At 39.8% G+C, this 72089-nt stretch overlaps 1 long non-coding RNA gene and 2 pseudogenes across 1 annotated transcript; all 3 read left to right on the top strand.

Annotated features, from left to right (window-relative positions):
• Positions 1-42395: 42395 nt before the first annotated feature.
• LOC149199982 (fibrillin protein 5 homolog) lies at positions 42396-44280 on the top strand (annotated as a pseudogene).
• A 1589-nt stretch (positions 44281-45869) lies between these two features.
• On the top strand, positions 45870-46518 carry LOC149199981 (uncharacterized). The gene is made up of 2 exons (XR_016253327.1): positions 45870-46063; positions 46222-46518. It is a non-coding gene; the product is annotated as an uncharacterized LOC149199981 (long non-coding RNA).
• A 353-nt stretch (positions 46519-46871) lies between these two features.
• LOC149199980 (fibrillin protein 5 homolog) lies at positions 46872-48672 on the top strand (annotated as a pseudogene).
• The last annotated feature ends 23417 nt before the right edge of the window (positions 48673-72089 follow it).

Below are 72089 nucleotides of genomic sequence, written 5' to 3'. Positions count from 1 at the left end.
CTTCATCAGAAATTGTTGTTGGTTTAGTACCCAGATCTATCGCAATCCACTAATCTTTATCCACCAGCAGATCCTCCATTTTGAGTTTCCATAACTCAAAACTATGATCATTAAATTTCTCGATCTCTATCTTTCCATTGCTCGCCATCTTCTTTTACCATAAGAATCTATCTAGTAGATCTCCCACTTAGCAAGCCACTCTACCATAGGCTCGATCAAAACCCCTCAACAGCAAAGGAGTCCCCTTGAAGACAAAACAACTATGAGACCAAATGTAGGTTTTAACCCTATACATAAACTACCTACATACAAATTTGAAAAATAGAAAATAAACAATGGTGAGAGCATAAAACATAAAATAGATATACACAGAGATTTTCCCCTGGATCCCAACACCAGGACTACTAGATTGATTTTTCATTATATTCCTTTCAATTTTACAATATGTATATATACATGCTAAAGCATTCATAAACCTCAATCCATTAACCATAGAGTAGAACATAACTGCAGTTCCCTTGACCAGATCTGCAAAATACCATTGGCAGAAAACCTTCATGTCCAAAACCATGTGCAAAACCCATTCACAAAACCATACGTAGGTCCACCCACCTAATATAGGGTCCAAAAAACTTTTCCTAGGGCACTGCCCCAGACCCTGTGCAGGGGGGCTATTGCCCTCCTACAAACCCACTGACAGGGGGTTTCTACCACCCCTGTGACCGCCACCGCCCCCCTGGCCCCCCCGCCGCTATGCCCAACGGAACGAATGAGGTGATTTTTGGCCCCCCTCTAACCCCCCGCCTTGATGCGTGGGGCTATTCGTTGAAAGAATATAACACACAACCAACAATAATTCATCTTTTGATCAATAGTTACTATGTTTATTTACATTGAAAGTGATAACAATTGATTACGTTTACGAAGAATGTTACCAATATGTGAAGAAAATTTAAAGTAAAACATTTTTATATTTTTATATGCTTTTATAATTGACATTACAGTGTAACCTATAAAAGTTTCCTTCATAGTGATATGGAAAGCTCATTTTCATATGTATTATAATTACTATTTTTTTTTGTAAGATTGGTAGATCCTTCCATTTCATTAATGTAAAAGCAAGTTACATCCACATATGAATAGTTAGGTGGCCTCAATTTTCCCTAAGGGAAACCAAGTCTATTGGACACCTAACAACGTGATATGCCATCTAGTAGGAAAAAATAATTAGGCTTTCTAACGAAGCTATATAAGTCTGTATGCCCTTGCCTTTCCTAAATACTACTTGCCTATAAACATAAGAAACATACATAATAAAACAAAAGACTAAGAAACCAACTAGTTTACTACTCTTCTTCCTCAGCAGACATAGACTCCACTGGAGCTAGGTCCTTGGCATTGGAACCTGGAAGCTTTGTCTATGAGATAATGCAAGGGAGGTGATCTTCAATTTGATGAAGACAACCATCTTGTTTTTGCATCTGAAATTGGAGCTTTCTGGAAGTCTTGTTTATAGTTAGGGAAGTCCTGCACCGTTGTTACCATGCTCACAGAGACATGTTCCAAGGTACTTCCTAAGATACTCTTCATGGAATAGTACAGGTATAAGGTCTGCTTAAATTAAGTAACACGACGACGGTTGTGCCCTCGGTTCGGCACCATAGCCCGCGAATCCTCCACCTCAATTTCCATCAAACCATATTCCCAATTCAAGTCAGCTTCCCATTCCTTAATTAACTGCTGGATTTACTTTCTCATTCCTTCAGGTATGTTGTGGTTGTATCATTTATGATGATGGTGACTGATTTGCGACCCCTCATTTTCCCCCAGAGGAGATAGGTTGCTCTACCTTCGCTGTCATGCTGGTTTTCCTACCACAACCTCTAGCAGTAGTTGTCTGAGCCATTACCATGAACTTGCAATGTGCAAGAGAATTTCTTGGATAGGTTGTAGCCCAAGCCCAAAATATTTTCGCTTCTAAGTGACCCCACCGCCCCTCACACCAACTAAGGGATAAGCATGAAATAGTGATTCCAATACAGAATCCGAGGAACTTCCTACCTTCTCTTCCAATGCATGCTATCCTTACCATCCGACCTAAATAGGGAAACAAACTCCACAACCTAAAGCCCATTAACATAACATTTAGAAGAAGGATTTAAGAAAACAGTGGGGCTAATACCATAAGTACTAAGCCTATACCCAGACCATCGTAGAACCACAATTATACACCTGGAAATACTTCTATGGAGGCATAGGTCATGGGAATTGGCTCTAACATAAACAATACAACTCCAGGACACACAAAGAAAAAAACCTCGACCCTTTCTTGGAAAATACAGTAATACAAAACCCAGTGGTGGCATTGTTGACAACCCATCCTTGAACCCCAATATTGTTGGGCCGAACCAAAAGAAAAAAGTCCCAAGGGCCAACCATATAGCTACAAACCCCGTATAACCCTGTCCTAGAAAGGATAATTCCAGATCAAACAGACAAAGAGATCATGCCAGACAAAAGGACCTGTTGCAGCAGGGAGACATACTCATGCAACCTCATGGACCCTCACTTTCTCACAAACCCCGTCAAATCGACACCATGCAGTCCCAAATCCCTTAAATAGATAATTTGTTGCATGGAGGAGAGAATGGAATGACAGGCCAAATACCAGTTTACCCTCTCTCAAAGAAGATTAGCCAACCATCTTTCCTAGATCTATGCAGTTCCATTGATCTCGGCGTTACCCTTCCTCACTCCTTTACCATGGACATAACACTTACCAACTACTCTATTAGAGAAATTAACACAATGCCAAACCCAAGACTCAATGTTGTTGCCACCTCCTGGGGGATTATTTACCACCTGCATGCATGGAGCCACCGCACCAATGGCCTCAAGCATGTGGAGGGTGGTGGGTTTGTACCCCAACGCCATTTTCATTTCACTACCATGATGGGAGTGTTTCCCAGTGCACACCCCTATTAGGGGTGTAATACAATTACTATGAAATAAAAGTTAAAATTATATTCCTCACATGGGCCCATATATATGATTCAAATCCATTGTGTAATTAGGAAGTATCATACTTAGTAGAAGCAACCTGGAAATAATTTCAAGACTGAATTAACCAACATCATTCACAACTTTGGGGTAAATACCATCCTCATTTTCAATGACTATGTTAGTTAACATAAATTTTATTGAAATTTTAATTAAAAATTTTCAAAATTTTAGTATAGAGTTGAAAATTGGAATATCTATATCTACACACACACGCACGTGTATATATACCACATTATTTTATTTTTACTACATTACTCTACCATATTAAGTTTACAATTTTTTATATATTAATTTATATAAAGATATATTATGTAAATTTATAATATATTTTATTAAAATAAAATATATGAAAAGAATAAAATATTAATATATGTTATGATTATATTTTAAATTGATAAAATAAAATTAATAAATGATAAATTGAAAAGAAAAATCACACCAACTTAGTATTAGAGGACTTTTTCTTTAATTTTATAATCATGAGAAAGAAAAATAATAATATAAAAATATATAAAAGTAATTATATAAAGATATCATCAACGAATTTAAATTCATTTTAATTTCAAATATATCTAGAATTAAAGGGATCAAATCTCTTGAAATACAAACTTTTCTTTAAATTTTATATTAAAAAATTTACACCTTAAAAAATTCCAAATTAAAATAAATATAAACTGATTTATTAACAAATATATTAAAAAGTGTAACATTGGACATCATTTTTTTATTAGAGTTGAAGCATTAATATTATATTCTTTTGTGTAAACAAAGCCGCCTCTGTTGAGGAAAGATAACTAACCAGGTGTATTATAAAAGATTGAATTTTTGTATGATTATCTCTTTATGGTACCTGAAAGAGCAACTCTTTAGATTCAATATAATTGATTATTTGCATATTAATAATTACAAATAAAAAATAAGGTCGTGGAGGCGGCGTAGTTGTAAAATTTACCTGGTCATGATGGACCAATCTTGTGTTCGATCCCAAGCAAGGTCGTAGCTCGTCGTGCGAGTAGTTAGTCTAAACCAGGCAAAGCCCACTACCTTTTAAACCGATGGGAGCTCTGATGGCGCACGTTCATGGAAACTAGGGTTCAGGTCTCTCCTGTCACGACAAGCCTGTAGATTTTACAGTAAAATCTGCCAGCACTTTCAGCTACAAGAAAATCTACAAAGGACAAAGAAGGTAAGCGAATCATGAGAAAGCCGTAGGGAGAGGCACAGAGCCTCCCCCAAATGATACAGAATAGGTTCCAATGCAGGAGGATGCCCCCAAACAGACAGTCCACGAGGATACAGAAGAAGGACTGGACTCTCAAGGAGACAAAGAAATAGTCAAGGAGGCTCCCAAAGTGACTTCTACCACATGAAAGCCAGTGGTAGCCACGAGACCAAATATCGAGCTACCTAGTTGTAGGATCAATGCACAAGTCCAATATATGAAGGATCACGCTCTGATAGGGAAGCTTATTGGTTTTTGGCCCACCAAAAAGGCACTGCAAGGATGGATTGCAACCAAATGGAATCCGAAAGGCCATATAACCCTACAACTAGGTCCCAAGGGATTCTTCACAGTGATTTTCAACTGTCTGGAGGATAGAAATAGAAGCATTGATGGAGGGCCATATTTCTTCAATGTTGTTCATCTGTATCTCAGAGAATGGGTTAAGAGATTTAACCCAGATAAAGAAAATCTCAGTTGGGCACCAATCTGGATTTGCCTCTACTCCCTCCCTGTGGAGTACTGGGATCAGACTTCATTACAAGATATAGGAAATGTTCTTGGTGAGTTCGTCAAAGTAGCAGAGGAGACCAAGCTCAGAAGATACACCTCATATGCGCATATATGTGTTTATATTCACCTTAACAACGCCCTGCCGGATGTGGTAAGTCTCTTTCATGACGATTTTGAGTGGATCCAATCTATCGATTATGAACATGTTCCTTTCCACTGTATGAAGTATCACGCTCTTGGTCACCTATTTCGAGATTTCCCATCTAACCTGACAACCTCAGCCCCTCCTCCTTCTAGAAAAGCAGATGCTGATGGATTTACCAAAGTCTGTCATTACAGAAAGAATCTCAAAAAGTCTGGATCTAATCCTAAAACCTTTGCTGATAACCCTCCCAGACCGAGTACTAGGAACAGCTTCGAGACTCTAGCTTAGCCAGATCTAGACAATATTGAAACCCCTACTCTCTCCAAGGAGCAGCCCAAGTCAAAAGCTCTCTCAACCTCCACCAGCACAGAGATTCCCCCAAAATCAAAGCTATCCATCGACCTCAACTCTCCCTCTCCCAGCGACATTCTCGCCTGGATCTCTCAAAGTATGGAGGTGGATAATGAAGAGAATGCGTTGAAGGATGAAAAAGGAAATATCGAAGAAAGAAATGAAACAAAGAATATGGAAGAGGAACCAGAAAGCATAGATATAGGAGACCTGGATATTCTAGGCCTAGAGCAAGCCTGTAAAACAAAAAGTTATGACAAAATTCCAGAAAGATAGTTGGACAATCTAGAAATAATTTTTTCAAGAGCACAGAGACAACGATCCTTTGGAATACATCCTAGAAGCTAATGGGATGGAAAGATCCTCATTAAAGATAATAAGAAGCGAGGAAGGAAGACCGATCTCCAACGAACCATTCGCATTGGGGAAATGCTAGTGGAATCAGGAAGATACTCCAAGCTCACGAAGTACTATACCACCCTCTCTAATGTCTCATCATGAAGCTCATCTCATGGAACATTAGAGGGCTTAACAGCCTCGGGAAGTACAGATTCATAAAAAGCATGATTCAACAAGAAAAACCAAGCATCTTCTTCATTCAAGAAACCAAGTGTAACTCAGCAACTCTGGAAAAAATCATGGCCAAAGCTTGGCCAGGTTGTAATGCAATTGCAGTGGATGCATTAGGTGCATCAGGAGGTCTTGCAATCATTTGGAATGCATAGACAATCACCCTCTCCAACATGCATGCGAAACAAGCACTTCATTCAGGCTTCGTTCCACCTAACAGGGACCAATATCCATGGACACTTAACAAATGTTTACTTTCCTCAGGAAGCTATTTGGAAGATGGAAACATTGAATACTCTTTCATTTCTCAGCTCTAAAAGAACCCACCCTCTTTGGATCACGGGTGGATACTTCAACATGATCACCAAATTCGAGGAAAAGAGGGGAGGCAGGAGCAAACTAGACACAAAAAGTTGTCATCTAAAGGACTTCATTCAGAACAACTGGCTCATTGATCTACCCTTCAATAATGGGGTTTTTACCTGGAATAATAAAAGAGCAGACCCTCATCAAATCGCCTCACGATTAGATCGATTCCTTCTCTCTAATAATGCAATACATTTAGGTGGAGACCTCTCAGCTTCATTTTTCCCCTTACATGTTTTGATCATTTGCCAATCGCACTCCAATGGAATTGACCATCAAACACTGCACGTCGGCCCTTTCACTTTGAAACCTTCTGGCTGTCACATCCGGACTTCAACAACTTCGTCAACACGATCTAGAAAAGCTTAAACCATTGGAGGGATCACAAATGTTCCAATTCTAGCAGAAGCTAAAAAATCTCAAATTCCATATCAAAAAATGGAACCAGTTTACTTTTGGGAATATTCTCCAGGCAAAAACTGCTCTAAATAACGCGATGATAGAACTGCAATAGAAAATAATCTTAGAAGGGCAAACAGAGCAGCTCTCGGAGCAAGAAACACACCTGCAATCTCAAATCTTGGAAAGAGACAAGCAAGAAGAAGTTCTTTGGAGGCAAAAATCACGGGTCAGGTGGCTGAAGGAGGGGGAAAAGAATACCAAGTTTTTCCACCACTCTACGATTCAAAGGAGAATGATCAACACCATAACCCATATACAGAATAGCCAAGGAGAAAAAGTAGAGGACCATGCAGCTATAGAACAAGAACTTTTGTCATACTTCAAGCAGGTTCATCAAGAGACTCAAACAGATTGGAAGATGGCCATTGACAAAATAATCCAATCCATTCCAAAGATCATCACTGAGGAACATAATCAAATTCTCCTCAAACCAATTTCCTTACAGGAGATGGAAAAGGCGGTTCGTCAGTTAGAAGAAGGAAAGGTACCAGGTCTAGACGGGTTTACTTCTAACTTCTTTCACAATTTCTAGGATATGATCAAATTGGAGGTCTGGCAGGTCGTGGAAGAATCTTGAACCAATAGATGGATGCTTCCTTCCATGAATGCCACGTTCATTACCCTAATTCTTAAAGAAGCGCAGTCTAGAACCCCTGATAAATTCAGGCCTATAGTGTTGTGTAGCATCATTTACAAAATAGTCTCCAAAATCATTGCTTCAAGGCTCAAACTGTTACTCCCTTTACTTATCTCCCCGAAGCAATCAAGGTATGTGGAGGGCAGGAAAATTACGAATGGCATTATCCTAACACATGAGATCATCCACTCTTTGAAGAAACATAAAAAGGCAGGTATGCTACTTAAGATATACCTATCTAAAGCCTTTGATAGTCTAAGCTAGAGTTGTATTAAAAACATGTTAACTGCCTTTGGCTTTTCCCCACCATGGGTTAGATGGGTTATGAGTCTCATTTCTTCCACCTTCTTTTCCATCCTTATCAATGGAATTCCTTCCTCCCCCTTTCATCCTTCTAGAGGTATTCGTCAAGGAGATCCCTTATCTCCCTTTTTGTTTGTCATCATGGTGGAAGGTCTAGGTAGATGTATCAAGGATGCTCTTCACTCACAGCAACTCTGAGGCCTTTCCTTTCCCAACTCCCCTCCCTTCACCCATCAACAATTTGTGGATGATAACATGCTTTATGGGCATCCTTCAGTCCAAGAAGCTCGGAAGTTAAAATCTCTGTTAAATACTTTTTCAGCCGCCTCTGGAGCTTCCATAAACCAAGCCAAATCCCAAATTTTCTTCTTTCACACCCCTGCAGTTACCCAAGCCTCCATTGCTCGTATCCTGGGTTTCCAGAAAGCTGTTCTTCCATCCAACTACCTAGGAGCTCCCCTGACTGATGTTTCCCTGAAGCACTCTTCTTGGAATCTGCTCCTTGAAAAATTAGAAGCACGTCTCTCTTCTTGGACCCATAGATCCCTCAACATGCCTAGTCGCCTAGTCTTAATCAAATCAGTCCTTCAGTCTATGCCGTTGTATCTCTTTTCAATCCTGGCAGCGCCAAAATGGGTTCTCAAAGCAATAAAAAAGCTCAAACGAACCTTCCTTTTGTTGGCATTATGGTGCATGTGTTGTACTTGATGGCAACCCACTCATAGAAGAACATCTCACTTATATACATCTACAGAAGAGATAAATAGAGAAAACAGGGCATATCGGACAAGAAGAGCCAAGAGGAGACACGAGGAGACATTTACATATGTTTATATCAAAAAGTACCAATTATTGGGAGCCATTGAGCCATTGGGAGCTTATCAGAGCAGTAGAGGCTTTTTCTCATATATATGCATGCTAAATCATTATCGAGAGTAATCAGGCCATATATGCATGTATTGACGTTATCGGGAGGTGTTTGGGTGCTTAAAACCCATACATGTATTCATTATCACTATCGGGAGCTATTGGGCTTACTAAAACCCATATATATGCATTATATCCCCTTTCGACGGTTACATGAATAATATAATTGCGGCATCGAAGTTTCGGCATATCGCATATCAATTATATATATATATATATATATATATATATATATATATATATATATATATATATATATATATATATATATATATATATATATATATATATATATATATATAGATAGATATATATATATATATATATATATATCTATATATATATATATATATATATATATATATGTTTCGGCATATCGGCGCAATGGTGTTTCGGCTGTGTGACCCGGAAGCATATCGCAATGGACCCGATGGTGGCATTAACTTTGGTTTATATTAATATCGCATCCATGCGCGTCGGGGGTCCGGCTAAGTGACTTGTTGAAACCTCCGATTGGGAGCGGACCCGATGAAGGCATCAAAACATGGTTTATAAAAATATCGCGTCCGCAGTATATCGGAATACATAAAGGGTCACCCACCCCAATCCTCCGATTGCGAGCGGACCCGATGGTGGCATCAAACATGGCTTATAATAATATCGCATCCGGCTATGTGACTTTGGTGAAATCCTCCGATTGCGAGCGGACCCGATGGTGGCATCAAACATGGCTTATAATAATATCGCATCCGGCTATGTGACTTTGGTGAAATCCTCCGATTGCGATAAGAGGGGTCGGACCCGATGAAGGAATTAAAAGCATTTCATATTAAATCGCATCCGCGGTGTTCGCCCATAAGCCTCCCACTTCAAATCGCCGATAGCGATGAAAGGAGCGGACCCGATATATTAATAAAGGTTGGTTAATGGGGCATGTTGCATCCGATCCATCGGATCAGACGTCAGAATAGGCCATGATATGGGCATGTATTGTTAGTGATGAGGAGCGGACCTGATATATAAATAAAGGCTGGTTAATGGGGCATATCGCATCCGATCCATCGGATCGGACGTCGGGCATGTATTGTTAGCGATGAGGAGCAGACCCGATATATAAATAAAGGCTGGTTAATGGGGCATGTCGCATCCGATCCATCGGATCGGACGTCAGGAATAAACCATGAGATGGGCAGGCGCCGATAGCAATAGGGATTAGACCCGATATATTATTAGTTTGGATGCATTAAGTTAAAAGTTCGCCTTTTGTGGTTTGGACCATTTTCATCATTTTCCCACTTAAGCCTATTCTTAAGAAGATCGGTCAAAAACAATTGCGCCTCAGGTTTTCGAATCCTATGGTTTCGATTCATGGTTTTATCAAATGCGTAATTATATAAAGAGAAAGGGGATCCGGTGGCAAAGGATCGATTGTGAATTGAAGATCTTAAGGAAACTGTGCAGCCACAGACACGCAAAAGACAGAAGTCTCTACGGGTGTGGAGAATCGCTATTCAGGAGGTGATGTGGGAGCGGTCACCCACAGGTTCTTTTTAACAAAGCTGCAATCATTTCTTATATATTCTCTAGCCGCTTCTGCTGTTTACTAAAGGGTTCTAAGTGCGCAATATTAAGTTTTTTCTTGTTTAGCCTCCGGGTGTGTAGCAGTATGTAAATCCTCTGTTTGGGTCTTAATATTAGCCTCTGTTGACTAAATCGGGTGATAATTGTCATGTATGTGGATCTGATGCTTGGGTAACTAGATCTGATTGCGATCATACATACTATACTTGTAAAGTGTATTGATTTGGTGATTGGGTGATTCAAAAGAATTATGTGCTTCAATGATATTAAAGGGTCCAGTATGAAAATTGGATGAAACGTGGCCTTTCAGATTATGTATTGTGCTTCAGGTGTATCCAGTCTGAAAATGGATGAAACATGGTACCCGAAAGAGAGAAGATTGTAGGCTGGCGCCTACGTACTAGTATCTTAGCTAGTACAAGAGCTAAGGGGGTGGTAGCTCCCTTCTCGTAGCAGTTGAGAACTTTGGAGCATTGTAGTAGGTAGCAGCCTGCGTACTAGTACATCAGCTAGTACAAGAGCAAAGGGGGTCGTAGCTCCCTTCTAGGAGAGTCTGGAGAACGAGAGGAGGGTTGTAGCTCTCTGCAGGTAGAAGCCTGCATACTGGTATAAGACTGCACCAGTACATAAATATTGTAAAAGGATTTTCTTATTAAGAAGAAGATTGAGATGACTTGCAGCAGGTGGTTTTCTCCCACATTGGGTTTCCACCTTATATCATGGTGTTCATGTGTGTGACTTATGTGTGATGATCTGTTCTATTTTACTGCACCAGTTTACTGTTAATATGGTTGATAATGTTCTAATGCACTCATTAAGGATCAACTAACTGAATCATAAGAAGTTGTGGAAGTAGCACATATGAATCTGAATATGAAAAAGTTTTATTAATGTGATAATACTGATTCACCCCCCCTCTCAGTATTATTTCCAACACCTTTGGGGTAACTCAGGACAGAAATGTAAATGGGCTCTAGTTAAATGGGAAAAAGTATGTTTACCCAAGCACTTGGGCGGGACTGGGCTTCGAGATCCTCACCACAACAATGTTGTGATGGGAGCATGCATCTAGTGGAACTGGCTCACTGCACCATACACCCCTTGGGCCACTCTATGGATAGCCAAATGTGCCAATAATAGACCTGTTGAGGATCTTATCACACTCACTGATATAGGCCCAGGTTCATTAGTCTGGAATGCAGCAAAGCAACATAAAAATCTAATTCGGCAACATAGCTTCTGGGAGGTCAGGAATGGTACTATTGCAAGATTATGGGAAGATTCCTGGCAGCAACAACATAGACTAAAAGATTTGATTAATCCTCACCAAATTCCCAATTGGGAAGCTCACAGGCTCGATAAGATCAATCAATATTGGAAGCCTACCTTATCGCATGGCTTCAGGCAATGGGTTAATCTTGATCACATTATTAGGAATGGCCTAGAGGTCGACCAGCAGATCCTAGGAACGGAACTCTCCAATCGCAACATAAGGTATTCAGAAAAGAAGGATGTACTCAGATGGGGATATGAGGACAGGGGAATGTTCACAACGCATGAAGCCTACAACATAATTATAAAAGAATTTGCAGTCAAAGATCCACTTTGGAATGCTATCTGGGCTCCCAACTTATGGCTAAAGGTTTCCACCTTTCTTTGGCTGCTTTGTCAGAACAAAATCCTCACCTGGGATAATCTGCGGAAGAGAAACTTTCATGGACCTTCCATCTGCCCCAATTGCAATCAGGAAGAAGAAACTATCTTGCATCTCATGGACACTTGCCCTCTGGCTCATAAGCTCTGGGAAAAAGTCAGTTTTCGATGCCAAAGGGAAAGCCGAATCAAGGAAAACATCCCCACCACTATTCGCAACTGGGTAAGTAATCCTTATAAGAGCAAGGTTCTTAACTCCTTATGGAAGCTTATCCCCAGCCTTCTCATGTGGACTATATGGAAGGAGAGGAACAAACGCATCTTCAAGAATCAGTCAATGCCTATGGAAATCATCTGGAACAATGTCTGTCAAAACCTCAAGGAAACTCTTCTACTCCAAACTTGGCATGACGACGACCTTCCCTCACTGCCACAGGAAAAGACTATTTGGGACAACTGGAATCTACAATGGAATCAAGAATTGAAAATCTCTGCTAAATCGGCAGCAAAAAGCACAATATCAGATAAGTGGGTTCCTCCTCCTCAGAATGTGTACCAACTGAACTTCGACGGAGCCTCAAAAGGCAATCCTGGTAAAGCCGGGTTTGGAGGAATTTTCAGAGATCATAAAGGAGTCACCCTTCTAACCTTTCTAGGATCGAAAGGATGGGACTCTAATAACTCAGCAGAGCTTGAAGGGCTATGGCAAGGGCTCCTTCTAGCTCACTCACATGGTTTTTTCCCTCTCATCATCGAAGGTGACTCTCAAATATTAATTAATATGGTGAACAAAATTATTCAGGGAACTCCCTCAAACAAAATTGGCAACAGTTGGAGACTAGCAAAAAGACTGGAACTTGTTGAAGATTGGCTCAATGCCCACAGAGCAGTGAATTTCAAACATATTCGTAGGGAAGGCAATAAGGTAGCTGACCTTCTTGCCAACATAGGGGTGGAGAGCAACACTACTCTGAACGCTAATGCGTTATCTGCTATCGCCACTGATGCACAAATGAAGGAATTCAACGAAATTGAGAAAGAGAAGACTCAGGAAGTAGGAGGCCACCCGAATGCAGGTGACATGTTCAGCCATTAATGTTATTACTGAAGAATGGCGGTGAGGGGATGGGCCACTTGTCCGATGGCACTCCTCCCCATATCACCCTGAAACACCTTCATTAGTATATGCAAGAAGCATTCAATACAGGTCTGGATCGGCAAAAAGCTCTTCACTGTCGAGTTATGGAGATACCTCGTTTCAATCCTTCATCGTCTCCCCTGCTCTGCAGCATCTGTCCGCCTCAGGCCTTTGAGCCCAGCCTTCGCACTGTAACTAGCCATCGTTGCTGGATTGTTTGTTGTGTGGATTTTGATAATGGCTTTCATCATTCGCATTCGACTCTCTGTTTCCTAATCTCTGCCCAGATTGGTCTTGTTTCACCTCTTATTCCCACTGCTAGTGCTCCCTCTGCCTTCGTCCCTCTAGTCTCTGCTCCCTTTGAGCGCCCAGTCAACGAATTCAATATGGTAAGGCACCGTATGCGAAGTCGTAAGGGAGGAACTAGGGGAGGAAGCTCTCGTCCTCCAGTGGAGTGCTCCACCTCCTCTCCTTCCTCTGAATTGCATCATCCTCAATCTTTTGGGGAGGGTAGACACCATAATACCAGGCGTGGGAGAGGTCGGGCTCGTTCTTCCAGTGTTCCTCTTGATGAATTTGTTGTCCATTCTGATAATTCTCCTCTGCCCCTTCAACCCGCTCCTCACTCTGCCCATTTCAGGTTCTGTAGCTCCCTGAAGAGGCCCATCATTACTGCTTCTATCTCCATCTCTTTCTCAGAAAAAATCGCTCATTCAGCCTCTCAGGTTGATATCTCCAACTTGCCGCAGGAAGGTACACTCAGACGCAACAACTGCAGGGATTCTGGTAAAAATGTGATGGTTCACTGTCTCTTCACCTCCCTTGGACCGAACTTCGGTGGAATTCTGCATGGTGAAGGGGGCAGCTTTGATGCCACGCGCCCCTCTGGTGGTTCGTGTCATGATGGTTCAGCTATGCAGGATGCTTTTGGCGATGGGGGAGAGCCTCACGGTGATGGTGGAGAGCCACACGACAAAGCCTCCATGGACGTGGCATCGAGGAACCCATCCCGGATGACCACAACTAAGATGATGTGGCCTCTAGGTAGCAGAAGGTGGCAGACAGAGAGTCGGCTGCTTGAGGTTAGAACTTGGCCGGCTATGGCTACCTTGGTGTCTTCTATCTGGTTTTTTTTTTTTGTTTTTGATAATCTTTATGTGGACGCTAGTATCCTTTCTGGACCAAATGTCATGGAGTCTGGTCTCAAAATTGCTACCATTTTTGAAGGTTATGCTCTCGCTGGACTAGTTTCCCCAATGTTAGGGCAGTCCAGATTTTGTTGATACTACTATAAACTTGAGCGAGACTTTGTCCTCTTTGTATCTTTTCTATACATATTAATAGACTACTTTTACTTAGAAAAAAAAATTACATTTTTATTTATGTCACGTGCACTACATTTTTTTTTTACCTTTACACAACAAATTAAGAGCCTCGCCACCCAAGGTTCTCACCATAGAATTACGTAATCATCAAAGTGGATAAAAACTATATCAAATTTAATGAATGTTATGACGAGGTACATAGTACAATATTCGTTATGGATAGTTCAAATGTTCTAGCTGGCCTCAATTCATCGGCCAGTCTCCGAAATCCTCCCAACCCTAGGTGCTACGGTTGTCGCCTCCTCCTCCATGGATCTTATGAGTTGTTGATCGGACAGTCCTGTGCAAGTCCAGATGGTTTTGTTAACCACCGCCTTTTCCCCGTGGATCTGTTGTCATTTTCTTTCCTGGCACTCACAGAATGCAGGCTCTTCTGAAACCCTCGTTGATTCAACAACCTTACCAGGTAAACGCTTAACCTCTCCACTCAGTTTCCATGTAATGTATCTGTTTGAGTAACGAGAGTGAGATTTCCTCCATTGTTTTCCCTTGTTGAAGCTAACCTAAGACCTTGCCCAGGGTTATTAATTTCGACATTTGTTCGGCATGGAGGCCTGGGGTTCTGAACAAACATTCCACTCTTCATGCAAGGAACAAGTATATGTTATATATAAATTTCCGTTTAGGTTTTTCAAGAAGTTTTCCTCTCAGCTTCGTGAAGCCACAATGCTTACAATAGAAACTGCCTCTGGGCCTTTCTTGGCAAGTCAAGCTTGTTCTTCTTCCCCACACTGCTACACGTTATCGAAATTACATTTACCACCTATAATGTTTTTACATACTGTGGATTAGAATGGAGCTATTTGCCTTTCCTTTTGCTTAAGCTTGCACTTACAACAATCTTCAGAATTTCCTGCAGGTTCACGAGAGCATGGAGTACTCTTTGTTCCCAGCTAGGATAGAAGGCTTCAGGCATGACAACTAGATAGGTTCGTCCAGGTCCAAGGGGGTTCCAATTGTCTGTCATCATCCACAGATATTAGACAATCCACCTTGACTACTAATACTCTGGAAACTGTTTCAGTGTCAAATTGTTTTAACAACATATAAGGTTTATTATTCGTTCATTTCCTTACAACTTTTGCATGCCCTCCTGCAGGTATAGAACTTCTCTGACATTTTCCCCTTGGAGATACAGGCTCAAAAGTATTTATTCATAAATTATCGGGGGTTAAATTCTTCAGTTTTTCTAGGTGATTTCTACATTACACAAACGGGGTTTGGATGACCCAACCTACAAGTACGAGTAGTCGATTTCCCAATCGTGTGCTACTCTATTTAAATTTATTCTACCAAATGATCCATCCTTGAACTTCAAGCGTGTGTGCCTGTAGGTGTGGCGTTTTTCCATTCTTTGTGGAACACCATGGCTTCTTTTCTTTGTTGGTAACCAGGTACTTGTTTTTCTCCAACTTTTCCACATGTCCACTCGGTTTTCGACTACAATAGTAGCTCTTCAAGTACTTAGGGTTATTTATAATAGTTTAAATTCTCATTTAATCAAGTCCGTCGAACTTCCTAGGACCCATGGTTATATTTTGCTAAAAGAAATTTTAGTCGACTAAACGACACACAGACGTGTTTTATAACCGTATGTAATATGATTATAACACGTTTTTCTTACATATAAAAAGTTGGTGGAAGCTTCTGTATTATTTTGGTTTATACTTCTTTTTAATATGTTTGTAGTTCATTTACTTACATCAATGCTATAATTTTGAGATTGCATTTTGGTTTTAGCAGTCGTTCTTCTTATTTTTGTTGTATGAACAATCATTGACTTTCCTCACGTTATAATTTTAGTAATTATTTTTATGTCATTGCATTGCCTGCATGTGTTCCTAAATTTCATGACCATACAAGTGAGGTCCTGTGGTTCTGCCTGAAGTGCGACCAGACGGAGGCGCATGGTTGGAAAGTTAAACGAACAGCAGGGCAAGCTTGACTTGGTTATGTGATGGAGATATGTTATGTGCATAAAGGTTGGGCGAACTACTTATATGCATGGGAGCATGGTTTAGAAGTTATGGAGGCCGACCAACAAACATAGTGAAGCCGACGGAGGATGAACGTGTTTGGAAGGAGGCCGACGTGATGTTTAGAGTGTTTGCAATGATGTTTGAGGGCGTGGGTAGGTCGGCTGGGTAGCTACGACCTCGCCCTACCACTCGTATATACTTGGTGCGAGTTGGAGTCATTTGCAACCATTCGCTCATCACTCTTCGCTCATGTGAGTAAGGCACAGGTCTAAGTGCGCAAAGCTAAGGAGAAGAGGCACAGATTGGAAATGCGCCCGTTCTTGGGCAAGGCCGCACGAAGGAGACTCGCTTGACTCGGTTGTGGGTGAAGGGCGCGGGCAGGAGCGCCCACCGGTTGGAGTGAGGCGTGCACAGGTGTGTGGCATCTGGTTTGTGCGATGACTTGGCACAGGTTCTTTGGTGACTCAGGTGAGCGCCCGCCCATTGTGCAAGTGTGCATGGTGACTTGGTGAAGTGTTGAGATTGTGAATGGAGGTGTGTCTCGGGTGGAGGCAAGCCCAAGTTGCGCAAACAACCAGATCATGCGACGAGGTGAACGAAGGGTTGGTGAGTCGTGTGGCGACCGTGTGGAGGTGCCGATGAGCTGGGTAACCGAGTTTTCCGAAGTTGTGAAAATTGGCTAAGTGTAAATTTGGGGTTTTCCAAGATTTAACTTGTACTTTGTAAAAGTGAATATTGTATAATATATTGATTCGGGCAGACTCATATTGCAGGGAGTTTCCCCTCCCTTTATACTGTTGTGAATTTCTATTGTATAATGTTGTTTATGTGAATGTTATGGGCTTTCACTTCTATAAAGGAACACATTAATAATACTTGGTTGCGAAACACAAACTAAGTAGGAAAAGTGGAATGTTAGGCATAGTCTACAATCGTAAGTATTGGTAAAAAGAAAACGATTGGTAGTGCCGCACCTCGCTATAAGCGGTTGAAAGACTACCACAGGTGTAGGGGCGTGACAGGTGGTATCAGAGCTGGTGAACTGAATCAAGGAGCTGATTCTATGAAGACCGAAGACTTGCCAGAACGCTCAAGTTTTGAAGGTGACAGGGGGAACATTAGGGTGATTCAGGTGAATGGTGAAACAGGTTTAGCAGATGTGAAGCTTAGTGCTTAGACCAAGTTGAACGACAAGGCATGGTAGGTTTTGAAGAATGCGAAGGGAAGCTCTTGCTTACCTTATACAGGTTGAACTAGATGAAAGAGGAGAACCCACGGATTCGAAAGGAACTTGAAGTCTTGGAAAAGAATGTTGAAGACAAACTTCTTCAACTTGGTTGGACAATGGAGCGGGATGAAGTTGTAGATTGTGCTAACAAGGAAGAGGAAGCCGTGATGATTGAGGATGTTGCAAATGTGACAACGATGGAGGATGAACTTGAGATTGATCAAGTTGGACCAGGATCGTTCAGTTTTCAAACATGGATGGATGAGGATACTCACATGGAGGAGCCTCATGATGATGATGAAGTAAGTATTGATACTTGTGTTTCATTCGAGCATTTGGTAGATGGATTGCATGTAGGGAAGGGAAAAATCAGTTTGTCGATGCAGGGGAACATCTTACCATGGATGACTATGATGAGACCTTGTATGGAGGAGCAAGGATTGTTGATTGTTGTAGGACTTGTTGGGGTTGTTTTTGACCTTATGGTAGAAGGTGCAAAGGCACATGACAAGGGAGGAACATGATGATCATTGCGGGGGATTGGGCCATGCTCTAGCCACATGGAGAATTGGCTAAGTGCCTAGCATGACTCATGGACAGGTTGAAGGGCACACACTTGGGTATGATGATGCTTGGGTGGACTTCTCATGGTCGAGACCAAGAGATAGTCTTGGTGGTACCTTTAGTGGGAGCTATGATGGAAGAGACTCATGATATGATGATGATATGGTTAGGTGACCGAGTTCACTAGACCAAATATTGCAGACTTGGATGAGGATGGTCGATTGTTGTGATGGGTCTACTTGGACTACATGGGAAACTTAGTCATGGACATCAGGTTAGAGACATGGAGCATGGCAGTCTTATGCTAGGACATTATGCAGGAGCACTTGTAGAGGTGTCACTTATGGGAATCCAATGAGGAGTGCCAAGGCACGAGTGTTGTGCAGGTGGATTGTTGGTGTGACATGGAGACTTATTAATTATGAGCTGATGGAGAGGTTATGCACTCTTGTACAATAAGGCCATGGACTTGGATGGAGTTGTGAGCAGACTATGGAGCATTCCTACTACATGGAGAGCTGAGGCATCTTGCAGAGACCTTTGGGCTGAGACTTGTATGCTTGCTGAGATGTTGGTTGGAGATGACTCATGGAGCTCATGATGACATGAGGTTGTGACTTTTGTGGACTTCATATATGGTGGACTTGAAGGATCTGATGCAATGAAGAGCTGAGGTCAGAAACTTTGAGGCAGGATGGGGTGCATACTTTCAAGTACATGTATGGGAATGGCTTGAAAGAGTGACTTGATATGGAGGATTGATATGAGACACTTTGAAGTGATGGAGTTACAATGATGATGATGCCTTGGTGACAACACTTGGGCATGGGTTGAGCCGAGACTTAACCACCTTTCACACATGGGAGTTGATTTATCTATGATCATGGATAGCACATGGATAGATGAGACTGGTGTATACTTGTTTCTATGGCACACTTGAGGGATAGCACATTGTAGATATGATGTAGGTTGCTTCATGGACCTGGATGTGGCACATAGAGATTCGAGTTTGATGAGATGGTCTCTTCATATTGAGGAGGCACACATATGGATGATGATGTTGGGGTAGATGTGGCTTATTTCATGCAGCACATTAGTACCTGACATCATGGAAAACATGTTGCAGATGATATGAGGACTACTTCATGGGCCTGAGCATGGCTTATTTATATGGATATGGATTCTTGATCGAGTTAATGATGTGACGGGATGTTCTGAGAAACGACTGATGGTGGCATGAGGATGTTCACTCTCATGGTTTAAGCGGGATAGTTGGACTAATCACTCGACTAGTTCAAACATGGGGATGCGTAGTGTACTGAGATGTGTTAGCATTATGTTGGAGTACCATGGAAGCAGTTCACATGAGGACGATACATGATGAGGTCAACACAAGATGTTGCAGGAAGCATGTAGCTTGAGATGGAGGGACCAGCCTTCCACGATGGGGAGCAGCATGTGGAGATTGTGACAGGATGGTCGATGGTCATGGATTGAGATGATTTCTGATGTATGGCATACCGATGGGGTGTATATCTTGGTATGGTGATCTTGGTGACAGATGGTTGCCGGGACGAGACATGGTGGAGACAGTGGTTCTATATATGATGCATAGATGTTTGCAGTATGTGGAGGAGTTGACATCATGGATGAGACAAATATTGATGTTGATCTTGGTGGATGGCTACTAGGATGGTATGTTGTCGAGGACGACAACGACTTCAGGTGGAGGACGATGTGAGGTCTTGTGGTTCCACCCGAAGTGCGACCGCGACTGGATGGAGGTGCACGGTTGGAAAGTTAAACGAATAGCAGGGCAAGCTCGACTTGGTTATGTGATGAAGATATGTTATGCACATAAAGTTTGGGCGAGCTACTTATATGCGTGGGAGCATGGTTTAGAATTTATGGAGGCCAACAAACAAACATAGTGAAGCTGACGGAGGATGAACGCATTTGGAAGGAGGACAACATGATGTTTAGAGTGTTTGCAATGATGTTTGAGGGTGTGGGCAGGTTGACTGGGTAGCTACGACCTCGCCCTGCCACTCGTATATACTTGGTGTGAGTTGGAGTCATTTGCAACCATTCGCTCATCACTCTTCACTCATGTGAGTAAGGCGCAGGTATAAGTGCGCAGACCTAAGGAGAAGAGGTGGAGATTGGAGATGCGCCTGTTCTTGGGCAAGGCCGTACAAAGGAGACTCGCTTGACTCGGTTGTGGGTGAAGGGTGTGGGCAAGAGCGCCCGCTGGTTGCAGTGAGGCGTGCACGGGTGTGTGGCACCCAGTTTGTGCGATGACTTGGCACAGGTTCTTGGGTGACTCGGGTGAGCGCCCGCCCGTCAAGCAAGTGTGCACGGTGACTTGGTGAAGTGTTGAGATTGTGAATGGAGGTGTGTCTCAGGTGGACGCGCCCGTGTGTGGCGACTTGGAGGTGCAGCCAAGTTGGGCAAACAACACAATCATGCGACAACGTGAACGAAGGGTTGGTGAGTCGTGCAATGACTGTGAGGAGGTGCTGATGAGCTGGGTAACCGAGTTTGCCGAAGTTGTGAAAATTGGCTAAGTGTAAATTTGGGGTTTCCCAAGATTTAACTTGTACTTTGTAAAAGTGAAGATTGTATAATAAATTGATTCGGGCAGACTCGTATTGCAAGGAGTTGCCCCTCCCTTTATACTTTTGTGCATTTCTATTGTATAATGTTGTTTATGTGAATGTTATGGGCTTTCACTTGTATAAAGGAACACATTAATAATACTTGGTTGCGAAACACAAACTAAGTAGGAAAAGTGGAATGTTAGGCGTAGTCTACAATCATAAGTATTGGTAAAAAGAAAACGATTAGTAGTGCCGCACCTCGCTATAAGCGGTTGAAAGACTACCCCAGGTGTAGGGGCATGACAGGTCCTCACCACTTTATTATCCACTATACTTTTCATAAAGAAGGCTTAATCTGGGTTCATATTATTGTTGGAAACAATGATAATACTGAGAGTGGTAGTGAATGAGTATTAAGGCTAATTTTTAATTATTTATGCCAATTTAATTTTCTTATTTAAACTTGGCATCCAAACATATAACTAGCAGCAATATATAATATGGAAACAACATAAAATCAACACACAAGCATACCAACCATAAGAATCATACACATTAGACACAAGGTTTTTCACGTGGAAACTCTTTCGAGAAAAAACCACAAAACTTGTTGTTGTTATTGATGTAAATAGAAGGACCTACTCTATTACATCAATATGTTTTATGAGCACCCACTCACAGGAAGCAACAACTCCCTTTGATTGTTTGCTAGTGCCAACTAGAAAGAAGCACCAACTCCCCTTGATTCTTTGCTAACATCGACTAGCAAGAAGCACAAAATCCCTCTATTTGTAGACACTTGTCCATGTTACCAGAAGCACCATGTGAGGCACTGACCTCATGGATTTGTTGTAAGCACCAGCTTGCATCTCCTTGGATTTAAGAAGGCACCAACATGCAGGAGGCACTGACCCCCAAGCCTTCTTAAGATCCACTAGAGATGGAAGCACCAAATTCCTATATTGTAGGCACCAACCTACACTCAAAAAAGAACTCGTTGTTCTCGGTAGTTTGGAAGAAACTCTACCTAATAACAACTTTTGTTCTCAGCTCACTTTACTACACTTTACTGCTCTCTACAACACTCTTTAGCATATCACTGATTTGCTCAAAAAAGGTTGCTCATCACCATATATGCAACTCTGTCTCTACCCCTTTAAAAACATGCACTCAACTCTCGGCTACTCTTCTCTCCATAACACACAGTCTGATCTCAACCCTGCTTCACACAGTACATGCTCATCTCTCATACTTCCGCTCTCTAAGGCACACACACAACCTTATTCACACAACTCAAGAAACTTCCACCTTTAACACAGAGCGCAGACACTTCATCCTTGTCTCACATCTCACAGGAAAATTTCGACCTAACACACACATCACATGCAACTATCAACCTTTACACACAGAGAACATAGGAAAATCACAACCTTTACATACAAAGTGCTACTCTCAGTGTCTCTTTTCTTTTACTTAGGCACTATCATCCTTTACACATAGAACTAGCTATTACACAGCTGCTCATAGTTGTGCACTTAATTAGAGCTCTTTCCTCTTTCCTCTATGGAAACAATATTGTTTTCCCCCAATTTTCTCATCAAAGCTCCTAGGTTTTGTTCCTTTGTTGTTCACCCCAATGATGTTGCCATCCTATTGTTGTTGCGACACTGTCCTTAGGCATAACTGCACACTCCATGCTATGACTCCATCGATGTTGCCACACTGTTGAAGCTGCCACACATTCCTTAGGCATCACTGCACACTAAACTTAGGCATGGCCTCTCCATGTTGTTGTTGTGTCTGCCACTGGTTAGACAACCTACATAGACAACCAAGGCACAATCTACTATGTTTGCAACTCTTCCATTGGTGAGACTTAATAATTCTTAGTTCACTGCACACTCTAACTAGGCACAGTCCTCTCTATTTTCCATTCTCACATCACTAACACTCTCCATACCTATTCAAGACTCACAGTGCTTGTGAGTACTCCAGTATGGCACCTCTGTATTCAGGCATGGTCTTTCTGTGGACCATTTTCCTTGTTTCCTTGTTCTCATAGATCTTTGATTGATCCATCATAATCGACATTTATCCTGTGACTAAACCTTTGTTCTGCATTCACTTCAATAGCTACTAACCTATACACCATCAATACACCTTTGTAATACTACTCTATTGGAGGTTTCTACACTACATAGCACTATCAGAGCTTTTCCTCTATTGAAACTTCATTCACAACCAGACATATGAAAACAACAAATTCTGATTGTCCTTTCCCATTTTCGTTCTAGCCCCTTTTGCAAATTTCCCTTCATAGAACTGAGGGCAGTGACTGGGTGCCATGATCTGAGGCGCTAAGTCTTCTAGCATTATGCTACGAGCCTTTTTCCATCATTAAAGCTCTATGCCTTTGATTTTGCATTTCCTTCATAACTAGCTACTAAACACTATTGAAGCTCTCTTATCAGGGATTTCTCCTTATTGCCCATATGCTAGCAACATCAAACTGTCGATTTTTGATTGGCAATGGGCTCCTTCGCTAAGCCTTTACCTTCAGTTCCTTTAAGACTCCATGACCACCTGGTAGCCCTAAAGTCGAAACCCTCTACTCGATGACTCACCAAGGTGGCCAATGTGCCAACCATTGCAAACCATCAATCATCAATCATCGATGTGACATCATCACCTGCCACATGGCATCTTCTTAGAGGTGATAGGTGTCACCCATATATGGCTGATTAGGCCACCTCAAGACACCAAAAAGACTTGCCAAGGGTCCGTCTCTATTTTCACGTCATGATGGCATCAGTAGCCACGTGTACCTTATCGAAACCAATTAGATCCTACCACTTGTCCACCTCGGAGCTCATCGGAGACTGCCATATGGACTTATTTGACCTAACCGGATGCCTCCATGTGTCCTCCTGGAGTAGAGAGAAACAGGCCCCACCATACTTGGTTTTGCAGAAAATTCCTTTGTATTTTCCTTTTTAGCCTCCCTAATGATTTAACAAAGGATGCATTGTCCCAACCTTTTTAAGCTCAATTGGCATTTGTTGATCGATAAATTCCCAATGCTTGTCAACTATGAAATTTCCAAATGATGATCATCGATATGGCCTTGTCATTTGACATGCAAGATCTCAAATCACTAATTGGATAATGCCTTAGACATTGCACTACACCCTGGCACCTATGCATGTCAATGTGTGATATTTTGATTATCGGGACCTCCCATATGCGATGTCGTTAATCTTTGATCGGTGATTGTATTATTTGTGCACTACTCCTTAGGATCCTCTAATAGCTAATTGTTGGGACCTAGGACATGCGATATTGCTAATTGTTGATCAATGATTCACAATCGTTATGCGCTACTCCTTGGATCCTCCAAATTTAGATTTGCAAGAGTTTCGATATGTGGGGCCAGATATTCCTTCATGCTAAAGGCTTTAAACACCTTGAACTTCAGTAGGCCATATATTTTGAACCACAAGTCCATTTCCATATTTCTGCATACTGTTGGAAATCTCTTCCAGAGTAATTTCCAATGAAAGGAGTCCGATGATCCAAATTTAATCATGAATGCAACAAATTACAGAGATAACCATAAACACAGAGATGCAATGGAAATAATACTTCATTTCATTAATGTAAAATACTCAAATATGCTTAAAAACAACAAATGGAAATAAACCAGCTAGGGCGATGATAGCTTATCTCTAAGAAGAGATGTCATGGCTACATGCCTCTAAACCATGTCACAATGAGGCTTGAAGGCCTATTTATTGTTGAGAAAAAATGGAAAACCCTTAACATCCCAAAACCTAACCCTAGAAGATGAAACGCCAAATTGTGGGTCCCGTTTTGAGTAAGTTGGTACATCAACTTCCCGGGGTCGTAACTTTAGCACCTGATCTTCGTTTGATGCGTACAATAGCTCGTTAGAAAGGTCTATCCGAGCACTGCAACTTTGGGAAGATAAACTTTGGTCCACAGACCCATGTTGCTCCCAAATTTCCCAAAATACATCATTTAGGGCCTCAAAACAACTTCGGAAGTTCAAGACCCGAAAAACTGCTAAAAATAGAAAATTGTGCTACAATTACGGAAACTGAAGAACTGAAAGAGACAGTTGTGGGGGTCCAAGTTGGATAGGTGGGTGGACACCAACATCCACCTGGATCATTCCTCCCCCCTTAGGACATAATGGTCCCCATTGCATTGAGTGCCTCCATCTGCTGAACTTGGTCCCTGGTGACCTGTTCTGCAATCTCGAACGTATCCAGTAATTGTGGGAATCATGGTTGAGGGTGGTGCACATTGAACACTTGGTGCAAGTGAAGGAATGGAGGAATTTTGTTCTCCAAAGAATTATTTACCACAACCTTGGTAATGGTGTAAGGACCATGTCGCCATGGTTGAAGCTTCTGATGGGCCCTTGTAAGGTGTTCTTTCTGCAGATGCAACCAAACTTTATTGCCCACTTGAAGCTTGTGTGTTACCCCTGTGGGTGAGGAGAAGTTGTTCCTATGTTCTGTCATGACTGTATCCCTTTGATGTTGTTGCTGCATGGAGGAACCCTTCATGGGGGTCATGGATGTGGTGACGATCTTCCCTTTACTTTGGGAGTGAACCAGACAGAAAATGAATGGTGGTAGGTGGGGCTACATTCTGTATCCTGTATAATGAATTATTCAAAAAAATAATGACAGTGCGAGGCCTTGACTCATACGCAGTATGTTTCCTCCATAAGTATGGTTGGCCTAATAATAAATCACAAACATCAAGTGGTGCAACATCACACAATACCTCATTTTTGAAGGGCTTGATGCTATAAGGAAGGCGACATTGCTGGCGGACTCGGAGATCTCGTCCTTTGTGAAGCCACCAGATACTGTACGGCTGCGAGTGTGGTGTAGTCGGTAGGCCCAACCACTTCACGACCTCTGCTAAAATGAGGCTCGTTTGGCTACCACTATCAACAATGAGTTGTAGCGGTGAACCCTTCACCCACATGTGTGAGTGGAAAATACGCTCTCCCTCCTCTGGATCTTAGGGGTCATTCTTATGGATCTTTGTGGTGGCAACAGTGACATTGGGCTTCACATCAATGATGTGCTTTCCTTTGCCATTACCCTTGTTGGGTTCTGACTCAGGGTCAAAACATGCATCTGATTCTAAAGCCTTCAACTCGGCCACTAGCAACTGCTTGGTTCGACACTCACTTGTGCTATGAGTGGGGCTCTTATGCAACTCACACCACTTTCTTGTGTCCTTCTTCGAATTTGTGATGTTTTTCTTTTCTTGCGGCTTCGACGGGTTGTCTTGGGTCACCCCGCCTTAGCTTTGTCCTTTAATCTTCAGATTTGCAGATTCAGAGCCTCGCTTCTTCTGTTTGAACTTCTTCTCGATTTTGACACCGTATCGGTACGTTGTGCCGAGTGAGGAGATGTTCATGAATTACATCTATTCCTGGATGTATTTGTTTAGGCATCTGCGGTATTTGAGTACCAAATGCAGCTCAGAATCTTTGATACCCAATTGCGTGTGGAGGTTATGAAAAATGTTTGTGAACTCTGGCACATATTGGTCTCGTCCCTACTGCAGCGTAGTCCACTTTATGTATTTTTCCTCATAGCTTTTGATAGGGTAGTGCTGCTCCTTGATGCAATCCCAGAATGAATTCCAAGTGGGTGCGGATGAAAGAAATGAGCTTATACTTTCATCCTTCTGCTCGCAGTAGGTTTCCCACCAGTCCTTGAAGTGGGGGTCTACTTTGAGAAGAGCGAAAACAATCTTTTCTCAACTGGAAAAATCATGAATAGAAAAATACCCATCTAGCATATTTAACCATTTATCTATGACATCTACGTCTATTTGACCCTCAAAGATGGGGATTTCAAAATTAACTTGTACCTTAAAGGGTGTGGCATTTCCAAAGTAGCTGTTGGATGCCGATGCATCACCTCTGGGTAGCCGCTGAAGGATTTGGGCAAAGTTGTCCATCATCGCTTTCCTTTGCCACTCTATGGCTTCTTTGATCAAGATTTTGATAGGATCTCTTACCCCCGCGTCTTTCTTTTCATCTGCCATGAGAGGTCGTCAGGATTTTTGAGGCTGGTCTTGTAAAGGTTCGACCAGTTCAAGCCCTAACTCCTTATATCTCGACCTCGTTAGGGACATGCAAGGAAAAACAAAGAAAAAGCAGACTTCTCTGATAGCACTGATTCGGATTTAAATAGGAATGCAACAAATTACAGAGATAAACATAAACACAGAGATGCATCAGAAATAATACTTCATTTCATTAATGTAAAATACTAAAATATGCTTACAAACAGCGAATGGAAATAAACTAGTTAAGGCAATGGTAGCTTATCTCTGAGAAGAGATGTCATAGTTACATGCCTTTGAACTATGTTACAATGAGGCTTGAAGGCCTATTTATTGTTGAGAAAATGGAAAACCCTTAACATCCCAAAACCTAACCCTAGAAGATGAAACGCCAAATTGTGGGCCTCGTTTTGGGTAAGTTGGTACATTAACTTCCTAAGGTTGTAACTTTGGCACCGGATCTTCATTTGACAAATAAAATAGCTCATTAGAAAGATCTATCTGAGCACTGCAACTTTGGGAAGAGCAACTTTGGTCCATGGACCCATGTTTCTCCCACTTTTCCCAAAAACCATCCTTTAGGGCCTCAAAATGGCTTCGAAAGTTCAGGACCCGCAAAACTACTAAAAATAGTAAATTGTGCTACAATTATGGAAACTAAAAAACTGAAAGAGATAGCTATGGGGGTCCAAGTGAGATAGCTGGGTGGCCACCAACATCCACTTGGATCATTCGATTAGCCGCTGAGCCCATCTGCTACCACAAAATCGTTCTCCAAACTCACTACCAATCTTCTACTCTTGAACTCTCTAGACAACTAGGGATCACACCCACAATGGTGATCCTTTACATGAGGCCTGTAGCAACCATGGAATTCCATCAATGTAATCATCATTTTATGGCTTCTCCAATAAGCTTTCTATTGTAATGATTCTTTACATGATGCCTGTAGCTACCATGAGATTCCTCTTGAGCCATCACTTCCAGCATTTGCTGCATCAGGCAACCAAGCTTGTCTCGTTGACATCAATGCCAACACTCCTGCCAACTGCTAGGAAAGGCAACTACCGAATGCAACTTCTCAGCATGACTATTGAAATCAATGCCAACACACCTTCACATTCCTTCTCAAGGCCACTGGTCATGCACACAATGTCAACTGTCCAACAATCTCCCCCTTTGGAATTGATAACAACACACCATCCTCTTCTTCAAGTGACAGCCAAACCTCAAGCTACCTCTACACATCTCATGGCATGAGATACCAATGACCTTCTTGCCATCACAACATCTCTACAACTTTTATCCCCCTTTGACATCAATGGAAAGGGGCTACAAGCTGCCTTTCTCTCCCTATGCTCTCACCAACTGTGAGGACCAGACTCTAGCTATTGAGATGTGCATTCTACCTCGCAGACTTCTCTTCCAGGACTACTGCTATTGCTGCTCCATAAACTGGAAAAATGTGATATGCCCCCCCTGAATATTTACTTCGTCTGACTTGTCCTTCGAGTTTTGGACACCTTATTGCTACTGACTAAGCCTTCTGTCCACCAATGCATCTTTTGTATCAAAAATGTTGATACCCATTATGCTACTCATGGTATTGTTTTCGTTGCAAATACCATTTTACAATTATGAATTTTGGCTTGCCCTTATTTTTTGATGTTGCTGCTTCCGTGACTGCTCTCATTCTTGAGAATTTCCACTTCTCCCCTTGAGATCATTCTCATACTATGGGGACTAAATCATATCTCATACCAATTGCATTAAGAGAAATGATACAAATGGGACACTATACCAAGCAAAATCTTATATTTATTTTCTCAAAAAGAAATGTCCATATTCACACATGGTTACTCAACATCAGCCCATCACAACAAATTGACATAGATATACTAATTAAGGGTTAATAGACATGAAAATCATTCACCAATTGTATTTCATGTACACAAGACTACTAATAATTATATAACCTACAACTTAAATTAAATAAGAGTATTTCACCATATATGAAAACCTTTTCTTTGTTCATCAATCTTCCTTTAAGATGTTTCCCTTTGTTTCCTGCTAGTGCTTATCAAAGTAGCACCCCCTAAGCCAATGCTCCCTGATCCCCTGCAAAGCTTCCTTACCTTTGGGTGGGGACTGGTCCTGTGGACCTGACATGAATGTGAGCTTCCTGTCATTCCACGGTTTCGCTGTAGCACATATTCTTCCCAAAATAAGAGATATTGTTGTGTACTCCTCATGTTGGCTTCACTCCACCATCATCCATCAGATATGCCATTATGTTCATCTTCTTGGCCTATTTCATCTAACTTACTTTGCCTCACTTAAGGACCTTCTCTTCCTTTACTGAAAAGAAACAAAGGATCTACTCCCCCTGAGCAGATCATCCCCTTTCTTTCTCTAGACATTTAAAGGTCGAGACTTGACATAAGAATTCCCATCTTGCTTCTTGTTTGCCCCTGTTTGGGTCTTCTCTCGACTACACATGGGTAGAGGAAATTTTTCATTCAACTCCTCTTTCTTCACCCAAATCCACTTGGAGCCTCTCTTCCTTTTAGAAGGGTTTTCTACAAGAGTAGGAGGATTACTCTTTTGACTTCTTTCTCCTCTATGCACATTTCTCTATTGACATAGAGCATTGAAGACATATATCTTTAAACTCTATTCTTTCTCCTTATCCTCAAATCCTTAGTTTTTGCTTTCATATGAATATGTTGAGAAGCATTTCACTTATTTTTATTTCTGTAGCCAGCTCTCTTGTGCCCAAGATTTCCACTATTGAACCATTCAACATGGCATAAGAATGGGGCAAAGGAGTTACTCTTTTTTACACCTCTTTTATAAAAATTCCTCTCAAGGCCAACATGCCTTCTTCTAGCCTTATTGTGCATTCTTGGATTATTTCTACCCAGCACAACGTGTTTCCTTGCATGCCATATACAGTCTATGGCTCTATGTTAAAAATTATTGCAAGAAATAAATATCCATGAAAAGGCTTCTATTGACAAAGATTACCTTTTCTTTGTAGGCTTTTTCCATGAGGAGGAGGGGTTCTCTACTGAATTTTCTTGTGCGTTCTATGACATCAATCATTTCTATCATTCACTTTCCCTTGTTGCTTTTCCCTCTTCTACTGCACTTTTTGTTGTTGTTGCTTGGGCTGCTGCTTCTCTTGCTGCTACTACTACTTTTTCTTCTTTTGCTACTACTTTCCTTGTTGCTATTGCTACTGTCCAACAACTTTTTTTTTTTTTGGAACCTTCAGGATTTTTATATTGAGACAGCTCTTTGTTTATATTCTCTAAGTCATGTCTCAATGAGACTACCTCTATCTATAGTCTCCCACAACATGATTCTCTTACACTCAGCTAATAGGTTAACCTCCCAGTTAGTCTGCTAGCCTCTTCTTATTGAGAAATTAGTTCAACTATTGTTTTTCTCAACTTCTCATTCTCAAGCTCATAAACTTTCAATTTCTCCTCTTGCTTGAGAATTTCCTTTGATAGGTCCTTGATCTCCTTTTGAGCTTAGATCAACCTATCTTCAGAAAATATCCCTTCATCTGGATCATTTTCTTCACTACCAAAGGTGCTAGCCTTAGAGCAGTATGGTCTCTCTTCTGAGACATCTTCGCCATCAACAGGAACGTGGTGAGCAACAACTTCACCATGTTCTGGTTCTTTGCCAGAGAAGCAGGGCTCCTTAGCATCTTCTTGACCCACATGGCTATTTCCACCATACAGAATTTGCAGTCTATTCAACACATCCATTTCTAATCCATAATGCCTCACTCTATCAGAATATGGCTTAGATAGCCCTCTTATGATGATCTCCTTGGTTTTTTCATTCTTTTCTCCATTAAAAATAGAGAACTGTATATCATCATCTAGGGACATCAAGTAGGCTTCCATTCTAACCTTCCATATTTCATACTAGAGCTCATGGCATGATCTATCTAAGAATAGAACTTCTTTCATTAACCATTATTTCCCTTTGATCTACCTTCTAGCGATTAAGCTATTTCTAAAGGAACTTGGCTCCAATACCAATTGTTGGAAACAATGATAATATTGAGAGGGGGGGTGAATCAGTATTAAGGCTAATTTTTACTTTTTTCTACCAGATTACCTTTTTATTTAAACGTGGTATCCAACCATATAACCAACAATAATATATAATATGGTAGCAGCATAAACTCAACACACAAGAATATCAACCATAAGCATCATACACATTAGACAAAAGGTTTCTGGAAACCATTTCAAGAAAAACCACAAATCTTGTTGTTGTTATTGATGTAAATAGAAGCATCTACTCTATTACATCAATCTTTTTTGGGATCACCCACTCACAGGAAGCACCAACTCGATTTAATTATTTGCTAGCACCGACTAGTAAAAAGCACCTACTCCCTCTTTTTGTAGACACCTATCTAGCTTACCAAAAGCACCATGTGAGGCACCGACCTCATGGATGTGTTGCAAGAACCAACTTACAGCAAGCACCAACTTGAGGGAGGCGCCGAACCGCAAGACTTCTCAAGCTCCACTAGAGATGGAAGCACTAACTTCATGTATTGCAGGCACCAAACCACACTCAAACAAGAACTGGTTGTTCTCTGTAGTTTGGTAGTATCTCTTCTTGATAACAACTTTTGTTCTCAACTCACTTTGTTGCACTTTGCATCTCTCTGCAACACTCTTTAGTAGCTACTAATCTTCTTAATAAAAGTCACTCATCACCATCTATGTAGCTCTAACTCTACCCCTTCAAAACCATGCACTCAACTCGCAGCCACTCTGCTCTCCACAACACACAATATTCTCTCAACCTTGCTTCACATAGCATAGGCTCAACTCTCGGACTTCCTCTCTCTAAGGCACACACACAACCTTATTCACATAGCTCAAGAAACTTTTGCCTTTAACACAGAGCGTAGACACTTTAGCCTTATCTCACAGCTCATAGACAACTCTCGTCCTAATGAACACATCACAGGAAACTATCTGCCTTTGCACACAAAAATATATGCAACACATAGCATTTACATTAAAATTTCTGCTCTTGGGGTCTCTTTTCTTCTTCTTAGGCACTATTAGCCTTTACACACAGAACTCACTCTTACACAACCTCTCATAGTCGTGCACTTAGTCAAATCTCTTTCCTCTTTGCTCTATGGAAACAATACTATATTCCCCCAATTTTCTCATCAAAGCTCTTCGGTTTTGTTCGTATGTTGTTCACCCCAACAATGTTTCCATCTTGTCGTTGTTGCGACACTGTCCTTAGGCATCACTGTGCACTCCATGTTGTGAATATGTGATGTTACCACGCAATCCTTAGGCATCACTGTGCACCATACTTAGGCATGGGCTCTCCATGTTACTATTGTGTCTCCCACTAGTTAGACAATCTGCATATTCAACCCAGGCATAGTCTACTTTTTCTGTAACTCTTCCATTAGTGAGACTTAATTCTTAGTCCAATACACACTCAAACTAGGCACAGTCGTCTCTGTCTGCCATTCTCACGTAACTGAGACTCTCCATAATTTTTCAAGACTCAAAGATCTTGTCAATACTCCAGCATCGTACCTCTATAGTCATGTGTTGAGCCTCAAACCTGCACTCATTTACCCATCCTCCCAATAGCCTTTTCCTACTCATTTCCTTCTTTTGTCATCATTTCCTTCATCAAACTTGTTCAATTCATTGCATTATAGTACTTTTTAACATGATTTGCTAATCGTGCTAATGATTGACTGTTGGTTTAGATTTTTGGTTTAAGTACTGCAATTCCGCAGCTTATACAGGGTTTCCGCAGCCGATCTCTGATTCCGCAGCCGATCCCAGATTCCGCAGCCATTTTCTTGTTTGCTATACTCCAGGTGTCCTCCAGAGGAAAGAGCCACATGGGCAAGTTTGTATGACTGTGTACATGGTGCGTGTGCTGTCAGCTCAGCCAAACTGGCCGTCTACACCCCTGGTCAACACGGAAGTAACTCTGGTCAAACGGCAAGGTTGCAAATGGTGGCACGGCTCTGCGTGTTCAGGTGGAGCACGGAACTCACAATTGGCCTCCTCTTTAGCCACGAAGACTGCAGGGGACAAGAATCCAACAACGGATTTATCATCCACAATGACCGTTTCCTAAATCCGTGCACGGTGCTGCTGAACGTGTCTTTTGCATAGCTCTTAGTTAGCTTAGTTTACGCACAGAACAGTTGTGTTCCTGCTATAAATAAAGCGTTTGCACACGCTGATTAGTTAGCTTGGAAGTTAGCATTTTTTTGTTGTTATTCAGTTTGTAAAACTCTGTTTTAAATAGCGTTTACGCTCCCCACTGTATTTTGTTATGTGCTGATTTAATACCAAGAAGACAGTTCTGTTCCTACCTGCGTAGCTGATCTTTTTAATTGGTTGAGTGGATGGAGGGCCCCTGTCTGCTACAACCATTGTACAGTAGCTTTTAGATTTATTTTCCTGCATTTCTCTTTTCTGATTTACCATGTATATTAATGTACAATTTGATTTCTGCAATTTCGATTCCTTTTGACATGTATATTAATGTACAGTTTGAATTATGCTGCTTTACGTTTCTGTACTTTTCATGGCTGATCAGTGTTTGTTTTTGCAGCTTTGTTAGGAGCCCGGGACAGTGTGCTTTTCCTTCTTTTTATCACTAGTGGCATTTGAAGTTGTCTTATCTAAACTGCTGACTTTTGCTTTGACTAGTTTCCTTGCTTAGTTAGTTTCCTTGCCTAGTTTACTTTATCAAGTTTTGTCAAGTTGCTAATCTCTTGATGGTTCTTTTTATCATAATTCACTAACTTTTATGGGACCAAAACATCATTTAATTGCAGCTTCGTTTATTTGGTTTTAGACTCATATTGCTAATTCACTCCTAACTCTTTTTCACATGATCAATTTGGCTAAAGACAGAATGTTAAGGGAGAATTAAGTAGTGTGATTTGTCACTTGATTTTTGCATTGCTCTAGAGGAGTTAGCGTAGTGTTCTTGCTTTCAATTGAGTTAATGTAGATGTCATTTTCATTCTTATCAGCAGTAAAGGTATTGGACTAGTGCCATTGGTCTTCTTGTTTGATGCTTTACTTTCATTTGAGAGATTTAATTTCATTCCAAGTTATTGTTCAATTTTTTCCTTTAAATTTCAAGAAGCAGCTAGAAATCGCCACATACACACACATTCACTCACTTGTTTATAACTCCATCACATCACATTAGGAAGATAAGTCAAACATGAACTAAAAAAGACAAAAAGAACTAGGAAATGCTGCTTAAGTATATATTGTACGCTTCACTTCATCAGCTTACGAGCCCCGAGTTGACAATTTATGATAGCAATTTAGACAACACTAAATTGACCAAACATCATGCATGGTCTTTCTATTGATCAATGTCCTTGTTTCCTTGTTTTCAGAGATCTCTGATTGATCCATGAAAATTGCCATTCATCCGTGACTAAACGTATGTTCCACAATTGCTCCTGCAACTACTGACCCATACACCATCAATACACCTTTGCGTTGCTGCTCTATGAGAGGTTTTTACACCACAGAGCACTATCATATCTTTTCCTCTATCGGAACTTCATTCACAACCAAACATGTGAAAACAACGGGTTCTGATCGTCCTTGGCCCTTTATGTTCTAACCCCTTTTTCAAATATCCCTTCATAGGACCGAGGGTGGTGACTATGTACCAAGACCTAAGGCACTAAGTCTTTCAACATTGTGTCAGGAGCCTTTTTCCTTCGTTAAAGCTCTATGCCTTTGATTTATTGTTTATTTCATAACCAATTGCTAAACACTATCAGGGCCCTCTTATCGGGGATTTCTCCTTATTGCCTATATGCCAACAAAAAAAAACCATCGATTATTGATCATCGATAGGCTTCTCTACTAAGCCTTTGCCTTCGGTTCCATTAAGACATCGTGACCACCTGCTAGCCCTCAATTCAGAACCTCTAATCGACGACTCACCAAGGTGGCCAATGTGCCAACCTTCACAAACCTTCAATCGATGATGTGATGTCATCACCTACCATGTGGGTTCTTCTTAGTGGTGACACATGTCACCTATATATGGCCCATTAGGCCACCTCAAGACACCAAAAATGCCTGCCACGTGTCCCTATGTACTATCATGTCAAAAACCATGTGTCCCTTATTGGAACCAATCAAATCCTACCACTTGTCCACCTCGGAGCTCATCTGAGACTACCATCTGTCCTTATCATAGCTAACTAGATGCCTCCACGTGTCATCCTCGAGCAGAGAAAAGAGGACCGCCATACTTGGTTTTGCAGCAAATTCCTTTGTATTTTCCTTTTTGGCATCCCCGAAGATTTAATAAAGGATGCACTCTCTTGAACTTTTTAAACTCAATTGACGTTTACAGATCGGAAAATTCCCAATGCCTGCCAACTATGAAACTACCAAATGTCGATCACCGATATGCATGATCCTTTGACATGTGGGACCGAAAGTCGCTAATTGGTGAACTCCTTAGCCATTGTGCCACACCCTGACAACTTCGAATGTCAATGTGCGATATGCTGATTGTCAAGACCTCTGACATGCGATGTCAATAATCAATTATCGACGATTGGTTAGTTGTGCACTGCTCCTTAGGATCTTCCAATCACTAATTGTCGAGACCTCTGACATGCGATATCACAAATCATTAGTTGGTGATTCACAATCATTGTGCACTTCTCCTTAGATCCTCTGTACTCTAATTTGTGAGAGTTCAGATATGCGGGACCTCTGATCTCTGAGCTTCCTTCCTACTAAAGCCTTTAAACACCCTGAACTTCAGCAGACCATATCTTTTGAGCCATAAGTCCATTTCTCGACTTCCACATACTATTGGAAATATCTTCTAGAGAACTTTCCAATGAAGGGAGTCCATTTAGCCACTGAGCCCATATTCATCCTCTAAATATGGCTTCAAAATCACTATGAATCCTCTTCTCCTGAACTCTCCAAACAACTAGGGATCACACTCACAATGTTGATCCTTTGCATGAGGCCTGTAGTGAAAATGGACTTCCATCTTGGTCCATCACTGTAATCATCATTTGATGGCTTATCTAATAAGCCTACTACTGTTATTATTCTCTACATGATTCCTACATCTACCATGAGATTCCTCCTGAGCCATCACTACCAGCATCTGCTGCAACAAGCAACCAAGCTTGTCTAGTTGACATCAATAGCATCACTCTTGCCAACTGTTAGGTAAGCCAACTTACCAGCACAACTCCTCAGCATGACTGTTGACATCATTGCCAAAACACCTACAGATGCCTTCTTAAGGTCATTGGCCATGCACACAAATCCAACTGTCCAACAAGTCTAGGTTTTTTTTTTAATTAATTGCCCTTCTCTTTTGTTTGTTTTTAATATTTTCTCACAAGACAACTCCAAGTCTTAGCCTTAAGTAATGATACATGCTTACAATCAATGCAAGATGATAATAGGGCTAAATTCCCAAAATTTTGGAACGGTATGGTTTTCCTTACCCCAAACTTCTCACATTTCTCTTATCGAGTGTCCATCTCTATGTATACTGTAAAATATTACTTAATTTGTCTAGGGTTATGTTCCCTAGCTACGGGGTCCTTCTCATTGTATTTTCCACCTCGCTAAAAGCCTCAACACATATATTCTTTCTTAATCATTCATTTAACCAAACCTCACTTGTGTCTATAAAGAAAAATTAATTCACAATTTCTCAAATCCTTATCTAGGATAACTGTTCATTTCAAATCATCATTTTACTTGATCCCACCTTTCTTTTATCGAGGCATGTTAAGAAAATGGAATGCAATATACTTTATCATTGTCATGTTTTCCTCACACCATTATACATATAAATTTATTTATATTTCCCTTTTCAGCTTATGTTATTAGTAAAAAAATTAAGAAAAGGCATCAACCAACAAGGACTTATTGAAGAGTACTCATGATAGTTACAATTGTATCATTTGATCTTCTTATATAATATCCTGTGGTTTTACTAAATCGCCCCTGAAATTTAACGTCTTTCTACTCCTTTTTACTTTATTACATCAACTTATCTCATATTGTTTGTCGTTCACCACTTAAATCCATATTGAGATAACATAATCCTCAAGGTATTTAGTATACACCTTCATTGTCACATGTAACTTATTTCCTATGATTTCCTTTTTCCAGATATAGTTTTTTTTTTTTAATTACAATGGTAGCATTTGACCACATTTTTTTTAATTATTATTTTATGTACATTTCCTATCATTCTACAATATTTCTCATGAAATCTAGCCATGTCCTTTCTATTAATCATGTTATACTGATTCAGATCAAATCTTTAGTTATTAGAGTTACAACTAGCACCCTTTTCATCCCATCACAATTTTCTTACCATCACAACTTTTTCTACTCACAAGGTGAGTATAAAATAGACTAATTAGAAAATCATTACATGATCCAATGTTATAAGTGTCATATTAACTCCAATGTTAAACCCTCTTTTCATCAATGCTATAAGTGTCATATTAATTCCAATGTTAAACCTTCTTTTCATCAGGCACATATGATTCATTGTTGATTAGATTCTTTCTGTATTTTAGGGCTATTACATCTCTTCTCTAGTAAATTTTTATATTATGGAAGTTTCTTTTAATCTTATTGACTTTTACTTACTAAAATTATTGTGAAGTTGGTGCCATTTTACTGAGATACAAACCTTTTTTAGAGTGAAAAGAGAGTTGATCTCTCAAGTCTAGGTTTAATTAGTTTTATGATTTTTTAAATTTTAATAACATAGGATGTATTATAAAGTATGTGCTTTGATGCTTATTATGAATTGATGCTTATAGGCATGTTCTGGTCATTTAATTTATATGACTGTAGTTTATTTATTAATAGATAAACAAAAATACATAAAATAAAATAATATAAAAGATACATTTTTCATTTTTAGATTTTCCTTTTCATTCAAATTATAAGAATTTTTAAGATTAATTTTCTAGACTAAGCCAGATAGTTTTCCCCTGGGAAATATAACAATTTCAATTAATTGGACTTAGCCAAATTAAAATTGGTTGTCTAATTATTATGGGTTTTAGATTTTTTTAAGTGAAACATATTTTGTTCAAATTGTGATGTTTTTTTGTTTAAAATGTAATTTTTCTACATATATGGATTTAAAACCCTAAAAAAGTTGGTTGTGATTATTATGGGTTTTATATTTTTTTTAAGTGAAACAATTTTCATTTAAATTGTAACGTTTTGTTGTTTAAAATGCATTTTTTTTTGCATATATAGATTTAACACCCTAAAAGACCTTTAAAACACTCAAGTGATGGAGAGAAAATGAATCAAACATATAATTCTAATAAATCCCTACCAATTTTGAACAACAAATAGAATATAACATTTACTTTTATTCTTAATAATTTTCATATTTTTATTGTTGTAATAAACATTTAATGTAATAATATGGAAAAATATGTATAAACAAATAAGATAAATAATTATATAAAAATAATTTTATTTAAATTATTAAAAAAATTTATATAGATAATAATTTCTATCTTTTACTTTTTATTTTATAAATACATTTATATAAAAATCTTTTTAAATTAAATTTCACCATTAAAATGATTTTTCTTTATATTTATTAAATATATATCTTCACCATTCTAAAAGAGTATCCATCAATCATAAATATTTGAAACTTTATATATCTTCACCCTTCTAAAAGTGGATCTATCAATCATAAATATATGAAACTATAATATCAAGGAGATTATCACATGACCAAAAAAACAAACAAATAAATAAATTATATCAAGATTATCACATCTAACAAAATACATTTTCATATCTACCACCAAAAAGGTCATTATTCCATCAAACCATACACGTAATTGTTTGTCATTTCTGAGGCTGAATAAACCAATAAACACATCTATTATTGAAGCTGCTTTTATAGATGTCTTGATTCTTTCTATTCGTCATTTCAAGGGAATTTTCACGTCTAACCAAAAATGATTTGCACATCTACCACCTGGTTGAATTATTCTACCAAACCATACACGTAATTGTTTGTCATTCTAAGGCATGAATAAACTAATAAACACATCTATTATTGAAACCACATTTATAGATGTGTTGATTTTATCTATTCATCATTTCAAGGGAATTTTCCTTACGTCTTTGAAGATAATTTCATTTTTTAATAGTTTATTAAGGTATTTTCTAATTATTATAATTTTAGGCATTTTAGTTAAAATTTAGTGAAAAAATTGGCCAAATTATATTTTTTATTTTTAAAATCGGTTTGACTCTTTATAGATTTAATGCCTTGAAAAATCTTGAAAATCTTTTTGGTCACTTGGATTGTGAAGAGATCACAACTCAAACTTGTGAATCTAATAGATCCTTGCAAGATTCTGAGCTAGTCAAACTGGAAATATGCCAAAAAAAACTTCCAAAACATATAGCAGATATACTACAGGGTTTATTAATATGGAATAGAATCTTGGGAGGTAGCAAGACCGGGAGGGGTTATTCTTAAGCATGATGGAAAAATTGAAATTGAGTATAGTTAGACACTAGGAAATTGTGCAAATAAAGTGCCAGAGGAATATGGATTACTGCAAAAGCTCTTTCTAGCTAGAGAAGCAGATAACAAATATTTGGTGGTTTTGGGATATTTGCAACTAGCTATCCATCACCATTTCCATGGATCTTTGCCTGGATTGCAAGCTACAAATCATTATTGATCGAATTATGAATCTGAAACTAGCCTTCTATACTATTATCTTCTTTCATGATTTGAGAATGAATAATTTTCTTATAGATGGTCTTGATAATAAAGGTATAAACTTGGATACATAAGTCTTAATGAGAAATGATATTCTTTCTCTCACAATTATTCCTTTACAATGACTTTGATATTTAGTGTAAATTTTGTCTATATCTACAGGTCTTTTGGAGAATCTACACCTCCAAAGACCATGTGTCGTTTAAGAGAGTAAAATGACTAATAGATATTGAGCATAAAGATTATTATGAGATTATAGGCATAGTTGAACTCAAAGGATTTTCATTGTACTCACATTTTTCTATATCTACACATCCAAAGACCATGTGTCATTTAAGAGAGTAAAATGACTAATATATATTGAGCATAAAATATTATTATGAGATTATAGGCATAACTGAACTCAAAGGATTTTAATCATGCTCACATTTGTACACGCTGTAATCCCAATACAAGTTTTCATTTAATACAATATTCTCATTACAATTAAAATAAAAAATAAATAATAAAATATTCACCTAATAAAATTTATTACTAATTAAAAAAAAAATTATCCTTCAAATCATTTTTCAAAGATTATTGGGATTTTCAAGGATTATTGGTATTCTCAAGGCTATCTTGACACAAGTGCACAATTTATTCTTAACTCTCTTTTATTAGTCCCTACCTCTTGGGGGCTGCAGGGACTATTGTAATCGTTTTTGTTTATTTTCAGTATTAGTCACAAAAACCAAGGTAGAAATAAAGTTAATTATTAGTCACAGAAACCAAGGTAGAAATAAAGTTAATTAGCTTAAAGTTTTAAAAGTTATATTCTATAAAGAATTTTTTATATCTAATAAGAAATTTCCAACTGCTATTCCAGCCATTCATGAATTTAGAGATCTTATTTGGCCTCATATCGAGGCAAGATCTAAGAAAACTTAGGATAAGTTTCACTTCATTAGTAAAGTTTTTGTTTCCACTGATTAATGCTAACATTAATAGGTAAACATTTTATGATTGGTCCCCCTAGGGTAATTTTTTTTCCCTTAAATATAATTTTTAATTATTTCTTTTTAACTAACTATTATCATGAATTATTTTTAATTACTAATTTAACATAACATTTTAATTATTTATTAATATTTTTTAACTAACTATTATCATAAAATTATTTTTATTTATTTTATTTTGAGGGATTGGTCCCCCTATGGTAACTTTTTTCCCTTAAATTATTAAAAATGGTTTTGATCCTGGTACCTAGTCAAAAGTAGTTGTTGGTCTTTTTAGCCATTGGAGGCTCTGCTCCGTCTATTTAACTTGCTAAGTTGGATCTGTTTCTCCAACTTGTCCTGACGATGAACCACACTGGTTGGTTCGAAACGCGTTGACAAATGATGTTTCATGTGATCTTCGCCGAAAAATCTTTTGTAAACTAGATAAACATTTTATGCTAAAAATTACATGAACATGAACATATATTCATATTTTCTAAATGCAGACACTACTGACACTAACCTCATGTTTAAACATACACATGGATCACCATTTGTTCATTGTTCCTACTTACACCTTCCTAGCATGCTTCCACTGTTGTTGACCACTGCTTCTGGGTGAGTAATGACTGAAAGTTGCTATATTGGTGTTGTTTCATTTCACTTCAGCAAGTCGATTCTGGTCAAGGAAATCTCTTAACCAACAACATCAGTCTTGTCTGAATAACGATGATCATGGACTAAGTTGTTGAATCTAACACTGATATGTAATCTAGGTTGTTGGAACCTTACTAGAGACATTGGAAGCTTACCAAAGTCATTGTAGCTAATGTTGAAGAGAAACGATTTGATTCAGATGCTCCAGAGGGATTTCTTCTGATTCTTGAAGTGTCCTATAGAGCCCAGAAGAGAGGTCTCAATTATCACTAGATCCATGGTAGCAAGGCCCCCAAATATTTCATCACCATGTCTAGACTCTTGAGGGATACTCTAGGTTGGATGGCTCACTTCCATAACATTGTAGTAATCTCATGTACTAATTTTCCCTACCTTTGCCCAAAGTAATTCTATAAAATTAGTTGATGTTCCTCAACCCTTATTTAAGGTTAATGATTACTCGTTTACCTCCCACTTAAGGCATAGATCATATGTTGTCTCATCAAATATTTAGACTTAAGCAAGTTTCAAAGATATAGAGAGCAAGCGTCAAGGTTAATTTTAGGGGCGAATAATAGCCCAAAGGTGAAATTTAAGGCTTTTTATATTTTAATGGGGCGAATTTTTAATTAAAATAATAATTTTTTTTTAATATAATTAGCCCATATTTTATTTAAAAATTAATTTATTTTTTCATTTTAGCCCAGGGCGGATAAACTAACCGAATCGAATTTGATCAAAATCGCCCCATTTTGATATTTGCGGAATCGTATTTGATCAAAATCGCCCCATTTTGATATTTGCTCCTGGTTTGGGAGAGCAAAATCCCCATTTTTGATTTACAGTTTGGGTTTTCTGGTTTGGGAGTGGTTTGTGAGGGTCGATTTGGTCCCGGGAGTGGTTTGTGAGGGTCGATTTGGTCCTGGGATGTTAGATTTGTTAACAAATGGAGGGCGGCTCCCTGTTTTGACGGATTCAGCCCGCTGTTTTGGTGTATATGGATCCCTGTATAAAAATGGTTTTGAAATAGGTTTTTTCATCCTAGTTCACAAATCTTCTGAAAGTAAATTGCTGATTGCCCGTTTGGGTTTTGTGAATGTCAATGCAAGGCCTGAACAGGGGTGTTTTCGGCATTCCAGTGGCTAAAAGGACCGAAATAGAGAAGCTTCTAATGCTTCTTGAAGAACAAAACCCTGTACACAATCCTACTGAAAATCTCCAAATGGTAAATGCGTTTGTATTTCAATGTGAATCTGGGTTCCGAAACTAAGTGGATCTAGTCCAATGGTTGGTGGCATTTACAAAAGAAATTAGCGCTATTATTCCATTTCAAGATTTGGGATCCCATGTTCTAATTAGATTTGGGCATGGATAGGATACCATGGATGCCCTAATGTGAAGTTTCTACCAGGTCGAAGGCCAGTGGAAGCTTCTATATAGTACAATAACAATCCTGGGCTCTAAACGGACAAAGCTAGGTCTCCGGGACTTTATTGCTCTGGGGGAGTTTGTGCAGACTATCAATACAAAAGAGGTGGCTCTGCTATCCAGTTTGTCATTCATTCATGAATTGCTTGTCTTTTATTCTAAATTCAAAATCATATCAGAAAAGCTTGGGTGTTCATGGCTTTGATTTCTGTAGGGACCCATATGGGTTTTGAAATCTTAATCCTCTGAATGTAGGGAAAAGCAGTAAACACCATTGGCTTCAGTGTTGCCGGCTTGGGCATGCTCACATGAGAGCTAACTATTGAGGCTTCCTTCAAGATTGCAAGCCCTAAGGTTCCAAACCCTAACCCTTACTAATTGTAATATGGATTAGTCTACATTCTTGAATAGAATCAAAATGTGCACATTGAGGTCTTCCAATTAATGTTGAGAAACTGATTTTATAATGGATTAGTCCATGTTCTTGAATAAGTCAAAATGTTCACTCTGATATATTCCAAACGATTGGGAGAAACTGAGTATGATATGGAATAGTCCATGTTCTTGAATAGAATCAAAATTTACACTTTGATATCTATTGAGCCATTGTGGAAAACTTATTACAATATGCATTAGTTTATGTTCTTGAATAGAATCAAAAGGTGTGCTCTGATATTTCCGAAATCATAGGGAAAACTCAGGTGCCTAATGAACATGGAATTAAGGTTGAGGGCTGAATTTCACCAGCTCAAGATCAAATTCAATTTGCTGTTTCATTTCTTTTCCTATTCCTTGATTTGATTCATTCAAAATTTATAGTCAACATTGTTCAGTTTCTCAATCTTGCATAAGTATTTAAACTAATCCTGCCCTTCTTTCCAACCAGCGCGTTGACATCCAGTTTGAAAGATCAGCCATTGCCCCTGAAACGGTAGGCTACTTTGTTTCAGAAATACAGGTTGTTAACAAGATTTGGCATGGAATTTTCGGTTGTGAGGTTGCAAATGTCTTTGTTGTTTGTGATTTGCAGTTACTAAATTTGTTCCGAAAGAACTATGATATACTTCTCAGCATTTTCAATCCCCAAGGCTGGTTGGAAATAACGTATCCTTGACCATATGTTTCCTAGGATAATTAGAGGACTTCTTTCTCTTTCTCTGTGAAAATATTGAATTGGCTGCAGTTTGATTTTAATTTTGAAAGTGTGCAATAGTTAAAAGTGATTTTGGTCACATGAATGATGGTCCTTAATGTGGGGAAAGATATGTTGACAATATTACTAGGATTGGTAGGGATGACAAAGGTAATGTCTTTCTCCTTGAACGAGTGGCAGGAGAAAAGATATCTGGGTAAGGTTTGCAAGTTCTTAGCTGTCAAAAAAAATGATGCAGAGAAATGTAATTTATGAGAGCTTGGTTGGCTGACTGCATCAAGCTCAGAGAATATCATTGTCAAAAAAGATATTCCTAGGCTGATGACTCTTAGAGATTATTTAGTTAAATTGTACAATGTGTTCTATAATTGATTTAAAGGGCCACAATAATATATTTTGTTCTTTAATTCTATAGCAATCATTTGAATAGACTGAAAAAGTAAATACAGTTACCTGGTTTCAGTGGACTTGAAGTCAGGTAAATAACCTGCACGAAATTTCCACTTCAGGGCTTCTCAAAATGCTGTGATGGTTGTCACCCTGCTCTGAATCTATGATCGCAATTATTCTATCATCAAACTCGCATCATCAGATTGGATAATTGAAAGGTGGCAACCATCACAGATTGCATTTTGTTGGCAACAAAGCTTGAGGTTTGGCAGTCTCAGACTTCAGGTTTTGAAATAGGTTTTTTCATCCTAGTTCACAAATCTTCTGAAAGTAAATTGATGATTGCCCGTTTGGGTTTTGTGAATGTCAATGCAAGGCCTGAACAGGGGTGTTTTCGGCGTTCCAGTGGCTAAAAGGACCGAAATAGAGAAGCTTCTAATGATGCTTGAAGAACAAAACCCTGTACACAATCCTACTGAAAATCTCCAAATGGTAAATGCGTTTGTATTTCAGTGTGAATCTGGGTTCCGAAACTAAGTGGATCTAGTCCAATGGTTTGTGGCATTTACAAAAGAAATTAGCGCTATTATTCCATTTCAAGATTTGGGATCCCATGTTCTAATTAGATTTGGGCATGGATAGGATACCATGGATGCCCTAATGTGAAGTTTCTACCAGGTCGAAGGCCAGTGGAAGCTTCTATACAGTACAATAACAATCCTGGGCTCTAAACGGACAAAGCTAGGTCTCCGGGACTTTATTGCTCTGGGGGAGTTTGTGCAGACTATCAATACAAAAGAGGTGGCTCTGCTATCCAGTTTGTCATTCATTCATGAATTGCTTGTCTTTTATTCTAAATTCAAAATCATATCAGAAAAGCTTGGGTGTTCATGGCTTTGATTTCTGTAGGGACCCATATGGGTTTTGAAATCTTAATCCTCTGAATGTAGGGAAAAGCAGTAAACACCATTGGCTTCAGTGTTGCCGGCTTGGGCATGCTCACAGGAGAGCTAACTATTGAGGCTTCCTTCAAGATTGCAAGCCCTAAGGTTCCAAACCCTAACCCTTACTGATTGTAATATGGATTAGTCTACATTCTTGAATAGAATCAAAATGCGCACATTGAGGTCTTCCAATTAATGTTGAGAAACTGATTTTATAATGGATTAGTCCATGTTCTTGAATAAGTCAAAATGTTCACTCTGATATATTCCAAACTATTGGGAGAAACTGAGTATGATATGGAATAGTCCATGTTCTTGAATAGAATCAAAATTTACACTTTGATATCTATTGAGCCATTGTGGAAAACTTATTACAATATGCATTAGTTTATGTTCTTGAATAGAATCAAAAGGTGTGCTCTGATATTTCCGAAATCATAGGGAAAACTCAGGTGCCTAATGAACATGGAATTAAGGTTGAGGGCTGAATTTCACCAGCTCAAGATCAAATTCAATTTGCTGTTTCATTTCTTTTCCTATTCCTTGATTTGATTCATTCAAAATTTATAGTCAACATTGTTCAGTTTCTCAATCTTGCATAAGTATTTAAACTAATCCTGCCCTTCTTTCCAACCAGCGCGTTGACATCCAATTTGAAAGATCAGCCATTGCCCCTGAAACGGTAGGCTACTTTGTTTCAGAAATACAGGTTGTTAACAAGATTTGGCATGGAATTTTCGGTTGTGAGGTTGCAAATGTCTTTGCTGTTTGTGATTTGCAGTTACTAAATTTGTTCCGAAAGAACTATGATATACTTCTCAGCATTTTCAATCCCCAAGGCTGGTTGGAAATAACGTATCCTTGACCATATGTTTCCTAGGATAATTAGAGGACTTCTTTCTCTTTCTCTGTGAAAATATTGAATTGGCTGCAGTTTGATTTTAATTTTGAAAGTGTGCAATAGTTAAAAGTGATTTTGGTCACATGAATGATGGTCCTTAATGTGGGGAAAGATATGTTGACAATATTACTAGGATTGGTAGGGATGACAAAGGTAATGTCTTTCTCCTTGAACGAGTGGCAGGAGAAAAGATATCTGGGTAAGGTTTGCAAGTTCTTAGCTGTAAAAAAAAATGATGCAGAGAAATGTAATTTATGAGAGCTTGGTTGGCTGACTGCATCAAGCTCAGAGAATATCATTGTCAAAAAAGATATTCCTAGGCTGATGACTCTTAGAGATTATTTAGTTAAATTGTACAATGTGTTCTATAATTGATTTAAAGGGCCACAATAATATATTTTGTTCTTTAATTCTATAGCAATCATTTGAACAGACTGAAAAAGTAAATACAGTTACCTGGTTTCAGTGGACTTGAAGTCAGGTAAATAACCTGCACGAAATTTCCACTTCAGGGCTTCTCAAAATGCTGTGATGGTTGTCACCCTGCTCTTAATCTATGATCGCAATTATTCTATCATCAAACTCGCATCATCAGATTGTATAATTGAAAGGTGGCAACCATCACAGATTGCATTTTGTTGGCAACAAAGCTTGAGGTTTGGCAGTCTCAGACTTCAGGTTTTGAAATAGGTTTTTTCATCCTAGTTCACAAATCTTCTGAAAGTAAATTACTGATTGCCCGTTTGGGTTTTGTGAATGTCAATGCAAGGCCTGAACAGGGGTGTTTTCGGCGTTCCAGTGGCTAAAAGGACTGAAATAGAGAAGCTTCTAATGCTGCTTGAAGAACAAAACCCTGTACACAATCCTACTGAAAATCTCCAAATGGTAAATGCGTTTGTATTTCAGTGTGAATCTGGGTTCCGAAACTAAGTGGATCTAGTCCAATGGTTGGTGGCATTTACAAAAGAAATTAGCGCTATTATTCCATTTCAAGATTTGGGATCCCATGTTCTAATTAGATTTGGGCATGGATAGGATACCATGGATGCCCTAATGTGAAGTTTCTACCAGGTCGAAGGCTAGTGGAAGCTTCTATACAGTACAATAACAATCCTGGGCTCTAAACGGACAAAGCTAGGTCTCCCGGACTTTATTGCTCTGGGGGAGTTTGTGCAGACTATCAATACAAAAGAGGTGGCTATGCTATCCAGTTTGTCATTCATTCATGAATTGCTTGTCTTTTATTCTAAATTCAAAATCATATCAGAAAAGCTTGGGTGTTCATGGCTTTGATTTCTGTAGGGACCCATATGGGTTTTGAAATCTTAATCCTCTGAATGTAGGGAAAAGCAGCAAACACCATTGGCTTCAGTGTTGCCGGCTTGGGCATGCTCACAGGAGAGCTAACTATTGAGGCTTCCTTCAAGATTGCAAGCCCTAAGGTTCCAAACCCTAACCCTTACTGATTGTAATATGGATTAGTCTACATTCTTGAATAGAATCAAAATGTGCACATTGAGGTCTTCCAATTAATGTTGAGAAACTGATTTTATAATGGATTAGTCCATGTTCTTGAATAAGTCAAAATGTTCACTCTGATATATTCCAAACTATTGGGAGAAACTGAGTATGATATGGAATAGTCCATGTTCTTGAATAGAATCAAAATTTACACTTTGATATCTATTGAGCCATTGTGGAAAACTTATTACAATATGCATTAGTTTATGTTCTTGAATAGAATCAAAAGGTGTGCTCTGATATTTCCGAAATCATAGGGAAAACTCAGGTGCCTAATGAACATGGAATTAAGGTTGAGGGCTGAATTTCACCAGCTCAAGATCAAATTCAATTTGCTGTTTCATTTCTTTTCCTATTCCTTGATTTGATTCATTCAAAATTTATAGTCAACATTGTTCAGTTTCTCAATCTTGCATAAGTATTTAAACTAATCCTGCCCTTCTTTCCAACCAGCGCGTTGACATCCAGTTTGAAAGATCAGCCATTGCCCCTGAAACGGTAGGCTACTTTGTTTCAGAAATACAGGTTGTTAACAAGATTTGGCATGAAATTTTCGGTTGTGAGGTTGCAAATGTCTTTGCTGTTTGTGATTTGCAGTTACTAAATTTGTTCCGAAAGAACTATGATATACTTCTCAGCATTTTCAATCCCCAAGGCTGGTTGGAAATAATGTATCCTTGACCATATGTTTCCTAGGATAATTAGAGGACTTCTTTCTCTTTCTCTGTGAAAATATTGAATTGGCTGCAGTTTGATTTTAATTTTGAAAGTGTGCAATAGTTAAAAGTGATTTTGGTCACATGAATGATGGTCCTTAATGTGGGGAAAGATATGTTGACAATATTACTAGGATTGGTAGGGATGACAAAGGTAATGTCTTTCTCCTTGAACGAGTGGCAGGAGAAAAGATATCTGGGTAAGGTTTGCAAGTTCTTAGCTGTCAAAAAAAATGATGCAGAGAAATGTAATTTATGAGAGCTTGGTTGGCTGACTGCATCAAGCTCAGAGAATATCATTGTCAAAAAAGATATTCCTAGGCTGATGACTCTTAGTGATTATTTAGTTAAATTGTACAATGTGTTCTATAATTGATTTAAAGGGCCACAATAATATATTTTGTTCTTTAATTCTATAGCAATCATTTGAATAGACTGAAAAAGTAAATACAGTTACCTGGTTTCAGTGGACTTGAAGTCAGGTAAATAACCTGCACGAAATTTCCACTTCAGGGCTTCTCAAAATGCTGTGATGGTTGTCACCCTGCTCTGAATCTATGATCGCAATTATTCTATCATCAAACTCGCATCATCAGATTGGATAATTGAAAGGTGGAACAAGTGAACATGTGGCCAAGTTGTAAAATATAAAATTCAAGTAAAGCGCCCTTACTAGCACTCAACTGTGTAAAGCGCCTTTTCCAATTTTTCCTGAGTCACTGCCATGTTAACTCTGTCCATTGAAGGAATGCATGCAGAAGTTTTTATATCCTTTGTTTTATGTTAAAGTGTTTGGATCAAACGGTAAACATGCAGGTATCCTCCTTTTTTTGTTAAGGGCTTTGTAGTCCCTCATACCCTAGTCTACCCAGATTGTGGAACATGTAGTTTAACTTTTTAAGGGGTTAATTACTCTGCCTAGTGAGGCATTTTGTTGGCAACAAAGCTTGAGCTTTGGCAGTCTCAGACTTCAGTCATACATTTTAATAGAAAAATAGAGAGGCAGCATAATGTTTCAACATTAATAGAAGTCTAGTTTCCAATGAAAAGTGTTGAACAAAGAAAGCATTAAACATTCATAGCACAATTTGTCGAATATGAACTTGCCAACTTAACAAAGATTCAAATAGGTGAGATGAGATGATGAAGAGATATTCTAAAAATGTACATACACTGGCCTCACAAAGAAAGTAGGAGAGAGAATAGGAGAATTATATTAAGATTTTCAGAATGAATGTACAGAAGATTCGATGCCTAAATCTATGTGCCATCCTCTTACATATTGAAGAATCAATTATGATTGAACTACATAAATAGTAATAGGTTAACAATAATATATGTATGACCAATAACATAAGAGATTATATATGAATGACTAGAATAAAACGCTGAAATAAACTAAATACAAACTGTCAATATCCAATTAACATAAAATGAATATCATGAGTAGAATTTTTTTTATACGGATAGAGAGAAATGCTATCCTCTTCAAGTAACAAGTAGCCCCTATTTTATCCTAAGATAACAGCTAGAATTCAAATCATTCAACTCTTGGGAAGAACACCATTTCCAAGGTCCTCCAAACTTGTAAGCAGCGGCCTACAGTTCAACTCTTCATTTAGTTGAACAACACTGTTGGTGGACCATCCTTAGCATTAACCATTTTCTTACAGTGAGCTACTTGGTTCTTGATATTCCTGACAAGTAGAGCTACCCTTACTAGCACTCAACTGTGTAAAGCGCCTTTTCCAATTTTTCCTGAATCACTGCCATGTTAACTCTGTCCATTGAAGGAATGCATGCAGAAGTTTTTATATCCTTTGTTTTATGTTAAAGTGTTTGGATCAAACAGTAAACATGCAGGTATCCTCCTTTTTTTGTTAAGGGATTTGTAGTCCCTCATACCCTAGTCTACCCAGATTGTGGAACATGTAGTTTAACTTTTTAAGGGGTTAATTACTCTGCCTAGTGAGGCATTTTGTTGGCAACAAAGCTTGAGCTTTGGCAGTCTCAGACTTCAGTCATACATTTTAATAGAAAAATAAAGAGGCAGCATAATGTTTCAACATTAATAGAAGTCTAGTTTCCAATGAAAAGTGTTGAACAAAGAAAGCATTAAACATTCATAGCACAATTTGTCGAATATGAACTTGCCAACTTAACAAAGATTCAAATAGGTGAGATGAGATGATGAAGAGATATTCTAAAAATGTACATACACTGGCCTCACAAAGAAAGTAGGAGAGAGAATAGGAGAATTATATTAAGATTTTCAGAATGAACGTACAGAAGATTCGATGCCTATATCTATGTGCCATCCTCTTACATATTGAAGAATCAATTATGATTGAACTACATAAATAGTAATAGGTTAACAATAATATATGTATGACCAATAACATAAGAGATTATATATGAATGACTAGAATAAAACGCTGAAATAAACTAAATACAAACTGTCAATATCCAATTAACATAAAATGAATATCATGAGTAGAATTTTTTTTATACAGATAGAGAGAAATGCTATCCTCTTCAAGTAACAAGTATCCCCTATTTTATCCTAAGATAACAGCTAGAATTCAAATCATTCAACTCTTGGGAAGAACACCATTTCCAAGGTCCTCCAAACTAGTAAGCAGCGGCCTACAGTTCAACTCTTCATTTAGTTGAACAACACTGTTGGTGGACCATCCTTAGCATAACCATTTTCTTACAGTGAGCTACTTGGTTCTTGATATTCCTGACAAGTAGAGCTACCCTTACTAGCACTCAACTGTGTAAAGCGCCTTTTCCAATTTTTCCTGAATCACTGCCATGTTAACTCTGTCCATTGAAGGAATGCATGCATAAGTTTTTATATCCTTTGTTTTATGTTAAAGTGTTTGGATCAAACAGTAAACATGCAGGTATCCTCCTTTTTTTGTTAAGGGCTTTGTAGTCCCTCATACCCTAGTCTACCCAGATTGTGGAACATGTAGTTTAACTTTTTAAGGGGTTAATTACTCTGCCTAGTGAGGCATTTTGTTGGCAACAAAGCTTGAGCTTTGGCAGTCTCAGACTTCAGTCATACATTTTAATAGAAAAATAGAGAGGCAGCATAATGTTTCAACATTAATAGAAGTCCCTATTTTATCCTCACTATCCTCTTCAAGTAACAAGTAGCCCCTATTTTATCCTAAGATAACAGCTAGAATTCAAATCATGTTTTGCTAGATTCAATACCCTAGATTTAGAAATAAATGACTAAATACTACAAGGAAATAGCATTACCCCATAAGCTTTTTCAGATGCAACAATATGCTCCTTTTGTGGTTCATTGTTGGCTCCTTCATCCACTATATCATGTTACATACAGGCACTCTTGCTAGCTCATGTTGAGATGGAAATATCTATTTTTCATGACAGTAAAACATTTAGATAATGGAAATAAAGAATATGTGCATTCAAGTTAAATCAGATTTATCTTGAATGGTTGGGAAGATTTGTTATTAACTTTAATAATTTAAGTCTTGTAAAACAAATTCAGAAGGAATAATTTAAGTCTTGTAAAGAAACAAACTTGAAGAAAAACAAAGAATATGAAGCCATATACAAGGAATATGAAGCCTGCGTGTTATGTTAATTTATGAGCAGTTTTATGCTCTGCAGTATAATCTGTGAGAAAATTGGCTACAATATTCAACAGACAGGACATTATGAGTTTCTCAATTCGTGCTATTATATGCTATGGATTTTCTAACCGATATCTTGAAAACGCGGTCTGCACTTGCCATCTATGCCTGAGTTTTGCAGCGGTTTGTTACTTTCAAGCCATGCCTAATGTCATATTGTTTGTTGCAACTTTAATGTAGACAGCTAACCAGGAAGGCATTGGGTCATTCATAGAGGATGCTTAGGCATGATTCCAGGCTTTTGAAAATAATTGTGATTTCCATCACTAGTCATAGCACTTGATAGAAAGTTGGGATATTCATGAGTGTGAATTTATGTTTGTGTGTTTACATACTTTCTTATGAATTAACTAATGCTCAGTAGCAGTAAACATTGGACAAGTATATTTGTATACTTCTGTTTTAAACTGAAACAAATCCAGGGCTAAAAGGAATGGATTGATTGCACTAGTCATCCTTCTATAACTTTCCAACATAGGCTGGAGTAAATAGATTGTAATTTGGGTAATTTTTCTAACTGCAAACAGGAACATACTTGTGTATTGGCAGGGAAGCTATGATGGCCATTATGTCAGGCCAGGTGATCGCACTCCCTTGATCGTGAGCACGATTGTGATCAAGATGGAAGACTTCATAGTCTAGATTGATTGTTTAGCAGTGATAGTTAGTGGGCTCATTCACAAAAGCTTCTATTTCACTAATCCTTTTTATAGAGTTGTCAGATTCAATTTCCAAAGGTTTTAAGTACACTATAGAGTTGAGTTCTGAGAGAGTTGTGATTCACAGTGTTAAGTATAGCAGCTATGACACTTGAATGAAGACAAGCATAATAGAGGTATCAGACTCTGTTATAAACTTACCTACATATTATAAGGGACTTGGTTGGTTTTTTTATAATTTTATAGACAAGTTCCATGTCGTGGAAATGTGAAAAAAATAGTGATATTGCCACCATGTGGTTCTTATCATATATGGTTTTATACTTCTTCAAAAAATTCTCTAAGAGTTCACAATGCTAAAATTCACTAGGACTTTACAAAGTTTTATTATTTAGTGAAAGACTTGCTAAGTTCTTACAAGATTTTATAATTGAGTAAAATATTCGCCATGCCTGGTGAGAGATTCGCCAGAAAATTATATATACATATTATATTATTGATAAAATCGCCTTCCATTTTTCCTATATACCATGGAGATTCGCCCAATTATTATATTTATAAATTTGGGGGGGGGTTCTTAAAATTTTCCCTGGCAAGCGTTGTTAGAGGGGGGATTCTGCGTATCGAACAGAGAGACAAAATAGATATATATATAACAGAATGAGATACTTACTCAACTCCGATGTATATATATGAATAGATATATCTAACAAAATGAGATAATAACTCAGCTCCTATGTGTGGATATGGATTTATGTATGGATCTTGATCATCTATACCTATACCAACTACTTTTTCATATTTCTCTATCAGTTGTTTTGCTTCACAAGCTTCAACGCTTCAAGAGAGGATAGTTGGATATCTTAAATTCATTGTCTTGATTGTTTGTGATACAAATACATCCCCTCCATGCCAAGGTCAAGAATGAGAAAAGTAGGTTTGCTTGGTTGTTATCCTAATAAGTAGCCTTTCTCCGCATTTTCATATAAAGACAAGGCTTTCACAGCCAACCTCGACAATTCAGATGAGACGAACTTGCATGAAGGGCTGGCTCTATTTATCATGGAAGAATATGGAGAGTTAGGCCTGGGGAATTAGAATATGTGTTTTATTTATGACTATAATATTATGTTGCTTCCTTTTTTGGTCTATGCTTTAGTAGGTTAATATGTGCTTATAAAATTGCTACACTTTAAATGGGGCAAAGGCATAATATGGTCCCTGCTCCATTCACTTTGATACGATGGTCTATACCCTTAGTTTTGTTACAGATGGAATTGGGTTGCACTCTTTACAATCCCTATATTGATCACTACCATCTTCACCATGATCATTAGGTTCTAGATCTCTCTAATGAAGCTGAAAATCGAAATATGGTTCATCAACTGAAACAACTGGTGCTAGTGGTACTTTGTGCCATGTTTCTCATACATGGTGATTTATCCTTAGTCTCATGACTATTTATACACTATTTATTTTCATTTTCATATAAGAATAGAGTGCGCCATTAAATACTAAACCCCACAACATCCTTTGTTTGAACCTGACAGCTTCCTTTGTATGCACCATGCTTCATAGACACAATAAGTTACACACCATGCTTCCGCAACAAGGTGAGTTCTCTTTAGTCTCATGGATATTTATGAACCAATTATTTTCATAGTAGAACAAATTGGGCCATTGAACACTGGGTAGATTTAGCCAGTACATATGGATACCAATACTACCAGAAAAACATATAACTACCCCATATAATCATATTTGCATGCCACAACTTCATGTTGCTTCATCCACATATTTCATGGCATGTTATGGAAAATAGAATGGTGAGGCAAGTGGACTCATGGCATGTTGTGGAAAATAGAGTGGTGAGGCAAGTGGATCCATGAGGGGCCCACATGGCCTAGAGGTCATAGTTTAAATATTTGGTTCAAAATTATTTCAAAAATCACTTTGCTAGGGTTTGTTTTAGGGTCTTGTAATAGTATAATGTTTTAATGTTTGCATGGACTGCACGTGTGTTACCATGAGAGAAAAGGAGATGGAAATATATATTGGCTTGTATGGGCCTATCCCAGGTTCAGAGGTGATTTAGCTAAGCAAATCCTGGTACTACTGGCCCTTTTGGCAATAGTCCATGGAGTGCGGACTGAGGTCTCACCCGAAGTAGTATGGGAGGGTGCTAGAACCAGGTTTCCGCACCTTGGGGATGTCTGATGGGTTTCTGGAGGTTCATAGTCTAACTCGTCGCTACACACGCTTGCTATTACTTCACAACCCTTGTTGTTGTTTCTGTGCAATCCCACTCGGGGTGCGACCCGTATAATAACCAAGTTCCTTGCTAATTACCCAATTACTTAATGTGTGTATGTAAGATTAATGGTTATTACAGCATATTCAGCAATCATATCAGGGCGTGTGATACATAAACTAATATAAATATAAAGAGGATAATGCACAACAAATACACAAAAATAAGAATCAACTTCTCTTTATTAATCTTGCACACTCAATTGCAAACTCTACTAGGCCTCTGTGCACTCAGCTGCAGAGCCTCTTCCTACCACTATGACCCAATACCCTTAGACTCCTACTATAAGCTTAAACCATTCCTATTCTTCTCCAAAATCATCGCTATCCTTACACTTAGAGCCTCGCTCTATTTATACAATCCCATGGTCCGCGGACCATGGGTAGGCTAACATAACTTCACATTACATTATAATATTTTAGGGAAGATAGCCCTATGACTCATCTATACTTCGCACTCCACGCCCATAATTTGCGGAGTCTTACAACCACATTTAACCAAAAATTGGGCTTTGAGCCCCCAAAACATGCTGCGGGGGGGGATTCCATGCCCAACAGGCCCCCAACACAATCAATGTGACTCATACTGAGTCACACTGTTGGTGCGATGATCTTAGCATGGAACCCCTCCAACTGGTCTCATACTGCTTGGAGGTCCGCGGTGCACTGTTTTGCTGTTTGCTGGACCTGCTGTATGCGCTCTTCCTATCATCCATGTCTGAATTTTGTCCTTTCATTGGTACTGGTCTGATGCATGTGTTTATAGCCTCGCATCGTTGTCTGGCTCCTCGGGTCACGAAGACTATGCTTTGGCCGGTTAGTCAGATAGTCGGCTCACCTATGTAGGTCTTCAAGTGGCTGCTGTTAAATTTTCCTGGGAAGGGTTTTCCATTGAGTTTGACTAGCTGGACCGCTCCTTCATCTATGACCTCTTTTACCACGTATGGTCCCAGCAAGTGCATTCTAAATTTTCCTGGAAATTTTTCAAACTTATTGTCATACAGTAGCACTAAGTTGTTTACCTTGAAGGTGCGCAACTTGATATGGTGGTCGTGCTAGGCCTTTTCACACTGCTTTTGTACCTGTTGATGAAATCCAGCCAGAAACCGTTCTTCCTCGAGTTCTTCTAATTGCACAAGCCTTTCTTCCAGAGCTTCACGATTCATCATGCTTGTGGCATTGCTATTTGTAGATTAGGTATGATGTATTCCATAAGCATGACAACTTCTATACCATAGACCAACTAGAAGGGTGTTTATCCCATCAATTTCTTACACGTTGTCCTATACGCCCATAACATAGCAGGTACACGTAGGTCCCAGTCATTCCACTGTGCGTTACATACTTTGGTCAGTGCAGTCTCTAGTATTTTATTGAATGCCTCTACTGTGCCATTGGCCTATGGGTGGTATGGTGTACTTTTCTGATGATACACCTGAAACTCTTCTATGAGCGTGCTGATGGTTTCATTCAGGAAATGTGTTCTGCGATCGCTCATTAAGATTTTTGGACATCCAAATTGTGTCAACACGTTTTCGAACAAAAACTTTGCAGTCATGGTGGCCATGCAGTCCTCGACGAGCTGCACTTCCGCCCATCATGTCGGGTACTCCATCACAGTGATGATGTAGCGCGCCCCCATTTTTGCCTGAGGTTTGATAGAGCCCATAAAGTCGATTGCCCATTTCTCAAATGATTGTAGTGTCATTTGGGGATTTAGTGGCATCTCATCCCTTCGTGATGGTTTCCCCATCCTTTGACATATATCATAGGCCTTACAGTGCACTTTTGAATCCTGGTGCAGGGTTGGCCACCATAACTCAGTGCAATCGTGTGTCTTGCATAGTGTCCTCCTACCATAACTCAGTGCGATCGCGTGTCTTGCATAGTGTCCTCCTACAGCACCCCCATGTGCTTCCGCGAGGATCTGACCTCATTCAAATTCGGGTATGTACCTTCACAATATCTCATCCTTGCCTATCTTGTAGAGGTGCCCCACAATGACGGAAAAGTCTCCCGCGCGCACCACCAATTCCTTCTTTTGTTGGATTCAGCACTCCTTCGACAGAGTTTCTATTGTTAGAAAATGGATTATATCTTTGAAGTGTCCATTTGCAACGCGTACTTCAAAGAGTTATGCATCAGGTAGTCCCTCCTCCAAATTTGTTGGTTCCTCACCCATCTCAATTTGTGACAAGTGGTTTGGTCCTACGTTTAAGCATCTTGGCTTAACTATGACCTCAAAATCATACTCTTGAAACAGTAAAAGCCATCTACATATTCGCCCCCCAACGTAGGCTTGTTCACCAAGTATCTCAACGCGGAATGGTCAGTATACATATTGAAATTTCCTCCAAGTAAATAGTGTCAGTACTTTTGGAGCGCATAGACCATTGCCAACCCCTCTCACTCAGTGGTAGAGTAGTTTTTTTCCACTTTGGACAATCTTCGGCTCACAAATGCGATTGGGTGATCTACACCCTCTGCGCCTTCCTGTGTGATTAGGGCTCCCAACGCGATACATGACACATCAACATGTACATGAAATTCCACGTCCCATTTCGGGAAGACCATGATTAGCGCAGAGGCCAATTTCCCCTTCAGGACATCCAAACTCTTCATGCAATCATCATTCCAGCAATATGTAACATCTTTTTTTAATAACTTTTCCATTGGCGTGGTTATTTGGGCATAAATTTTGATGAACTTCCTATAGTATCTAGTGTGTCCCAACGTAGCGCGGAGTTGTTGAACACTTTGCGGTGCTTCCAAGTTTAGGATAACAAAAATTTTCCCGGTGTCCAATATCAGTCCTTGTTTGCAGACCACATGTCCCGATAGGTTTCCAAACGGAACAAGGAGTGTGTATTTCTTCAAGTTCAACGCAATCTGGTGTCGGCTGCAAGTATCCAGTATCAAACGTAAGCTTGCTATATGGTTCTTAACTAATCCAAAATAGTCCAGTCATCTAGATAGACCTCCAAAAACTTGTGGATGTATTGTTTAAACACATTACCATGATGTCCGAAAATATATCTGGTGCATTATTCAGTCCAAATGGCATCATGGTGTATTGAAGGCAGACCCTTTTTGTTGCGAAGGTCATATTGATCCTATCTTTTGGTGCGATCTTGATCTAGTGGTACCCTAAGAACCCATCCGTGAACGAATATGTTTCCTAACCGCCAACATTCTGCAGTACTTCATTTGTAAATGGTGTTGGAAATGGCTTGTGTCCACGCATATTCTTATTTCACCCTTCTATTTTTTCTCTTGTACTACCATAGGACTCACCTAGTCAGATTCTTCCACTGGTTTAATAATTTTGTCCGCAAGCATTTTGTCTAATTCATCGTGGACCTTTTCTTTGTACTTTTGGTTCAAGCCGTATGTTCGCTGCTTAACTAGCTTCATGTCAGGTTTGAGGGTGATCTTCATCATCCCTAAATCACCCATGATCCCTTTTAAGTCTGTAATTTTTGTTGGGAACAAGTCTTGGTATTCGCGGAGTAACTCAACGACTTTATCGACCGTGGCATCATCCCAATAGTCCCCAAGCGTTGCGTACTTCGGCTTTACCTCCGTTCCAATGTTGACCTGCTTTGTCTTTAGCAGAGTAGTGATGTTGAGGTCTTCAAGTGATGGTCCACAAATCTCACGAGAGCCTTCCGTTTCTGAAATGTTAATGTTTCATGGGTTCTCATCATCCTCTTCAACATTTATGTTATAACACTCTAGTGCACTACTTAACTATGTCGCCCAGTCTAGCTGAAGTACTCCCATTGGCTCCTGTGGTATTTTGAAGATAGCAGCTTTTACTGCTTGTAGCGCATCATCAATAGTATCTGACCAACGATCTTCAAATGTGAATGTTAACAAAAATCCCTCGCACAAGACATCCCATTTGCCCGTACCATGGCGTAGCTTTGTCTTAGTATACCAATTCATGGGTATGACGTCCAAGGTATGGTAGAATAAATGCACCCATTCAAGCTGTGGCTTTTCCCCGTAGACCTTGGTCCATTTTGCGAGATGTGTGTGTGGATCATCTCATCTGTCATATTTGTCTACTAGTCATAATTGTGGTTTTCGAAAACGTAGGCGCATCATCCTTCTGCATTGCATCAGTCCTCAAATTTTCCTTGATGTGTACCTCACCATCATGCAGGTGTTGTGTGCAGTGCCCATTTCGGCGCATCGAACCATTGTTGTTTTGGTACTGCGCTTTCAAATTTTCTTAGAAATTCATACACCACTGACAATCCATCATATGTCAGTAGCTCCCTTACCTTTTTTGTCACACAATGAAATGACCTGATCATCAGGTTGCAGTTCGTTGTTACTTCTTGCAGCCGATTCTACCATCGCTCTATCTCTTCGTCTGAATCAAAAGTGCAGGAGATTTCACGCTCCCATGAAATCCTTCCATGTGTAGTTGGATTCACCTAATCCTCTCCTTGCGTAGTTATCTTATAAATACAGTCGAGATCATCATCACTATCGTTGTCGCGAACTAGTTCCATGTATCGTGCTCCTTCGGCTGGATCTAGCGGTACTACCACACGTAGTGACTTTTTCTCAAAGATCATTTTGTGCCTTTTTAGATTTATGACTCTGTTCATATCGGTGGCCCAGTCTATTCCTAGTAGTGCGGGATAGGGGTTATTGTCATCGACAATATCTATCACTTCGAAATCCTCCTGCGCTCTCGCACCTTCAATATCTACTGTCACCCCTTGCAATCTTCCCATGGGAAAAATATTTTGTTGGTTCGCCATTCATAACTGAATAGGAGACCATTGTAATGCAGGTCCGCCCATGCACTCCCATGTTTGCTTTGGTAGTACATTCACATCCGAACCTAGATCTAGGACTACCTAATCCATTTCATATTCACTGATTTGTGCAATCAACCTCATTTCCCTTCTAATGCGCAATGCATGCTTTCCCATTTTTTGAAACACACGCAGTTCTCTTGACCCCGCACACCTAGTGATAAGTTCTTGTATTCCTTTGACTGCCTTGCTATCACGCAGCAGTTTCATGCATGTCTCCAAAAAGGTAGTGAGCATTGAAGGATCCATTTCTGGTTCTAGTTGATCCTTACTACCTAAAGTGGAGGCCTTCGTGAAGCTCTTCTTAGCTTCTATGAATGCCTCCTTCACGCATTCCAAATCAAACTCGGGTTCCTTTGCAGGAGCCTTGTGAACCCACGCACTTTATTCTAGCTACTTCCCCTTATCGTCTCCCGTGGTCATATCGCTTCTAAGAATCTTGCTTACCTTTGGATCCTCTTCACACAGCTTAAACCTCATCATCTGTACATTTTGGGTCGGAGGGGGTTGGAGTGCCCCCTTTTCGCACATCCTCGCTATCAGTGAAGGGAAATCTTCTGCCTCATGATCAAACAACTTAAAGTACCAACATGATATCCTAGTCGGGTTTGTACAATTGCAGGCATAATGCCCTGGCCCTCCGCAATTGTAACAAATTATTTGGCAGTGACCCCTTCCTGGTCCCATTCCTCCTCGACCCCAACTGCGCCCCTAAAACCCAGCACACACCATCCCTGCATTTGGGTCGAGGGCTCGTGTTTCAACCTACAACCTATAGGCAGGAGTCCGATCCATCATTAGTTCATAGCTTCAGCAGGTGCGTTCGTCATGGCCTACTGACCTATAGAAATTATAGAACAATTGTTGGGATGTATGCATATACTTTTGCAACAGATGACAATTATCAATGGTGTGTTTTCCTCCTATCTAGTAGATCCCTCACCTTAAGGAAAACGCCATGAGTAGCCCTACCTGTGCCTCCGATCTTAATAGCATTGGCTCTCCTCCTGCCAAATATTTCGCGAACACTGGACAATGGTCCTTGTCATGCCCTTGGCCTTTGCATTTTATGGACCATACTTCCTCGCACACCTACAGCTGAGGTGTCCTGTCCTATTTCAAACTTTGCATCTCCAAACACAGATTCTACAGTTGCACATGGATTTGTTGGACTCCCAACGCAGGGTCTTTTATAAGGGTCTCATGCAATCTCATTGCCATCTCCAATGCTTCGACCTGGGTGGAAATTTTTTGTTGTGACAACGCCATCCTTAGGTGTGGCGTAAGTGAGGCCACAAACCATGTGCGATGTTGTGCATCTATTAACGTCATATTGGCTTCACGAATCATACTCTTCAGCCTTTGGTCTAGATCCTAGGGGGTCTCACCCAAGAGCATCACGATCTCCTTAAACCCAATGATTGATTGTGTTTCTGATTTTGGCCTGCTAAATTCCCTGTTCAACATGACTTGGATCTCTACAATTCGTGTGTTCGGGCGGTCATTAGAATGCTTGATATACCACATTAATGCGTGATCCTACAACATGCTCACTAGCATAGCCTTTTTAATATTATCATCCACGACGCCCTATGCTTCCCATACTGCTCTTACCACGAACAATAATTAGTCCCGATTTTCATTTTCTACTCCTTTGAACACCAGTCGTTTGATCGCACTCGCCATACTGAACTGCGGTGGTGGCGGAGGTGGAGTGGGTGGAGATGGAGGTGAGGAGGGTGAAATGGGTGGCGGTGTGGGTGGAGGTGGTAAACACAGAATTCTCTATCTTATCAAACTAACCGCACTTCTCGAGGAAACTTTCGCAAGCTCCTCCTCGCTTTCTCGCGAGGGTGAAATTAAGGGATTTTTTTCCAACTCTTCACTACTTCCTCTTCTGTAGATCTTCTTGCTTCGCGTAGTCCCAAACATTAATTTATTCACGTATCCTGATTTTCACACAATAGCATCTTAATCCAAGTGTTCAAAGATTTATTATACTTACCTCACGGTCCCTTGAGAAAACATCGCTCTACCTCACTATATGTTATAGACATTTTTGTGCCTTACAACTCTAAGCATGAAATGTCCATAAACCAAGGGCTCCTAAGTCCCTAAAAGTGGTGTTCCAACTCCTAAAGGAACAAGGTCAACAAATTACAGCTTCCCCAGAAGTTCTCCACCAGAAACTGCTCAGAATAAGTCAAATCAGGATCATTTCAGCTGCTCCACTAGCCAAGTGCATTGCATAGCACCTAAGTCCACTAGCTAGGTGCGTTGCAACGCACCTAAATGCACTACCAGGGTGCGTTGAGCGGGAAATGACAAGTGGCAGAGTCATTCCACGAGGTGGAGAGACAATGGAAGCTTCTGAATCTTCTCCAATGACACTTGCCTCACTGAATTCGACCAAGGATGAGTAAGAGGCTCTCAGTCTCCAAGTGGAAGCAAGAACTGACAGAGAGAAGCCACTAATCAATTCATGAGCTGACTCATCCTCCTTGCATACATCTATATATGGATCCCTCATCCCAGAGATCCAGAGGCTGGAATTTTGCACATTGTAAGGAATTGTTGTTGGTTTTGAGATACATATCAGAGGATTGGGTGATCTATGCTTTGTTGGGGTTGAAGAAGGGACTTCTTTGCTGGGAGGTTGATGCTGCGTCAGGAATCATCAGTTGTAACTCCTCCTGGATCTTCTTGTATATCAATAAAACTATTTGAGTTTCTTCTCCATGCTTGTGTTTCATTGATGCTTGTTACACTTGTATGGTTAACTTAAATCTGATCCTAAGTTATTTATGAATATAAACCCATGTCTTTGTATAGTTTCTTTCTTCTGTGATCTTACAGGTACTTGGTGAAGCTGGGCAAGTGAGAGAGCAGGTAGCTGGAAGCTGTCAAAGAGGAGAGAGATTGGATCAAAGGACTAGCGCAAGACACAAGTTGGTTCATCCTATTCCTCTTCGTTTATAGTTCATAAAGAAGAATACAAAAGTAGTTTTCTCTGTTTGTTTCTAAGGTAGCTGTCACACCTTAGTGGGATAGAGCAGATCTAGATAGACACTTTTCTCGATAACAAAATGGTGACTCCGCTGGGGATCGTGTCTAGTTAGTTTGTTTGTGTTTCTCTTGTTGTTTGTTTCATAAACTTAGAAGTAGCAATCGAACTGCATTTTCCATTAACAAATGCAAAGTAGACATCTGCTGCTTCGATCCATTCACTGGATTTTTTAATGATTTGAACAGCTGATTCATAAACTAACTGATTACCCTTGTGATAGCTCTTAGAACCCCCCCCTTAGATCTACCTCTGATTGTGCATTACTGATTGTTTTTATTCGGCCAAAAACCATAGATTAAACTGCAAACTGTGACCCAGAACCCGGATAGAATTCTCGTTTCTACCCCAGCGCATGCTCTGTGAAGAGATTCTGCATTTCAACGCACTTCCCGAGAGGGCTACCTGCGCTGCAATGCAGTTTCTCTGTGTAACAGGTGCGCTGATCAGCCTAGCCTTGTGCAGCTGAGGTTCTTTGCTTCATTTTTTCCAGTTTTGTCTCTGATTTTTGTAGCCTGTGATCAATATTTCACTGTTTCAAACCCCTTTTCCTTACTGATATTCTGCCTCAGTTGTACAAAAGAAACTGTAGAGGTTTTTTATGTGTTTGTTGCGTCGTTTACAGTTTTCCATTGCAAAAGTATAATAGTCGTACTGTCGTCCTTTGATTTAGATCTATCGCAAGAGTCGATTTTGATCATAGGAGAAAGTTTATTTGCTGTTGATAGTCGATTGTGCTTTTACTTTTGCCTTTGGCTTGAATTTGTGACTTTCTAGTGTTGAAATGAGTATTTATTTCAAAATCATAAAGTGTCGTAATCATCTCTACCTTTTGATTTCGAAAAGAAGCTTGTTTGTGTTTGTCACTTGAAAGCAAATTCAGATTTAAACATCAACTTTCTTTTTAGGCATCAATATTAAGAAAGTGAAAAACAAAACAAATGCATGTGCATTTGCATATTGGCAGTCTGTTTGGCTTGATTTAGGAAAAGTGCATTTACAGTGTGCTCTTTGCTCTTTGCGAAAAGATTGTGTCTTTCTTTTCCCCTAGTAGCTAGGATTTTCATTGCTGAAAAGAGATAAAAGTTTGTTTATCATCTTTTGATTGCATTTTAGGAATTACATCTACATCTCGTGGTGATCCCAAAAGGAAAACTTCATAAGAAAGATCAACTTAAAATAAAATCAATGAACTTAACAATGCTTTGGAACTTAATGCACAACATTTAGAGGTTTAGGCTAGAGACGTATTCCGGCGTCGTAAAGCCTGGTAACTGTTGTCCTCACTGATGGTTGGGTGATTCCTCCACTTTGAGACGATAAGTGCCAGTACGGACTTGTGCTCCCACGTACCGTCGAGTATATATTGGGAGACCCCTATAGGCTTAAATCCTTTATCCATAGGAAGCCGTGTCGGCCGCCCTACTGATCGCAATGCACCGAACACAGCATTCGGGAAGATTGACTGCCGTACCGTAAAAAGTATTCTGCAGTTTTGCGATTGGTTTGGTACTCCCTCTACCTAGACCTCCAGAGCAGTCCCTTTCGTTCCTTTTCAGACTCCTTAACGGAAAAGGTCCATCTGAGCACTTGTCACTTCAGGCTCATTAAAAATCGAAGGAGACTAGAGTCATCTTTTGTTTTTTCTCAACTCTTAAAAACTGAAAAAACAAGTTGTGTCAAAGCATGTTAAAATTTATTTTAAACGGAATATTCATACCCTTTTCCTACGTTGATCTTGGGTTGAGAAAATGGAGCCTACCAACCAAGGAATTCCCCTTGGTGGAAATCCTAGTCCCTTCTCCTCTTGGGGAGATGTTGGTGTGCCCCATATGGCCACATTGTCGCTTCCAGGACTGACAATTGGCTTGCCAGTATGGCTCTTCTCAACCAATGTCGTTCAGAACACCACCATTCTTGAATAATCGAATCAGCAATTAGACGAGTCCAGAGTTACCCACCAGCCTTCTACTTCCTCTAATTCTTCCTCTCCTCCTTCCTCTTCGCTTGATGGAACTGGTAAAGCTAAAAGCCATGTTCCTAAGGAGAAGAAGGAAAAGAAGAAGAAAGAGAAGAAGAAGAAGGAGCCAAAGGCGAATGGGGGAAAATGAGTGTCATCTAACGAAAATCCACACACTGCACTGACCAGGCATAAATCGCCATGTGTCATTTGCAAAGGAGACCACTTTCACAGAGATTGTCCTTGCATCCCCCGGATACTAAGGGACTGGTCTCCTCATTTTCACAACCCGGTGTCGTCAACCTCTGGTGATCATGTTGAAAGCACACCGTCAACTAGTGAAAGGGAAGCCCCAGGACAAAAAGAGAAAGCTAGATTTCTTTGTAAACAGTGCAAAGGCAATCATGCCCTCCACCGTTGTCCCTTCTTAGAAGAAGCTAAAAGAGTTTTGGATGATCGTCCGGTTTCACCGTTACGACTCCCTCCTGGATATAAAAAACTCTTGCCAAGTCCGTCACTAGTTGAGAATCCAGCTGGCCCGCTCAAGTGGTCGGCTGAAGCGCCTATCATTGAAGATAAACCAACTGAATCCATACTAGACGAAATTCAAAAGGTCGAGGCAGCAGTTGACCCGGTCTTGCCTTCAGAGGTTTTATCTTCAGATGATACAGTCACTGAAGAGAACAAGGATGACACCGTCCAAATTCGCTTCATAAACACAAACTCCGACGAGCATGGGGGCAATCCACCCATTCCTTTATCGCAGGAAGGAAGTTCGTCAGAGCCATACCCTGCCGTCTATTCGGTCCCACCTCCAAGCAACCTAGTTGTCTCCTTCGACTGGAATCAACTAGGCAGACCCCGTTTACCAGCAAGTGTACCATTCCGAATTATCGTTCAAATATATAGAATGGTCATGGCTGGTACCATCATAGATGAGGGGGCTTCTGTGAGTATCCTTTCCTCTACTGCTTGGAAAGCGCTTGGTTCGCCATCGCTTTTGCCTGAGATGAGAAATCTGACAGGCTTTTATAAAGAAACCAGTCGACCTTTAGGGATCCTTCCCGATGTGCCCATAACATTGAGAAGGAAGACAGTTCGCATGAATGTAATGGTAGTTCAAGGACCCTTGGATTATAACCTACTCCTTGGACGAGACTATATTTATTGCATGGGAGCCGTTGTCTCCTCACTCTTTAGAGTAATGTGCTTTCCGCACGAAGGAAGAGTGGTCAAGCTCGTGGACCAGCTTTCATATCCTGGATCGCGCATAGCAAATAGTCATATACCATCCCTAAATGGTCTCTTCACGCAAGAAATGTCTCAATCTCCAGTCCGTCCTCCCGATGAGCGCGAGTAATTCGGAGGGATATGACTGAAACCCAGGGGGCATGGATCCTGGTCTGCTTCGGCAGGAAAACTTCGGGTATAGGGTAGGTTTCCGTGGGAGAATATGACTAGTCTTTACCCCGTCCGTGATTGGAAGAGAGGGTTATTCTAGAACAAGATTCTCTTGTCAAAGTTATGTGAGTTGGCGGGCTTCGTTGCTCACCTTTGTTTATCTCGGTAGACATCGCCGAAGAAGTGTTTTGTTTGCACTGCAAATAGAACAATCTTTGGGTGACCTGTAAGAGGTAGGCCTCTCTCGGTAAAACAAATGTTTTGGCGGAAAGAAGTAGGGGTAACCTTGAAACTCTGTTTTATACCTGGGGGCATGCAAACCTTTTGGAGTGCAAGCGAAGGGCGACTACTTATTTTTTTTAACTTTTTAGGACCTCTAACCCTTTAAACTCGTAGGATTGGTCGTCACCTAACTTGCATAAAGAGCAGATGTGGGGAAAAACTCTGAAAATTGCCGTTTTTATATGAGACATTCTTATCATATGACTGGATTAATTGAGAAGTGCTTACCGTGAGGTTCAAGCTCATTAAAAAATAAACCCGGACCGAGCAAATGTTTCCACCCGCGTTTAAGCTCGTTAAAAAATGAACTATCTCCTGGTAAATAACCACCGTGAATGTAGCATTTCAGCCATTAAAGCCTTGGTCGTGTTTGCACCGTCACCTCCACTTTTCATTGGCCGATCATTCACCTCCATTTGATTGTTTACCCATTTTGAGGAACAACTGCGAAGAGTGATTTCACTAGCCATCCTTGTGACACTGCCGTGATTGGAAAATTCCAAACCTTAACTGGAATCAGCTGCTACCCATTTTATCACTCGTTCCTCAAAAGACGAGTCTTCTTTAAGCTCTTTTCAACTGACTCGTAAAATATGAAAAGATTGCCGAGTTTTGGCCTTCCAGCTCGTTAAAGCGACGGGAAGTGCTATCCCTCCTCTAGATTTTAATCTTTTTGGACCTGAGGGATTATTGCACAAAAAGATCGAGCGCTTGTTTTGTTCGGCTCGTTAAAGCTAATCAAAAATTCATCCCTTCTGTATTGTTTTATACTTTTCAGACTTAAGGGATTAGATGACGAAAAAGGAATTTTGGAGTTACCTTTATGTACCTTTCCAGACTCTCTAAAAATGAAAAGGACCGAGTTATCTTTGTCGTTAGACTCGTTAAAAAGATTAATAGCGACAAACTTGTCTTTAGACGAGAATGAGTTTCACTATCGCTAGGCTCGTTAAAACATAGCGATGGGTTTTCCCGAAGGGAAAATTATAGAACAAGCATATGTTATCCTCCTCAAACTTGACAAAAATAAAGAGGTACTGGTCAGCAATGACTGGGGAAAAATTGGGGAGAAAACTCAAAGAATCTTTATTGGTAGCAAGTCGCTCTTGAACATGACACTTCCACTCCGTGCCCGAGTCGGGTTGGGTTGTTTCATTCACCGGTCACATCGCCATGGTCTCGCCATACCATCCACATTTGGGGTTAATGCTACCAATCCATCACATAAGTCTCACCGACATGTTCAAGAGAAGTCAACCAGAAAGGCCACCTGTGTCCCGCCCACTACCATACATTATACTCCATTCTTTCATGACCACTACCCTGAACCATATATCATCAGATCGTTTTCACCTCCATCAAAATCATTTGCTCCGTTCCGTGTCATTGATGTGGGATTCATTAAGGCCCTCCTGTGACGGATCACTTCTTGTCGACATCAGCTCATTATCCAAGAAGTTGATCTAGGAACACCCCATTCAGTAATTTGAAGCTTGCATGCCTCAATGGCAAGTTTCTCACTTCCGGCGACAGGTATACATCAATGACCTTCGACCGAAAGATTTTGCGTGGTGTTCGACGCCAAGTCCTTTATTCACACCACATGAATTGTACTGCAGTACCTTGAGGGTCATTATCATTATCGGTGATTCCTCTCGCACTTGTTAACAGTTTACATCATTGACTGGTAATCAAGCGATGTCTTTCCATGTTCGACTTCAAAACATTTCTCACATGGATCGACTTGTACTTCGAGTGAAGATCGGACGAGATTGAAGACCCCGGATCTAGTTTCATCCATCCGGGCTGCGATATATATTCAGGAAAATAAAAAAATTGAAATGTACAGCATTGCAGCACAGATAATCATCCTACCAAAAGGATGATGGCTCTATCAGAATCATCAGTCTACCATCAGACGATTGTCTGTCCTATGTACATGAAAATGAATTTATAAAGCTGAGCATGGGAATGCCCGCCTCAGCTAGATCATGGAAACAGTATGAAGATAATGTATTGTATTGTATCTTATTACAGGTCTCCTCCCAGCATTGAGAGAACTTCAGATCCTCCTAATAAAGCATTTCACCCGATAAACGACCTCATACTTTAGGGGGCAACTGTTATAGACATTTTTGTGCCTTACAGCTCTAAGCATGAAATGTCCATAAACCAAGGGCTCCTAAGTCCCTAAAAGTGTTGTTCCAACTCCTAAAGGAACAAGGTCAACAAATTACAGCTTCTCCCAGAAGTTCTCCACCAGAAACTGCTCAGAATAAGTCAAATCAGGATCATTTCAGCTGCTCCACTAGCCAAGTGCATTGTATAGCACCTAAGTCTACTAGCTAGGTGCATTGCAATGCACCTAAACGCACTACCAGGGTGCATTGAGTGGGAAATGACAAGTGGCAGAGTCATTCCACGAGGTGGAGAGACAATGGAAGCTTCCAAAATCTTCTCCAATGACACTTGCCTCACTGAATTCGACCAAGGATGAGTAAGAGGCTCTCAGTCTCCAAGTGGAAGCAAGAACTGACAGAGAGAAGCCACTAATCAATTCATGAGCTGACTCATCCTCCTTGCATACATCTATATATGGATCCCTCATCCCAGAGATCCAGAGGCTGGAATTTTGCACATTGTAAGGAATTGCTGTTGGTTTTGAGATACGTATCAGAGGATTGGGTGATCTATGCTTTGTTGGGGTTGAAGAAGGGACTTCTTTGCTGGGAGGTTGATGTTGGGTCAGGAATCATCGATTGTAACTCCTCCTGGATCTTCTTGTATATCAATAAAACTATTTGAGTTTCTTCTCCATGCTTGTGTTTCATTGATGCTTGTTACATTTGTATGGTTAACTTAAATCTGATCCTAAGTTATTTATGAATATAAACCCATGTCTTTGTATAGTTTCTTTCTTCTGTGATCTTACAGGTACTTGGTGAAGCTGGGCAAGTGAGAGAGCAGGTAGCTGGAAGCTGTCAAAGAGGAGAGAGATTGGATCAAAGGACTAGCGCAAGACACAGGTTGGTTCACCCTATTCCTTTTCGTTTATAGTTCATAAAGAAGAATACGAAAGTAGTTTTCTCTGTTTGTTTCTAAGGTAGTTGTCACACCTTAGTGGGATAGAGCAGATCTAGATAGACACTTTTCTCGATAACAAAATGGTGACTCCGCAGGGGATTGTGTCTAGTTAGTTTGTTTGTGTTTCTCTTGTTGTTTGTTTCATAAACTTAGAAGTAGCAATCGAACTGCATTTTCCATTAACAAATGCAAAGTAGACATCTGCTGCTTCGATCCATTCACTGGATTTTTTAATGATTTGAATAGCTGATTCATAAACTAACTGATTACCCTTGTGATAGCTCTTAGAACCCCCCCTTAGATCTACCTGTGATTGTGCATTACTGATTGCTTTTATTCTGCCAAAAACCATAGATTAAACTGCAAACTGTGACCCAGAACCCGGATAGAATTCTCGTTTCTACCCCAGCGCATGCTCTGTGAAGAGATTCTGCATTTCAACGCACTTCCCAAGAGGGCTACCTGCGCTGTAATGTAGTTTCTCTGTGTAACAGGTGCGCTGATCAGCCTAGCCTTGTGCAGCTGAGGTTCTTTGCTTCATTTTTTCCAGTTTTGTCTCTGATTTTTGCAGCCTGTGATCAATATTTCACTGTTTCAAACCCCTTTTCCTTACTGATATTCCGCCTTAGTTGTACAAAAGAAACTGTAGAGGTTTTTTATGTTTTTGTTGTGTCGTTTACAGTTTTCCATTGCAAAAGTATAATAGTCGTACTGTCGTCTTTTGATTTAGATCTATTGCAAGAGTCGATTTTGATCATAGGAGAAAGTTTATTTGTTGTTGATAGTCGATTATGCTTTTACTTTTTCCTTTGGCTTGAATTTGTGACTTTATAGTGTCGAAATGAGTATTTATTTCAAAATCATAAAGTGTCGTAATCATCTCTACCTTTTGATTTCGAAAAGAAGCTTGTTTGTGTTTGTCACTTGAAAGCAAATTCAGATTTAAACATCAACTTTCTTTTTAGGCATCAATATTAAGAAAGTGAAAAACAAAACACATGCATGTGCATTTGCATATTGGCAATCTGTTTGGCTTGATTTAGGAAAAGTGCATTTACAGTGTGCTCTTTGCTCTTTGCGAAAAGATTGTGTCTTTCTTTTCCCCTAGTAGCTAGGATTTTCATTGCTGAAAAGAGATAAAAGTTTGTTTATCATCTTTAGATTGCATTTTAGGAATTACTTCTACATCTCGTGGTGATCCCAAAAGGAAAACTTCATAAGAAAGATCAACTTAAAATAAATTCAATGAACTTAACAATGCTTTGGAACTTAACGCACAACATTTAGAGGTCTAGGCTAGAGACGTATTCCGACGTCGTAAAGCCTGGTAACTATTGTCCTCACTGATGGTTGGGTGATTCCTCCACTTTGAGACGATAAGTGCCAGTACGGACTTGTGCTCCCACGTACCATTGAGTATATATTGGGAGACCCCTATAGGCTTAAATCCTTTATCCATAGGAAGCCGTGTCGGCCGCCCTACTGATCGCAATGCACCGAACACAGCATTCGGGAAGATTGACTGCCGTACCATAAAAAGTATTCTGCAGTTTTGCGATTGGTTTGGTACTCCCTCTACCTAGACCTCCAGAGCAATCCCTTTCGTTCCTTTTCAGACTCCTTAACGGAAAAGGTCCATCTGAGCACTTGTCACTTCAGGCTCATTAAAAATCGAAGGAGACTAGAGTCATCTTTTGTTTTTTCTCAACTCTTAAAAACTGAAAAAACAAGTTGTGTCAAAGCATGTTAAAATTTATTTTAAACGGAATATTCATACCCTTTTCCTACGTTGATCTTGGGTTGAGAAAATGGAGCCTACCAACCAAGGAATTCCCCTTGGTGGAAATCCTAGTCCCTTCTCCTCTTGGGGAGATGTTGGTGCGCCCCATATGGCCACATTTTCGCTTCCAGGACTGACAATTGGCTTGCCAGTATGGCTCTTCTCAACCAATGTCGTTCAGAACACCACCATTCTTGAACAATCGAATCAGCAATTAGACGAGTCCAGAGTTACCCACCAGCCTTCTACTTCCTCTAATTCTTCCTCTCCTCCTTCCTCTTCGCTTGATGGAACTGGTAAAGCTAAAAGCCATGTTCCTAAGGAGAAGAAGGAAAAGAAGAAGAAAGAGAAGAAGAAGAAGGAGCCGAAGGCGAATGGGGGAAAATGAGTGTCATCTAACGAAAATCCACACACTGCACCGACCAGGCATAAATTGCCATGTGTCATTTACAAAGGAGACCACTTTCACAGAGATTGTCCTTGCATCCCCCGGATACTAAGGGACTGGTCTCCTCATTTTCACAACCCGGTGTCGTCAACCTCTGGTGATCATGTTGAAAGCACACCGTCAACTAATGAAAGTGAAGCCCCAGGACAAAAAGGGAAAGCTAGATTTCCTTGTAAACTGTGCGAAGGCAATCATGCCCTCCACCGTTGTCCCTTCTTAGATGAAGCTAAAAGAGTTTTGGATGAT

This window comes from Pinus tabuliformis, chromosome 2_1 (assembly GCF_031772625.1).
Source record: "Pinus tabuliformis cultivar Carrire ecotype Pingquan chromosome 2_1, CPIR1, whole genome shotgun sequence".
Taxonomy (NCBI): domain Eukaryota; kingdom Viridiplantae; phylum Streptophyta; class Pinopsida; order Pinales; family Pinaceae; genus Pinus; species Pinus tabuliformis.
The sequence above is the reverse complement of the archived record's forward strand: the minus strand, read 5'-3'. Positions and strand labels throughout refer to the sequence as shown.